Below are 72,089 nucleotides of genomic sequence, written 5' to 3' on the forward strand. Positions count from 1 at the left end.
TTCCGGTGGAGCAAGACACTTTTTCAAATTTGATACATGGAAGGTAGGATGAACAGCACTCAACTGAGTCGGAAGATCCAAACGGTAAGCAACCAGTCTAACACGTTCCAAAATCTTAAAAGGACCAATATATCGCGGGTTTAACTTTCCGCGCTTTCCAAAACGAATTACACCTTTCCAAGGTGCGACCTTCAACATTACTAGGTCACCCACATTGAATTTAAAGTTTTTACGTTTACGGTCAGCATAACTCTTTTGGCGATCACGGGCAGTCTTAAGTCTCGCTTGAATCAGGGCAATCTTCTCTGAGGTTTCATGGACTATCTCCGGTCCGGTGATTTGTACTTCACCTAACTCAGCCCAACAAATAGGAGAACGGAACTTGCGGCCATACAACGCTTCAAAAGGCGCGGCTTTAATACTCGAATGATAACTGTTATTGTAAGAGAATTCAGCTAATGGCAGATGCCTTTCCCAAGACTTTCCGAAGTCAATAACACAGGTACATAACATGTCCTCTAAAGTCTGAATCGTTCGTTCGCTTTGACCGTCGGTCTGAGGGTGGTACGCGGTGCTCATGTCGAGACGAGTTCCCAAGGCTTCTTGCAAAGAACGCCAGAATCTGGAAGCAAAACGGGGATCAGGATCTGAGATGATTGATAAGGGCACATCATGATGAGATAAAACCTCTTTGATGTACAGTTGAGTAAGTCTCTCCATTGTATCTGTTTCTTTCATCGCTAGAAAATGAGCAGATTTGGTAAAACGGTCAACGATGACCCAGATTGTATCGTATCCACCCACCGTCTTTGGTAGCTTCGTGATGAAATCCATTGTAATTGCTTCCCATTTCCATTGTGGGATTTCTGGTTACTGAAGTAATCCAGATGGCCTCTGATGTTTAGCCTTAACCTTCGAACAAGTCAAACACCTTCCAACATAAGTTGCAACATCCTTCTTAAGATTTGGCCACCAATACTGTTCCTTAAGATCGTGGTACATTTTTCCGGCTCCTGAATGAATCGAATATCTCGACTTGTGGGCCTCATCAAGTAAAAGGCTTCGTAAATCTCCATAACGAGGTACCCAAATTCTTCCGGCATAACATCGGAGTCCAGACTCCTTAACCTTGAATTTAGAGATGAGGATGTTTAGGTATTCACGAGATATGTTCTCCTCCTTGAGAGCCTCTTCTTGGGTTACTCGGATCTGGCTATGGAGGTTCGAATGGATGGTGATGTTCAGAGCCCGAACACGAAGAGGTACCGTTCTCTTCTTTCGACTCAGAGCGTCGACTACAACATTGGCCTTACCAGGATGGTAACGAAGTTCACAATTATAGTCGTTCAGTGTCTCAATCCATCATCGTTGTCTCATGTTCAGCTGCTTCTGATCAAAGATGTGCTGGAGGCTTTTGTGATCGGTGAATATGGTACTCTTTGTTCCATAAAGATAGTGTCTCCACAGCTTCAATGCGAAGACAATGACTCCAAGTTCGAGATCATGAGTAGTGTAGTTTCTCTTGTGGACCTTCAGTTGACGAGATGCATAAGCAATGACCTTCGTTATTTGCATCAACACACAGCCAAAACCATTCTTCGAAGCATCGCAGTACACAACGAAGTCGTCACTGCCTTTAGGAAGAGATAAGATAGGTGCGGTGGTAAACTTCTGCTTCAGGGTTTGAAATGCTGCTTCTTATTCTTTTTCCCAAACAAACTTCTTCCCTTTATGAGTTAACGCAGTCAAAGGACTCGAAATCAAAGAGAAACCTTCAATGAACCTTCGGTAATAACCATCAAGACCTAGAAATTGGCGGATGTGAGTCAGAGTAGTGGGGGTTTCCCACATGCTGATAGCCTTGATCTTGGTGGGATCAACTTTGATACCTTGATCACTCACAATATGACCCAGAAATTGGACTTCCTTCAGCCAAAATTCACACTTGGAGAATTTGGCATAAAGCTGCTCTTGTCTCAAGAGTTCGAGCACTAACCGAAGATGTTGCTCATGTTCTTCTTCGCTCTTGGAATAGATGAGGATATCATCTATGAAGATGATAACGAACTTATCCAGGTATGGCTTGCAGACACGATTCATGAGGTCCATGAACACGGCTGGTGCATTGGTTAATCCGAACGGCATCACGAGAAACTCATAATGACCATAGCGGGTTCTAAACGCAGTCTTCATCACATCTCTCTCTTTCACCCTCAACTGGTGATAACCAGATCGCAAATCGATCTTAGAGTACACGCTTGATCCTTGTAGCTGATCAAAAAGATCGTCAATTCGGGGAAGAGGATATCGATTCTTGATCATCAATTTGTTAAGTTCGCGGTAGTCGATACACATGTGGAAAGATCCATCCTTCTTCTTCAAGAATAAAACAGGTACGCCCCAAGGCGACGAGCTCGGTTGGATAAACCCTCAGTCGAGCAATTCCTGTAGTTGACTCTGCAATTCTTGCAGTTCTGAAGGTGCCAGACGATAAGGTGCACGAGCTACGGGTGCAGCTCCCGGTACTAGATCGATCTGGAACTCCACGGCTCTCGGTGGCAGTAATCCAGGCAGTTCTTCCGGAAAGACGTCAGGGAATTCATTCACGATTCGCACATCATTCACACTCTTCTCTTCTGTTTCTAAAACCTTCACGTGTGCTAAAACAGCAAGACGTCCTTTCTTCATGATCTTCTGCGCTTTCATACAACTAATGAGGTTCAGCTTCGAGTTACATCTCTCTCTGTAAATTGTCAATGGATCACCGTCTCCTTGTGGTATACGAAGAGCTTTATCTCCACAGATAATATCGGCCCTTACTTTAGTCAACCAGTCCATGCCGACAATCACGTCAAAGCTTCCCAATTTGATGGGTATCAAGTCAATTGCGAAATCCACGCCAGCTATGTTAATAATAGCTCCTCAGCCAATTTGGTCAACTTTCTCAAGTTTCTCATTGGCTACCTCAACTAGCATACTTTCTTTTAAAGGAACTAATGACCAATTTATCTTATCGCAAAAGTGTCTACATACATAACTTCTATCGGCACCGATATCAAATAGGACAGAAGATTAAAGGTTGTTGATAATGAATATACCTGTCACCAAGTCGGGGTTCTCGCGTGCATCCCTTGCATTAACATTAAAAGCTCTACCTCGCGGTGGTCCGCCGTCTTTTCGCTTGTCGGGACACTCATTCCTGAAGTGGCCCGTCTTTCCGCATCTGTAGCACTTCTTCGGCCCGGTGGGGTTTGCCCTTGCATTCAAAGTAGTGACCTTGCAATCCTTACCTATATGCCCAGACCATTGGTACTTCTCACAAACAACATTACAATACCCAGTGTGGTGTTTGTAACACCTCTTGCATTGCGGTAGGGTACCTTTGTAGTTCGGGTTGGAGCTTGTGCCGGGGTTGGGGTTTCCACCGTTGTTGTGTCTCTTAGCAGGGGTTTGATCATAGGTACTCCCCTTACCATTATCCCACTTTCACTTGTCACTACTACCCTCTTCAGACTTGGACTTATCCGGTTCATCGATGAGAATCTAATTCATGAGTGTATGCGCCATGCGCATTGCTTCGGGAACATTCGGTGGCTTGGACGAGGTGACATTACCCTTGATGGACTTCGGGAGTCCCTAAAAGTATCTCTCCATACGCTTGAATTCCGGGGTGACCATGGTAGGACACATAAGAGCTAACTCAAGAAACCTCCGATTGTAACCATCGAGATCGTTGCCAACAGCTTTCAATTGCATAAACTCCATTTCCATCTTTTGTATCTCGGTTCTCGGACAATACTCATTAATCATAGTCGCTTTGAACTCCTCCCATGGCATAGCATACGCCTCATCAATACCTTGTGCCTGAGCCATGGTGTTCTACCACGTGAGGGTGAAATCAGATAGCGTGCAGGAAGCAAATTTGGTTTTGTTAGACTCGGAACAGTTGCTGACTCGGAATACTGATTCAAGCTTTTCAAACCATCTTGTGAGACCAACAGGCCCCTCAGTTCCTCTGAAGTTATGTGGTTTACAGCTCTGAAATTCCTTGTAGGTGCACCCATTTCGAACGGGTTGGATAACCGGCGGTGGTTCAGCTTGAGGGTTCATTTCTGCCAAGGCTGCGGCGACTCGTTCACTAATCATCTCTTCGATTTGAGCTGCTGTGGGTGTTGTTCGTGTGTTTACCATTGCCCTTCGAAACAAAAGTTTTGACTTAAGTCAAAATCCAGCATACAACATACAATAATACCGTATATAGTAAACATGGAAACAACACAACGCATGCCAATATAGTAACGCAACCAGGTATAAATACCGCAAAACCAACATACAGTAATGTAGATAGAACACTGTGCAAGAATTTAACAATACAAAGTTTCATTCATTAATAAAGAGTTGCATACATCCGCATAAGTTCGCACATTACATAAGGAAAACATGGAGCTACAAACGAGATTACAAAATGAAACCTACTACAAAGCTCTATGGTGACGGTGGGTAAAGGATGTCCAGCACATGGGACATCTTCACCTCGAGCTCAGTTACCCGAGCACGGAGGATCTCCACCTCCCTCGTCAGTTCCTCGACAGAGGGAGGGGCTGGCAGAGCAGGCGGAGCTGCTGGTGCAGGTGGTGATGGTGGTGCAGATGGTCCGGCTCCAGAGGTAGATGCTGCACGGCGGTAAGGCTTACGCATGAACGGATCAGCCGGGTAAGGCAAGACCCGCTTACGGGCGATAACCCTACAATGCTGGCCATGTGCGTCAGTGAATGCTCGTCCTCCGTTGATCCTCGGAATGACGGTGCCATCGAAACAGTACCGCTTCTTCGGCGGGGTGGAGGGTGGCTGCATAGGTGCATCATCAAGGTCCTCCTCGTCGGAGTTATCGTCACTATATTCGTCTATGGATGAGCCGTCAGATGATGAATCAGCTGGGAGTGGCTGCACGGGTGGCTGTACTGGCTGTCCTCGAGCGGCCATCATCTGTCGGTATCTGCCGGGCGGAATCGGCACAAGACGTCCATCAGGAGCGCGTCGGCACCACATGCGTAAATGATTATGGAATGGACCTTCCTCGAATTCCGTGGGAATCACAACACCACCGGGGCGGGGATGTGGCTCCTGAGGTACCGGGGCAACTGGAGCTGGAATCTCTGGAGGGTCCTGAGCTCCGACTGCGGTAACCACTGGTACAGGTGTATGGCTGCTGGTTCCAGAGGATGAAGCTCCGAGGTCACTGGTTAACGGTATCTGTATGTCGGTAGCAGCAGTAGGTGAGGTGGCTGACGAGTCTGAATCGCTATCCAAAATGATGACAGGTGGAATATCCGACATCTGAACAAGGAAAATAACTTTTTCATATCAGTAAGTCATAAGCAAGCATGTATTAGGCACTATAGCAACCTAGCATGGCAATAACAACAGTGCTAAACAGAAATAACATGTGAAAGCAGATTGTAATCATGCAATAGCGAAAATAAGCATACAACAGGTTCGCATGGTAGTGAAGATAAGCAATAGTATGCAGTAAGATCACATAGCAGTAAATGTAAGCAGTAGCATGCAGTAAGTCTCGCAGAAACAAGTAAACTAGCAAGATGTAGATTAGTCCTATTAGTGAATCCTACTCGGGTCGGTCTAGACTCACTAATGCAACCTAATTCCCTACAACCAATGCTCTGATACCAACTGTGACGCCCCGTACAAAACCATCGTGTACGATTCGCCAACAACAGGATCTTTACACAGTTGAATACTACATGCTGTTTAAAAACCAGTTTGCATTCATAAAAAGATAACATTTTACAAAAGATAGCGCGCATCCTATGAATAGGAGCATAAACATAATTATTTGACCCTAAGGTCATTACAAAGCTATTGTTTGGAAATTAACACAAACTACGAATGCAACAGAAAAGTTCCATGAATGAGACATCTCTAGTAATGCAGCGGATAACTAATACAGCAGGTCCTTAACAGCAATTCAATAACAGCATGACAGCAAATCTAACAGCGAAAGCAAGAAACCTCTAGGCACCTGAGAAATATACGCTTAAAAGTCAACACGAATGTTGGTGAGCTATAGTTTAAGTTGTAATAGTAACGTAAGATAGGCCACGAGATTTTAGTGCTGTAACAGCGTATCAAAACAGTATGAAAAGTATATGCATAACCGTGGGCACCCGGTAACTAGACTTAATGTTTATAACCCCCTGAATGTACACTTGGCGAGTGCGTATGTTTACGAAGTATTAAACACCCGTTAAATGCTAGCGCGACTAGCCCGAGTGGGGATGTCAAACCCTATGGATCCATATCTAAGATTCGCATTCACCGGTTCAAAGACCAATGACTAAACGCTACCGTGCTAAAAGGAATGTTTATGCCGTTATATAACCCACACACATATAAAGTTTAAGTACTCGTGCCTAACATGTAAAATGTAAAAAGCGCATGTATTCTCAGTCCCAAAAATAGTAAAAGTGATAAAAAGGGATGCTATAACTCACAGTGATAAAAGCGGTAAAGTCGGTAATGAAAGTACGCAAGTAGTAAGTCGGTCCGAAAGGTCGTCAACCTAAATCAAAAGTTACTAGGTCAGTAGATTGTCTTTATAAATTCTAATAGTGCATAAAATAAGTTTAAGTGTCATCATCATCATCATTCATCATCATAAAAGCTAAGTAAGTTCATCAAGAATAAAGATCGAAACAATAGGCTGACTTCGGTCAGCTGCTACTACCTCTACGTAAATTGAAAAGATGCATAGTCAGTGGCTATGGCTCCGTATGGGAGTTCCCCAACAGCTGACCAATTTTCAGAACCTAACTCGTCTTAGTTTGACCGTGGTGATGGTCTAAGTGCGAGTAGGTCCGAATTTTCAGCACAACGTTACAAAGGAGTATTGACTTTCGAAAGTCCATAAATCCTAAACCGTAACTCGGATTAAGACGAGGCCTAAACGGAAAATCATCTACTCGAATTGAAATAATTGAAAATAAACTTTCCAGTAGCCCAGGTGGTCTGACCAGATACGAAAATCAGTGGGTTATGTGCTCCGGTGGGGTTCTTGGTGCTTGATGCTCATCACGGTTCTCATCCTTGAAGCTCGTAACTTCAAGTGTACAACTCGTTGATGGTTTAGCATCACTTTTGACCAAGATTCACCATCAATACACAATATGTTAAGACCAAGTAAGAACACAACTCATTCATGAGTCTTAGATGGATGATGAACTAAGGTTACATCATATCCTTAGTCTTAACACAATTTTAATTCACAATAACAACTAAAGCTACAAACTTTACATCATTTCAACAAGTATAAGCACAATCCAAGTCAAAAGAGGTGATGGAACCCTATGCTAGAGAGCTTGGATCCATTTCATACAAGTTTCAAGGTTGCAAAGCTAGAAAGCTTGAACCTTTAAGTGTTCTTGAAGATCTTGAAGCATAAAGCTTAGATCTTGAAGATACATGAAGATTACAAACAAAAGTTTGAATCTTTTTCACAGAGCAACGTGATCAAAGCAAAAAGAACTTAGATCTAACAAAAAAATATGAAGATTCAAGCTAGAAAGCTTGCATCTTAATTGTTCTTGAAGATCTTGAAGCATAAAGCTTGGATCTTGAAGATGCATGAAGATTACAAACAAAAGTTTGAATCTTTATCACAAAATAGAAATATTAAAGTATAAAAGAAGTAGATCTACAAAAGATATGAAGATTCAAGCTAGAAAGCTTGAATCTTCCATGTTCTTGAAAGATTCATGCTTGAATCAACAAGATATAAGTAAGATCAAAGGTAAAAGGAACTTTGATCTCCATAATGTGATGATGATAGCCACGAATTTGAAAGGAAAAGAAGACTTACAAGTAATGCTAGAAAGAAAAGAAAGAAAGAAAGAACAAGTGTGTGAAAAACCAAAATGATCAAGTGTTGGAATGAGAGGCAAAGAGCTAGTATTTATAAGCAAATGAGATTGACATGGATTGGTGACATGGCACCAAGGGTGCCGTGATCTTGAGGGAGGGGGAGGGGGAGACAAAACTTGCTTTTTGGCTAATGGTGTCTGAAGTGTGTCCTTATGCTAGAATCCTAAATGACAATATGGATAATCCTTATCCATTATGCTAGTATGACTCATTAATTATTTATTTTTTTTTATTATTAGGGGTCACTAGTGATATTACTTGGGCTAATTAATTGGGTCACTAGCTAGAGTAGGGTGGGCTTGAGCCCAACAAGGTAGAAAGTCCAACAAGACTAACTATTGGGCTTGAGCAATTAAATAAATAAAATTAAGCATCCAAAGGCCCAAGTAATTATTATTATAAAATAATAATTAATATTTCGCAGTCCAAAAGTTCCGGTTCTGACAAAAGTCAAACGTGCGCGCAGTCTGCGGTTTATTCGTAACGGCAAGTAACACTAACGGTTATAAAGCATCCAATGGACAAGTTAAGCATTCCACATACACCAAGGCATGTTTTAGGATCAATATGAATATAAAACACGTGTGCCAAGGTTCCAGAGTAATAAAGTAACACAGTACGCACAAATACGCAGTTTCACTAAAATACAAGGCACAAAAGCAAGTCGAAAAAGTCGGGTCGTTACATTCTGTCCCTGTTTGTTACATGTTGAATTTAAGGCGTAATACAAACAAAGTACGTTATCAATCCTAATCAAAATTTTTTATTTTTTTTTTTGTATTTCCTTCTTGTTCTTATCTGTGGAAATTAAGAATCGACATATACATCTCCTTTATATAATAACAAGTAATCATCGCAACTGGAAAAGTATCATTTGATTTTCTTTACAATTAGTATCATTTATCAATCTGAAAATAAATTAAAATAAAAAAGAGAGAAGAGCTGAAAACGTTTTTCCTCCTCTTCTTCTGTCCATCGCTATATTTTTTTAAGCTTTAATTTCGAATCAAAATTCAAGATTCTGTAATTGCAGTTTTATTAGGATTCTTTTATTCAAACTATTTGCAAAAATTGAGATTCCAATTCCTCATCTTGATCATGAATTTCTAAGTCAAAGTTTTATTTTAAAAAGTCAACCAAATCGTTCATCACAAAATTCGAATCGATGTTTATGTTTCTAGTTCAATTGATGTTTGAGAAAGTTTTTAGGATGGCTTTGGAATATATTTTGTGTTATGATCTTTGTATAATACATCCTTAAAAAACAAAATCAAAATTTTTTTTTGTTATCTTCAAACAGCGACGGTATATAGCAATTGTTATGTTTTAATTTTTTTTTAAATTATTCAAAGCAATTTATTTATGATTCAATTCCAAGTTCTAAACTGATATTGTAAATCATGATTTTGTTTTGTTGAGTTTGGATTCGTATGATTGAGATGAAGAAGGAAGAATATGAAAACAGAAAGTATCGGTTTAAGTTTATACGAGTTGGGTTTAATTCAGAAAAACTTAAATGGTTCACTGGTTAAGTGTGGTTGTCGGGAAGCGAGAGGTCTCGGGTTAGAGCCTTGCTCGCGACATTTTTTTAGGAGGCTTTCTAAAGGTAGTTTCCATTACAAATTATTATTATTATTATTATTATTATTATTATTATTATTATTATTATTATTATTATTATTATTATTATTATTATTATTATTATTATTATTATTTTCATAATTATGATTATTATTATTGATATTATTATTATTTTTATTAAGGTTGTTATTTTTAGTAATATAGAAATTATTATTAACATCCTAGTTGCAAGAATTAAAAGTATTACTAATGTTATTATTATTAATATTAATTGTTGTGAATATCATGATTATTATTATTGTTATTATCATTAGGTATTAAAGTTATAATTATTAGTATTATTATTATTATGTATTACGAACATTAATTATTAGTATTATCATTAGTATTAACATAACCCTAGTTACAACTATTATTATTATTATTATTATTATTATTATTATTATTATTATTATTATTATTATTGTTATTATTATTATTATTATTATTATTATTAATACCATTTTAAGTATTATTATTATTAAAGTTATTATTATTATTATTAGTAAATCATTATTATCATAAAAACTATCTTTTTAAACAGATAACTATTTTGTACATAAAATATACTTATTACCTATATATATATATATATATATATATATATATATATATATATATATATATATATATATATATATATATATATATATATATCAAACCTAATAAAATTGTTTATATAAATACTTATACATAACAAACTATTGATTTTTAAATATAACACTAAACAATATAACTAATTAAATATTAATCATTTTAAATATATACAAATTGAATACATATAACATATAAACTAAGATATAATGTATATAAATTTTTCGATTACAAATGTATGTCTTAATATACATTAATGATATAGGTTCGTGAATCCGAGGCCAACCCTACACTTGTTCAATGTCGTCATATGTATTTTTACTACAAAATACAGTATGGTGAGTTTCATTTGCCTTTTTACCCTTTATATTTTTGGGCTGAGAATACATGCGCAATTTTTATAAATGTTTTACGAAATAGACACAAGTAATCGAAACTACATTATATGGTTGAATGATCGAAGCCGAATATGCCCCTTTTTGCTTGGTAACCTAAGAATTAGGGAATATCACTAATTTTGAGAATTAGTGCACGCCTAATTGACGCGAATCCTAAAGATAGATCTATTGGGCCTAACGAACCCCATCCAAAGTACTGGATGCTTTAGTACTTCAAATTCTTTTTTTATCATGTCCGAAGGATTTCCCAGAATGATAGGGGAAATTCTTATATGCATCTTGTTAATGTCGGTTACCAGGTGTTCAATCCATATGAATGATTATTTTTGTCTCTATGCATGGGATGTATATTTATGAGAACTAAAAATGAAAATCTTGTGGTCTATTAAAATGATGGAAATGATTATTTATGTTAAATTAATGAACTCACCAACCTTTTGGTTGACACTTAAAAGCATGTTTATTCTCAGGTACGAAAGAAATCTTCCGCTGTGCATTTGCTCATTTTAGAGACATTACTTGGAGTCATTCATGACATATTTCAAAATATGTTGCATTCGAGTTGTCGAGTTCATCAAGATTATTATCAAGTCATTTATAGTTTAGATATATTATGAAATGGTATGCATGCCGTCAACTTTCAATGTATTGAAAGTTTGTCTTTTAAAAATGAATGCAATGTTTGTAAAATGTATTCATATAGAGGTCAAGTACCTCGTAATGTAATCAACTGTTGTGAATCATTTATAATCGATGTGGACTTTGTCCAGATGGATTAGGACGAGTCTCTACAGTACGAGTCATTAAACATAAAGTAACATAAAGTACTAGTTTTCTAAGCGTACGAAAATGCGTTCGAGAAATCGAAACCAGATCATAAGTCGAGTGACAATGTACAAGTCATCAGAACAAAAATTACATTTTTATCATGCACGTAAATATAATATAATATATAATTAATTATTTAAATAAAATATATTATATATATAATTAATTAGAAACCGTCAGCAGCCAAGTAATTCAAATCTGTTAGCTGGTTTTTGGGATGTCGCGATCGCGGAATAGATACCCTCAACACCTTCGCAATCGCGGAGGTGTGGGTTCCAGATTTGGTACTATAAAACTCAAGTTCGGCCGAATTGTTTTTCAATCTATCTTTCTATCTCTCGGTTATATATATACATAAATTATTATTATTATTATTATTATTATTATTATTATTATTATTATTATTATTATTATTATTATTATTATTATTATTATTATTATTAATCTTATTATTATTAGTAGTATTATACATAAAATACTACGACAAAGTCAGGAGTGTGTTATTTCAAAATGGTTTTTCGAGTGGGATAGGGCTAAGGAAATTACGGGTTATAGCTATGGAGGTAATGGGTAATGTTAGAGGGTATGCTCGTGAGGTCAAACTAGTGTTTATCATCTCCGTTGTGTTTACATACCTTTACTGCAATATTGAATCTTAATATTAATACGTGAGCACTCATAACTTAACTTTTATACATTATTAGTGTATCCCTGACTTGTGCTCGAGTATATAGGATTATGCATGCTAGTACATTTAATATTGTCATTAAATAGTTGACAATAGATTATGAACTAGTTACATATGCAGATGAGATAAGGTATATGATATGCATGTCGTTAGAAAGCTAGCGTAAAATTAAGAACTTTTTATTTAGATATCGAATGGTTTCGATGAACGGATTAGAAGTTATAGTCAATTGAATTTTTGTATTATTATTAAAAATGATTATTATTATCATCGTTATTATCGTCGTTATAATTATCTAATTATTATTATTAGTATTATTATTATTATCATTATCGTTATTACTAAAAGGTATTATCGTTAAAAATTGTTATTTTTATTATTATTCTTATTATCGTTAAGGTTATAATTAGTAGTATTATTATTATCATTAAAATAGTTTTTAGTATTATCATTAATATTATCATAATATTTATTATTATTAGTATTATTATAATTATTACTAATATTAGTAACATCTAATTATTATGATTACTATTATTATCATTAATATGAACGCGATATAAAAGACGACTAAAAGCTATTAACAAATTGATTAGGGAATAATGAGTATATGTATCATAACGAAATTAAAATATTGAAAGGTATTGATTTAGATAAAAATATCGTTTTCACAATTTTTATCATATTATAATTAAAAGTATTATCAATATAAAAAATTATCATTTTTACAAAAATTATTATTTATAGAAATATCATTGTAATATAAAATATCATTATTATTATCTTTTTAATAAAAATTATCATTTTATCAAAATATCATTTTTTTAGTGAAAATAAATATTGTTATTATTAATAGAATAATAATAATTATTATTACAAAATAATACAACTTTTACTTATTATTGTTATTATCGATATTATTTTATCACATAAATATGTGATACTAAGATATTTTACTACATGTAATACAATTACATTAATAATATCTATCATATTATTTTTATGATATTAAATGAACTTTATAAATTCTATTACTTAAGATATATAAAAGTATATTTTATTATAAAAATTTTAATATAAAATTTTATTTATTAATAAATGAATTATATTATTTACTCTAATAAATTCGTTAAAAATATTTAAAAATATAAAAAGACTATATTTAAACTATATAATAATCATGTATAAATTTTGGAAATCATTTTTGAGTCAAATTGACTTTTGTTAAACTTTTGCATAGTAGTCTCGAGCATTAGGATTGTGGTACACTATGACTTGACCTAAATTGTTAGACAGATATTGATCATTATATACAAATATATATACTTAATATAGGTTCGTGAATCCAAGGCCAACCTTGCACTTGTTCAAGTGCCGTCATATGCATTATTGCTACGAAATACAGTATCGTGAGTTTCATTACTCCCTTTTTATATATATTTTTAGGACTGAGAATACATGCGCTGATTTTACTAATGTTTTATGAAATAGACACAAGTGATCAAAAACTACATTCTATGGCTGGATTATGAATATTGAATATCACCCCTTTTTAGCTTGGTAACCTAATAATTAGGAAACGGGTATGGCCCCTTTTTAGCTGGTAATAAGTGGTTCAGTTCACCAGCCTTGATCTTAGCAATGATCTCTCATCAATAACTTGCAATTGTCAGTATCATGCCCATACGCCTCATGGAAATCACACCACCTGTCACTCTTTGGACCCTCCCTTTCTTCCATTGGTGTTGGAGGATTGAAAGTTTCTTTGATAGGTTCAGTAAATAAAACTTCCTTTGGTTTTTTGTTAAAACCATGATGAGTGGATGCCTTTCAATGGTCTGCGGTGGAGATAATTATCATTCGGGTGATTATTGCCCATCCAACCATGTTGCCGCCTTTGATAACTATTGTCAACCCGCGCTACCTTTGGTAGTTGTCATTCGGGTACCGTCCTCTATTCTGCTGCCTGTAATTCCTTTCAACTCGCGGATGCCCCATTTCTCCAGCTCTCAAATGTTTTTGGGCTACTATCAATGCTTGATGTAATGTTTTTGGAACATCATATCGTAACGCGTGAACCAAACTGGAAAATCGACGCTGGGCAAGACAAAAAATAAAACCAGACACAAGTTAAGACTATGGTATATCAGGTATTGTTTGACACTCAACATTATAACGCTTCATAAAGTTTCTTAGAGACTCGTTCTGATGCATAGTGATTTCATGTGCATCCAGATGTGACAATGTGCAACACCTCAGACTTTGGTATTGCATGACAAATTTGGCTCTTAAATCAAGAAAAATGGTAATGCTCCTAGGCAGAAGAATTGCAAACCACTCTCTTGCCATCTTTTACAACACCATGGGAAACATATGACATGCAACCTCATATTCCCAATGCTGCAATCTCATAACTCCTTCAAACATAGTAAGCAAATCTTCTGGATCAGTTGTTCCATCATAAATACCAATAGATGGTATCCCTAGGTTTCTTGGAAGTGTATACTCTGCAATTTGAGTGACAAAACACTAAGTTGATTCTGCCATTACTGGAGGCTTAATAGCTTTGTCTCCTATGATTAAAGCAAACAAGTTATCCATTGCTGTTGCATGGATGGAGGGCGGCGCTAGCTTCTGTTTGTATTTTAATGGCGTCGTTTTAGTCAAGATTCCATCCAACAATTTTACTGCCATTTCCTCAGACATGAATGGTTGTGCTTCCTCTTCTTCGTATTCCCATGCATTTTCCAGAAAATCTTCATTATTATGCTCTTGCTCAAAATCATCCACCAAAGCATTTAACTGATTGAATAATTTGGACAATTGCTGTTTGGAAATTGTCTTCCCTTTGTTTGTATGCTTGGTGTTTACATTAGATGTTCTTTAAAAAGAAATGTTGTGCGTTCCCCACCGTACTTTCTACATTCTCCCATTAGGGTTATCTAGCAATGTTTTCTTCAAACGTGTTGCTGTGTCATTCACATGTTCTTCTATTGTACCTACATTCACAGGATCCTCTTCCCAAATTGAAGTTTCTTCTAAAGTTAATTGATCAACTGGTATATTGTCGACGAGGTTTTTCAGTGATTGGGTCAAGTGGTGTTCGTATTGAAGTCATGTCAATTGTTTTTGCGTTCTTGGTGTTATTATTGTTGTTCTTTGAAACGGATGGAGCCATATGTTGGTACTATTTTCCATATAGCGGATGAAAGGTACAAGTACAATACTATAACAGCCTAGCGTTGAGCGATATATTGTCGACTGATATTTACCCTCGGGATTATATCCCTGCAGACCCGTAACACGGATGAGAAATCTGTAGGGTGGCCTCAATCAGTCTTTGGACCAAGCTAAAGTTGGTCCGTTTAGCATTCTGTTTCTAAGCGGTTAAAGTTTTAGAGTGAGAAAGTACTGTGTGATAGGGAAAGCGTACTTCTCTCTGACTGAAGTTCAGATGTCAAATGTGGTGACCCAGGGAGTCTATTTATAGGTATAGAATGTTCGAAATTCTCGAAAACACATGTCAAATGCTGATTAATTCAGTTATGCGATATATCCGAAACCACCTTTGCCGTGGGCTAACGTGACTGCGTGCCGCTCATGCACCTACTCAAGGTCTTAAGGATAGAAGCTACCAGTAGGGCTTATGCATGATGTTGGGCGGCCTGGCTGAGCGCTGGAAGGATAATGCTAAAAACTACCAAAATTACTATCTTTTATGCGTTTCGGTCCTTTTTTTTGTACAAAAATGATGCTTTTATGCGTGTATCCCCTAGGATACACCATTAATAATGTTAGTGTTAGCATACTTCATTAAATTGCATCAATTACATGACATTATAAGGCTAGCACAGCATATAGAACCGCTAACAATTTTAGTTTCACGTTATAATGAAATATGCTAAACACTAACAACAGCGTTTCTGAAATTCATTGATAGTGTTACATAGTAACAGGATATAATTAACAAGCTGAAATTGGAAGAGGATATAAATAATATCAAATACACTTTTAAAAAGTAACGAAGATTCAGATAAAGAGAAGTAACAGTAGAAATAAAACCCATGTAATAGCAGAGGTAAACAATAAAAAAAAATCAAAAACCCTAACCGAAAGCATCAAAAAAATTGGGTTTTGTGACGACCCGAAAATTTCCGACCAAATTTAAACCTAACCTTTATATGTTTCCGACACGATAAGCAGAATTTGTAATGTTGAATCTCAAAAAGTTTGGAACTACATTCATGTAATCAATTACACTTTGACCGTGTTCGACGATTCACGAACAATTATGTGTATATAGATATGTATATATAATATATAATAACTGAAAACATTAACAAAGTATTTGATATATATGATACTTTACATGAACGTATTTGTTTCGATATATTTATCGACAGAATTAAGAGATAATATCAAATGATTGAATTATCAGATACATTATGATATGATTACGGGCCAATGTTATGAGGTCCACTGTGATTTAAGAAATCTATTCTTTTTGACAATATTCGGAAAATGGTAAAGTGATCTATAGGTAAGAACGTGGAGTGTAAATAACTTAGATGTTGGATATCGACAAGTTAAGTAACTCGACATTTTTCATTAAGATGAATTCATACGTTTATTAAACCTTTGGACTTTATCCCATGCTTCACCAACAGACTGTAATTTAAAAACTTGAAACCTATTATGAATATATATAATTCTACTTTTCTAAAATGTTTTATGATATAACGATTTAAATTAATATTAAATATATTTATACGCGTATTATACGTACATAGTTTTTTTACTTTTAGTATACTTTAACTTTACCTTTACTTTAAATTTACTTTAACTTTACTTTAACTTTAATAATTCACTTTAATAATTCACTTTAATAATTCACTTTAATAATTCATACTTTAATAATTCACTTTAATAATTCATACTTTAATAATTCACTTTAATAATTCACTTTAATAATTCATACTTTAATAATTCATACTTTAATAATTCACTTTAATAATTCAAAAATCTATTATAAATAGAATTCAATAGGTTTTATTATTTCATAGAAACTTGAAAATATATTTCTCTAAACTCTCTCAATCGAATTACATATATATATTTACTTAGTATTATTTCAAGATATTATTAGTATACATAAAATACTATGACGGAGTTATATTCAGAAGATTTCAAAATAAGTTTTCAAACGGGATAGAGCTAAGGAAATTATGGGTTATAGCTATGGAGGTTATGGATATTGTTCGAGGGTATTGCTCGTGAGGTCAACCTAACGTTTATCATTTTCGTTGCGTCTACGTACTTTCCTGCAATATTGAATCACAATATTGATACGTGAGCATTCATATCTTATCTTTTATATATTAATAGTGTATCCCTGACTAGTGTTCGAGTATATATGATTATGCATGTTTGTATGCTTAGTTTCGTCGTTAAATAGTTTATGATAAATCACGAATTTGATACATATGCTACTGAGATAAGGTATATGATATGCATGTCGTTGAAAAGCAAAAGAAAAATTAATAACTTTTCATTTAGAAATCGTGTGGGTTCGATGAACGGATTAAAAGATATGGTCAACTGAATTATTATTAATTTTAATATTATTATTAAAACGATTATTATAATTGTTATCAGTTGATGTTATTACTAAAATTATTTTTATTACTAAAAATTAATATTTTTATTGAAACTATCATTTTATTATTTTTATCATTATTATTATTATCAATATTATTTAATCAAATAAATATGCGTACAAAGATATTTTTATCACACGTAATATAATTACATTAATAATACATACCACTATATTTTTATAATATTAAGTGAATTTTATAAATTTTATTACTTGAGATATATAAAAGTATATTTTTATCATATATGAATTTAAATATAAATTTTTATTTATTAATAAATGACTTGTATTATTTAGTATAATAAGATCTGATAAATATATTTAAATATATAAAACGACTATATATAATTTATATAATAAACATGTATAGATTTTGGAAGTCATTTTGGGTCAAGTTGACTTTTGTTGACTTTTGCATGTCGGTCTCGAGCATTAGGATTGTGATACACTATGACCTGACCTAAATTGTTAGACAGATATTGACCAACATATAAATATATATATACTTAATATAGGTTCATGAATCCGAGACAAACCCTGCACTTGTTCAGTGCCGTCATATACATAATTGCTACGAAATACAGTATTGTGAGTTTCATTTGCTCCCTTTTATATATATTTTTGGGACTGAGAATACATGCGCTGTTTTTATAAATATTTTACGAAATAGGCACAAGTACTAAAACTAATTCTACGTGGGTTTAAACCAGAAATATACCCTTAGCTTGGTAATATTAAACTACTTGTCTATGTACGGTAGGCGCGAATCTTAAAGATAGATCTATTGGGCATGACAAACCCCATCCTGACTATGGGATGTTTTAGTACTTCGAGGTTATTTTAAACATACCTGATCTGGTGTACTTCAGAGGGTAAAACATGAATGTTAAGGCTTGTTACCGGGTGCCTACAACTTATAGAATACTTTTATACATTTGCGAGTGTACGAATATTTATAGAAACTGAAATCTTGTGGTCTATTACTATTACGAAAATGATTGATTATGATAAACTAATGAACTCACCAACCTTTTGGTTGACACTTTAAAGCATGTTTATTCTCAGGTATTAAAGAAATCTTCCGCTGTGCATTAGCTCATTTTAAGGATATTACTTGGAGTCATTCATGACATACTTTGAAAGACGTTGCATTCGAGTCGTTGAGTTCATCAAGATTAATATTAAGTCAATTATAGTTGGATGTAATATGAAATGGTATGCATGCCGTCAATTTTTGATGTAAAGAAAGTTTGTCTTTTAAAAACGAATGCAATGTTTGTAAAACGTATCATATAGAGGTCAAATACCTCGCGATGTAATCAACTATTGTGAATCGTTTATAATGTATATGAACGGATCCTTTCAGGTTTATAGATGCGCTATGTATGAATATAAATAATGGAATGAAGGCAAATAAAACCCAAACCTTCCATCGATTGGCTTAACCAATGAAGGCAATTGCAAAAGGATCAAATAAAACCCTGACAAACTGTCGTTTGCTAAAAGTACAAAAAGGTTATAGGTGCATAAACAACGATGAAATTAGGCAATTAAACCCTGAGCGATGACAAAAATTGCACATAAACAAACCAAAAATAGAGAACCCTAATTTCCTTTGAAATCGCCGACATCAAAGGGTGTGAAGAAGAAAACGCACCTGACTGGTTTTTTAGTTCACCGATTGATTGCGAATCATATATCCATGTATTTTCTGGTTGAATCAATTGAGGTATTAGGTTTGCAGGAGATGAGAGGAGAGGAGCCGTAGAAGTAGAAAGATTGGGGATTTCTGCTGCTTTTTTTTATATTTAAGATGCCACCTTGGAAAATTGGTAGATTAATTAGTGTTAAGTGTGATTAAGTATGAGATATGCATGTCAGCAAAAGTGATTAAGGAGTACTTATAGATTGACACTTAGGATTAACCTTCATGATTTATAGTATGTAATAAAATAAATTTAACTTATAAATTTATAATTTATACTCCGTAAATATAAATTATATTTTATAGCATATAGTTATTTTTTTAAATAATTAATAAATAATTGTTTTTCAAATAATTAATAAAAAATAATATTGTTAATAATGAATACGGAGTATATTGCAAATCTTAAATGAATTAGTTAAAGAAATGGGCCGAGAAACTCGGTCGGTAGAGGAAGTCAACTTTTTTTGACCTATTGTTGTAGTTGTAGTCAAATTTGAAGATTCAGATAAAGAGAAGTAACGGTAGAAATAAAACCCATGTAATAGCAGAGGTAAACAATAAAAAAAAAATCAAAAACCCTAACCGAAAGCATCAAAAAAATTGGGTTTATAGACGCGTTATGTATGAATATTAATAATGGAATGAAGGCGAATAAAACCCAAACCTTCCATCGATTGGCTTAACCAATGAAGGCAATTGCAAAAGGAGCAAATAAAACCCTGACAAACTGTCGTTTGCTAAAAGTACGAAAAGGTTATAGGTGCATAAACAACGATGAAATTAGCCGATTAAACCCTGAGCGATGACAAAAATTGCACATAAACAAACCAAAAACAGAGAACCCTAATTTCCTTTGAAATTGCCGACATCAAAGGGTGTGAAGAAGAAAACGCACCTGACTGGTTTTTTAGTTCACCGATTGATTGCGAATCATATATCCATGTGTTTTTCGGTTGAATCAATTGAGGTATTAGGTTTGCAGGAGATGAGAGGAGAGGAGCCGTAGAAGTAGAAAGATTGGGGATTTCTGCTGCTTTTTTTATATTTAAGATGCCACCTTGGAAAATTGGTAGATTAATTATTGTTAAGTGTGATTAAGTATGAGATATGCATGTCAGCAAAAGTAATTAAGGAGTACTTAGAGATTGACACTTAGGATTAACCTTCATGATTTATAGTATGTAATAAAATAAATTTAACTTATAAATTTATAATTTATACTCCGTAAATATAAATTATATTTTATAGCATATAGTTATTTTTTTAAATAATTAATAAATAATTGTTTTTCAAATAGTTACTAAAAAATAATATTGTTAATAATGAATACGGAGTATATTGCAAATCTTAAATGAATTAGTTAAAGAAATGGGTCGAGAAACTCGGTCAGTAGAGGAAGTCAACTTTTTTTTGACCAATTGTTGTAGTTGTAGTCAAATTTGAAGGATAAATGATTTTGGGCTTGCACAATTAAAAATATAAACATAATAGCTTTTAATTATTAAAATATAAAATTTAATAAATAATATTACGTAGTAGGTGATGACATAATAACTTTTAATTGTCAACACCACGTGTGTCAACCCGGAAATTTCCAACCAAATTTAAACTTTAATCTTTATATGTTTCCGACACGATAAGCAATATTTGTTAAGTTAAATTTCAAGAATTTTAAACTATGTTCATACATTCATTCAACCTCGACCAAGTTCCAACGATTCACGAACCATTAAACGAATATGATTATATATGTATATGTGTATATATATTATAACTTGAAATGTAAACAAAATATTAGATTAAATACTTTATAAGATTTTATCTGTTTCAAAATGTTTATCAATGGAATTAGAAGATAAGATCAAATGATTGAATTATCAGATATATTGAATTATGATTACAAGTCTCTGTTGAATGGCCCACGTTGATTTGAGAAATCTTTCCATTTTAACAATATTCAGAAAATGGTAAAGTGATTTATAAATAAGAACAAATTGTCAATCATTGAGAACTAGACAAAGGATAGTGGAAGATTGAATCTCATAAAGACTCGATTGATCTATTTAGTTTCAAACGAACAAAAACGTTTTCAGTTTAAAAAGAACTTTATTATTAAAACGTATATAACTTTTATAAATATCTAGAACCACTTTTGACAACTCATTACTTAACTTGTATGATAAAGATAACAATATTTATATTTTATTTTATTAAATATATATAACGATTTAAATTAATATTATATATATTTATACGCGTGTTATACGTAAATAGTTTTATACTTTTACTATACTTAAACTTTACCTTTACTTTACTTTAACTTTAATAATTTACTTTAATAATTCATACTTTAATAATTCACTTTAATAATTCATACTTTAATAATTCACTTTAATAATTCATACTTTAATAATTCACTTTAATAATTCATACTTTAATAATTCACTTTAATAATTCAAAAATCTATTATAAATAGAATTCAATAGGTTTCATTATTTCATAGAAACTTGAAAATATTTTTCTCTAAACTCTCTCAATCGATTTACATATATATATTTACTCCGTATTATTTCAAGATATTATTAGTATACATAAAATATTACGACGGAGTGCTGTCCGAGTGATTTCGAAATTGTTTTTCGAGTAGGATAGGATTAAGGAAATTATGGGTTATAGCTATGGAGGTGATTGAGTATGGTTCATGGGTATGCTCGTGAGGTCAATATAGTGTTTATCATTTCCGTTGCGTCTACGTACCTTTCCTGCAATATTGAATCTCAATATTGATACGTGAGTACTCATAATTTAACTTTTACATACTAATAGTGTATCCCTGACTAGTGCTCGAGTATTTAGGATTATGCATGCTTGTATTTTTGATATTGCCTTAGTCAGGTTAGGTTGAATCTTGATTTAGTTACACTTGCGGTTGAGATAAGGTATAAGATATGCATGTCCTTGGAAAGCTAGCCAAAAGTTAAGAACTTTTCCTTTAGATATCGAATGGTTTCGATGAATGGATTAGAAGTTATAATCAATTGAATTTTCGATATTTTTATTAAAAATGATTATTATTATCGTCGTTTTTATCGTCGTTCTAGTTTTATCTTATTATTATCATTATTATTATCTTTATCAATAAAGGGGATTTATCATTAAAAATTGTTATTTTTTTTATTATTACTATCGTTATTATCGTTAAATTTATAATTAGATTATTATTATTATCCAATTATTATTATTATTATTATTATTATTATTATTATTATTATTATTATTATTATTATTATTATTATTATTATTATTATTATTATCATTATTAATATATATATATATCATTATTTAAAAATGGTTATTGTTATTGCTATTATTATTATTATTATTATATTATCATTAAGATAATTATTAGTATTATCGTTAATAATGTTATAGTAACTATCATTATTAATATTAGTGTAATTAAAACAAATATTTGTAACACCTAATTATTTTGATTACTATTATTATCATTATTATGAACACGATATAAAAGACGGTTAAAAGCTATTAAACGAAACGATTAGGAAATAATGAGTAAGAGTATCATGATGAAATTAAAATATTATAAGATATTGATTTAGATAAAATTATCGTTCTTATTATTTTTATCATTACTATTATTATTAAAAGTATCGTTAGTATTAAAACTATCATTTTAACAAAAATTATCATTTTAATAGAAATGTCATTGTTACTATAAAATATCATTATTATAATTATTTTAAATAGAATTATTATTTAAAGATAATATTAAAAATTATCGTAAATATTAAAGTTATCATAATTAGAATTATCGTTTTATCATAATGTCATCTTAGTAATTATAAATATTGATATTTTTATAATAATAATTATTACAAAATAATACAACTTTTACTTACTATCATTATAGATATTATTTTATCAAATAAATATGTGATATAAACATATTTTACTACGTGTAATAACTTACTTTAATAATATCTATCATATTATCTTTATGATATTAAATGAACCCTATAAATTTTATTACTTAATATATATAAAAGTATATTTTATTATATAAATTTAATATAAAATTTTATTTGTTAATAAATAAATTATATTATTTACTATAATAAATATTTTAAAATTTTTTAATAATATAAAACGACGATATTTAAACTATATATTAATCATGTATAGATTTTTAAAAATTATTTTGAGTCAAATTTACTTTTGTTGACTTTTGCATATTAGTCTCGAGCATTAGGATTGTGGTACACTATGACTTGACCTAATTTGTTAGACAAATATTGACCAACACATAAAAATATATAATTAATTTAGGTTCGTGAATCCGAGGCCAACCTTGCACTTGTTCAATGACGTTATATGTATTTTTACTACGAAATACAGCATGGTGAGTTTCATTTGCTCCCTTTTACTCTTTACGTTTTTGGGCTGAGAATACATTCAAATGCTTTATTTAATGTTTTAAAATATTTATATGCGTGAGTTTCATTTACCTTTTTACCCTTTATATTTTTGGGACTGAGAATACATGCGCTTTTATAAATGTTTGACGAAATAGACACAAGTAATTGAAACTACATTCTATGGTTGAATTATCGAAATCGAATATGCCCCTTTTTATTAAAGTCTGGTAATCTAAGAATTAGGGAACAGACACCCTAATTGACACGAATCCTAAAGATAGATCTATTGGGCCTAACAAACCCCATCCAAAGTACCGGATGCTTTAGTACTTCGAAATTTATATCATGTCCGAAGGAGGATCCCGGAATGATAGGGGATATTCTTATATGTATCTAGTTAATGTCGGTTACCAGGTGTTCACCATATGAATGATTATTTTTGTCTCTATGCATGGGACGTATATTTATGAGAACTGGAAATGAAATTCTTGTGGTCTATTAAAATGATGGAAATAAATGATTATGATAAACTAATGAACTCACCAACCTTTTGGTTGACACTTTAACGCATGTTTATTCTCAGGTGTTAAAGAAATCTTCCGCTGTGCATTTGCTCATTTTAAAGATATTACTTGGAGTCTTTCATAGCATATTTCGAAGAACGTTGCATTCAAGTCATTGAGTTCATCAAAGATTATTATTAAATCAATTTATAGTTGGATAGTGGATATTATGAAATGGTATGCATGCCTGTCAATTTTTGATGTAAAGAAAGTTTGTTTTTTAAAAACGAATGGAATGTTTGTAAAATGTATCATATAGAGGTCAAATACCTCGCAATGTAATCAACTATTGTGAATCATTTATAATGCATATGAACGGGTCCTTTCAGTTGGTATCAGAGCGGTGGTCTTAGCGAACTAGGTCTGCATTAGTGTGTCTAACTGATAAGTCGATAGGATGCATTAGTGAGTCTGGACTTCGACCGTGTCTGCATGTCAAAAGTTTTGCTTATCATTTTGTGTCGAAAATTAACTACTTATCATCCTCAGGAAATTACCTGCTTATCGTTTTTAGTCTAAGACACGTCTTGCTGCATTGATTGCATGAATAGTGTATAGACAAAAATTCATATCTTAGCATATCTACTAAATCATATCTTATCGTATCTGTTACTTTAAACTTTGCCTGACATATCCCGCAAAGTCCTCTGTAATCTACGAAATCTTATATATATATATATATATATATATATATTCTATGTAATTAGAATACCATCCGTTAACCAAAATCATTTCATATAAAAAAAAAAATCTTTTATCCAATCATACGAAATGGAATTCATCATCAGTTCAAGTCACTCAGATTCCAAAATGGAATCCTACTCAAGCACCAAAAGCAGTGTGACCGGAATAGATCAACCAATCAGTCATCACCTATTCTGGATGAATTGGGGATGGGTTCGTAGCCTCCTCAATCATTGGAGACAAGAAGAAGGTGATCCCTTCCATCCACCACATTGCCCTCTTGACGAAGAACCTGAAGCACTTACCAGCGAACCTATCCGAAACACCATTTTCTCGCTCATTTCCAGAGTATCTCATCACGATTATATATTACATCAAATTTTAGATTTTATTTATCCGCTCGTTCGAACCGACAATCACCCCGGTGTAATAGAAGAAGTCAACGAGCTTCGCGCTCGGGTAGTGGCTTTGGAGAATATGGTGCAAAGATTACAAACACCAGCAGCAGCATCAGCAGCATAACCAGTACCACCATCATCAACTCCAACAGTACCATTACCACCTCCAACCACAACCGCGTCGTAAACCTCAACTTCACAATCTGTCCCACGAGCATCAACGTCATACGCACCATAGATACCAAGGAGTACCAACAACAATAACTAACGAAGTATTAATTCATAACTTCATTTAAGAAACATTCCGCGGTGATTATGTAATCTCTAAAATCTTAGAGATTATCTAATCTAGCCCTAACCATAAATCAGTTAAGCGAACCAAAATCATAGAAGGAAGAGTAGAAACCCTGACAAAAATGGTGTGTGCTTAACAAGCTAAACTTGCTTTACCAACAGCATCAACAGTACCGTCAGCGTTACCAGCATCGTTAGTACAGTCAACATCTGAATCAACAACACCGATAACATCACAAACTCCGTCAGTTCAAGAATCACTGTGGACATCATTACGAATCAATAACGTGTATATTGTATCAACGAGTTATGAAGAATTAACTCATTCCCTCTGAAGAAATTATATGTATATATATATATATATATATATATATATATATATATATATATATATATATATATATATATATATATGTATTGAAATAAATCATTCCGTGCTAAGCTATTGTGTGTGAATCTTAACTACTCGGTTAATTCATATTACAAATATGCAATAATGTACGTCCTTCGGCCGCAACTTAACCAGCGTTAACTACAATCTCTGTCGCAATTCAACAAATTCCAATTCATAATAAATCAAGTATATATTTGATTTTACACTTTCATCATCGATGTACCCGAAACTTTTCAGATAACATCATTCGTACTTTGCGAAATTCACAAGAATTCCATGAACCGAACATCATACATCAACAAATAACGAAGTATTGATTCATAATTTCAATGTCATTAAAGAAATACTGCGTAAACGTTATGTACTTTTTAAAGCCTTTATGGATTATTCAATTCTAGTTTCAACTGTAAATCAAATGAGTTTAATTTAACATTAACTCATTAAATCTATGTTACATCTGAAGAAAATATACATATATATATTTTCATAAAGACTGTAATAAAATTCTTTTGTACAAAATATTAATTGTGAAATTTTTTTAACGGGTAGGTAATACCCGAGAGATATATAAATTCACAATTAATATGTTACATTCTTCGAATCTGAATCAGCAAATCATCCATTATACTCCCTACTTTCATAACAATATACATTCTTTTATAGAAATCAAAACAACCATACTCATTCAAAATTTAATTACATATTCTGATTTTAAAATCTCAAAATTCAACTTGAGATATGACCAAAATCATCACTCTTAGATCCTTACATCTTTCACAAGCTATATTTTGACTTCAAAACTGTGTTAGAACATCAAATGTATGTTAACGATTACAATCTGTGTTCAAACCCTTCAAAAATTTCTGAAGACACTTCGAATGATGAGCAATCGAGATGATGATCCAACTACATGTTACCCACAGTTATGTACCCGAAAAACTCTTGAAACCAAAGTAAAAGTTTAAACAACGTATCCGCGTCAGATTCTTTGGCATTTATTAGCAAAAATAACTTTGCGACTCCTATTCAAAGTAGCCAGTTTTGTCACAGCTCCAGCAAGTCAACTTCAACTTTTTAGTCAGACTAACCTTCTTATAACCTTGAGATATACACCATCGTTACCAGGGAACCTTTTACATTCCACCACATTATTAGCAGATGTACCAACAACTTCATTACCCTTTTGACTTTAGCCTCTCCAAAAAGTCATTATAATTATTCATTGAAACCCCATCATTTACTCATTCGCATCTTGTAATGAGAATTGCCATACGAATCATTGGGAATTAGCAATCAGTATTTTGAAATCTCGCAGCATGTCTACGCCAACAGTTATATGTGTATATATAACGTCTATCTTCTGGACTTAATTTGAATGTGAAGTTTCTGAAAAACACTCCGAACTACGAATTGGTCCTCCGAAAATGGAAAAAATGCTGATGAAGCAGCAAAAACTATAAACGACTTTAAATAGTAAAAGCTGGATGATAATGATGAAGTGTGCTGGCAAAGCGCAGAAAAAGAGAAGTTTTGGAACTGGAAAACGGATTATGCAAAGTAGGAAGGAGGCTGTAGACAAATTACAAAGACTGAACCTGACTTCAAAGGATCCAAATGATTCAGTATCTGCTGAAGTCATTAACGAATACCTTGCTCCTGACTTTAAACCCCTGCGGACAATATTCTTCATCATCCTCTGATATTAGAAATTCTAAAATATCATCATATCTTTTATTATAAATATCCTCCATATTTCTGAAGATATTTTCTTAATTTTTCTTATATGAAATCATTTACCTCTTCGCGCTATCTGTATTACATCATAAAAGAAACTATTTTAGTTTCTAAATTCTGAAACATTCAAGTTTAAGATAGGAATATTTTGAAGTAGTGTTGGGAACTGAAGCATGAATTAGTATAATATAATGACACTTGATCAATGTGATTATATTACAGTAAGTCATGCTGAGTTTCTAAATGGAACGTGATGATTCACAGATCATAACATCATCATGTGCCATGTTATACGACTCTTGTATTCTATGTAACCTCTAAAATATCAAGAAAATATTTCTTGATGATTCGGCCTTTTCCAAGGTATTCTAGTAATTTGACAAGTTAAGATCGTGGCATCACAATTTCCTTCCTAGAACATTAACAATGTTCATTCCGAAATTCATATATGTGAATTCTGGACCATTACAAGTGGTGCTTAATCGTAAGAAGAAGAAACGAATGGACAAAACACCGAAATAGAAATTGGGGTATAAATTACAGCAAATAAAAGAGAGCATTAATTGTGAATGATAATGATTATAGAAGACAGAAGCAGAGACTTTGAAATATAAGGGAACATATAAAGCCCTACGACAAACCAGAAATTATAAACCATATATATCGATGCATATAGCAATATAAAGACACGGGAGAACTAGAAACACTATAAACCCAAGAGTATAGTAGAAGTAAATAGATTCTTTCGACGGTAGATGAAAAAGAAGAATGACCGATATGAAAGTTAGAAGTATATCGAGAATTAGAACTAGATGGAGCATATTGATGAATACTTTAAAATATGAGTTGAGGGGGAAAGAATAGAAGGTGATGAAACATGACTAGGAACTTAGAAATCAACAGATTTAACTCACACAATGGCGGAATAAGTGAATCAAACCCTCTAGTTAATAGGTTAAGTTTTTTTTGATTAATTTAGTCAAACCACAACTAAATCAAGTGTGATTAGATCAACACCTAGAGCTATTATTCACAACCTGGGTGATTTGGACTGAGAGAGAATCGGAAGAGCTCACTAGATCTGAATGTGTGTAACAAATGAGAGGCTTAACCTAAAATGAAGAACATAAGACTTTATATACCCCTGCTGTTGAATCACCCATACGATTCATTCATCACACATACGAGTTGGCTTCATCAGCCGTACGGGTGATCACTCACTCGTGTCTTCTCATTTAGGTTGTAATTGTGACTTAGCTCAGCATCAACTGTGCGTATGAGCCTGTCAGCCGTACTAGTGAGGCTTCACTCGTACGTCTAACTAAGTTTAACATAGTTAAACATCTAAATCTCGTTCCTGCAGTTCCTGTAACCACATACAAATACGGATAGGATAATAACGAGCAATCATGGTAGCCTGTAAACTATTGTACCTGCAATGGACATGGGTAGATGTCTAGGGACTTGCATAAAATGCATCAACAGAAGGTGTGAGTTGTAAGGAAACGAAGGAGGTGAATTTCACTCTTCTATGTTAGCTTCATTCGTACTCGTCATATAAATGGACTGTTTATCCAAATTATTCGCTGATGATAAAACTCTAATTTTCAGCCCGTATGCATCATGAAAACATAGTTATTATCATTCACGGCCTTTCCACTCAAATTTCGGGACAAAATTTCTTTAACGGGTAGGTACTGTGACAACCTGGAAATTTTCAACCAAATTTAAACTTTAATCTTTATATGTTTCCGACACGATAAGCAATATTTGTTAAGTTAAATTTCAAGAATTTTAAACTATGTTCATACATTCATTCAACCTCGACCAAGTTCCAAACGATTCACGAACCATTAAACGAATATGATTATATATGTATATGTGTATATATATTATAACTTGAAACGTAAACAAAATATTAGATTAAATACTTTATATGATTTTATCTGTTTCAAAATGTTTATCAATGGAATTAGAAGATAAGATCAAATGATTGAATTATCAGATATATTGAAATTATGATTACAAGTCTCTGTTGAAAGGCCCACGTTGAGTTGAGAAATCTTTCCATTTTAACAATATTCAGAAAATGGTAAAGTGATTTATAAATAAGAACAAATTGTCAATCATTGAGAACTAGACAAAGGATAGTGGAAGATTGAATCTCATAAAGACTCGATTTATCTATTTAGTTTCAAACGAACAAAAACGTTTTCAATTTAAAAAGAACTTTATTATTAAAACGTATATAACTTTTATAAATATCTAGAACCACTTTTGACAACTCATTACTTAACTTGTATGATAAAGATAACAATATTTATATTTTATTTTATTAAATATATATAACGATTTAAATTAATATTATATATATTTATACGCGTATTATACGTAAATAGTTTTATACTTTTACTATACTTAAACTTTACCTTTACTTTATTTTTACTTTACTTTAACTTTAATAATTCACTTTAATAATTCATACTTTAATAATTCACTTTAATAATTCATACTTTAATAATTCACTTTAATAATTCATACTTTAATAATTCACTTTAATAATTCATACTTTAATAATTCACTTTAATAATTCAAAAATCTATTATAAATAGAATTCAATAGGTTTCATTATTTCATAGAAACTTGAAAATATTTTTCTCTAAACTCTCTCAATCGATTTACATATATATATTTACTCCGTATTATTTCAAGATATTATTAGTATACATAAAATATTATGACGAAGTGCTGTCCGATTAAGAACTTTTCCTTTAGATATCGAATGGTTTCGATGAACGGATTAGAAGTTATAATCAATTGAATTTTCGATATTTTTATTAAAAATGATTATTATTATCGTCGTTTTTATCATCGTTCTAGTTTTATCTTATTATTATCATTATTATTATCTTTATCAATAAAAGGGATTTATCATTAAAAATTGTTATTTTTTTTATTATTACTATCGTTATTATCGTTAAATTTATAATTAGATTATTATTATTATCCAATTATTATTATTATTATTATTATTATTATTAGTATTATTATTATTATTATCATTATTAATATATATATCATTATTTAAAAATGGTTATTGTTATTGTTATTATTATTATTACTATATTATCATTAAGATAATTATTAGTATTATCGTTAATAATGTTATAGTAACTATCATTATTAATATTAGTGTAATTAAAACAAATATTTGTAACACCTAATTATTTTGATTACTATTATTATCATTATTATGAACACGATATAAAAGTCGATTAAAAGCTATTAAACGAAACGATTAGGAAATAATGAGTAAGAGTATCATGATAAAATTAAAATATTATAAGATATTGATTTAGATAAAATTATCGTTCTTATTATTTTTATCATTACTATTATTATTAAAAGTATCGTTAGTATTAAAACTATCATTTTAACAAAAATTATCATTTTAATAGAAATGTCATTGTTACTATAAAATATCATTATTATTATTATTTTAAATAGAATTATTATTTTAAAGATAATATTAAAAATTATCGTAAATATTAAAGTTATCATAATTAGAATTATCATTTTATCATAATGTCATCTTAGTAATTATAAATATTGATATTTTTATAATAATAATTATTACAAAATAATACAACTTTTACTTACTATCATTATAGATATTATTTTATCAAATAAATATGTGATACAAACATATTTTACTACGTATAATAACTTACTTTAATAATACCTATCATATTATCTTTATGATATTAAATGAACCTTATAAATTTTATTACTTAATATATATAAAAGTATATTTTATTATATAAATTTAATATAAAATTTTATTTATTAATAAATAAATTATATTATTTACTCTAATAAATCTTTTAAAAATATTTAAAAATATAAAACGACGATATTTAAACTATATATTAATCATGTATAGATTTTTGGAAATTATTTTGAGTCAAATTTACTTTTGTTGACTTTTGCATATTAGTCTCGAGCATTAGGATTGTGGTACACTATGACTTGACCTAATTTGTTAGACAAATATTGACCAACACATATAAATATATAATTAATTTAGGTTCGTGAATCCGAGGCCAACCTTGCACTTGTTCAATGACGTTATATGTATTTTTACTACGAAATACAGCATGGTGAGTTTCATTTGCTCCCTTTTACTATTTACGTTTTTGGGCTGCGAATACATGCAAATGCTTTATTTACTGTTTTAAAATATTTATATGCGTGAGTTTCATTTGCCTTTTTACCCTTTATATTTTTGGGACTGAGAATACATGCGCTTTTATAAATGTTTGACGAAATAGACACAAGTAATTGAAACTACATTCTATGGTTGAATTATCGAAATCGAATATGCCCCTTTTTATTAAAGTCTGGTAATCTAAGAATTAGGGAACAGACACCTTAATTGACGCGAATCCTAAAGATAGATCTATTGGGCCTAACAAACCCCATCCAAAGTACCGGATGCTTTAGTACTTCGAAATTTATATCATGCCCGAAGGAGGATCCCGGAATGATAGGGGATATTCTTATATGTATCTAGTTAATGTCGGTTACCAGGTGTTCACCATATGAATGATTATTTTTGTCTCTATGCATGGGACGTATATTTATGAGAACTGGAAATGAAATTCTTGTGGTCTATTAAAATGATGGAAATAAATGATTATGATAAACTAATGAACTCACCAACCTTTTGGTTGACACTTTAAAGCATGTTTATTCTCAGGTGTTAAAGAAATCTTCCGCTGTGCATTTGCTCATTTTAAAGATATTACTTGGAGTCTTTCAGAGCATATTTCGAAGAACATTGCATTCAAGTCATTGAGTTCATCAAAGATTATTATTAAATCAATTTATAGTTGGATAGTGGATATTATGAAATGGTATGCATGCCTGTCAATTTTCGATGTAAAGAAAGTTTGTTTTTTAAAAACGAATGCAATGTTTGTAAAATGTATCATATAGAGGTCAAATACCTCACAATGTAATCAACTATTGTGAATCGTTTATAATGTATATGAACGGGTCCTTTCACCACGGACTCTTAAACTCAAAAGAATAATTATTTAAATAATCAAAAACCACTTCTAAAATTTGTCAACAACACGGGCTCTTAAACTCAAAAGCATTTATATTATAAAAAGGTATAAAAGTAGGTGATGACTCACAATATGAAACTGTTTGAAAAACTTAGAATTGCAAGTGATTTTTAACTATTTTTAACTACCATGTAATGCACGGGCTCCATACAGTAACTATTTTATAAAGTGTTAGCAATTTAATAATTTTATCATTTATTAACATTTTATTGAAAATATAGCTCTAAAGAAATACTCCATAATTGTTTGATAAACTCAAATGATTTTGCATGGTTATTTACTCATCCGTACAATGCATGTGCTTTAAAACCTAGTGTGTGTGTGTGTGTGTATATATATATAATATGTCCGAAAAACTTGATGAAAATGTGTGTTTTCATCAAACTTTGAAAATAAATAATTATATGGCCGAGTGACATATATTGAGAACTAGTTAGTGGGTTTTGTAGCTTCTCACGAGGGCTTTACAACGAGCTAAAGTGTGTTCAAAACGGATTAAAGGTGAATGAGATATCGAATCTCAAAGTTTCTTGTTCGGCGCAAAACTAAAAGGGATTATATGTTGTCCCACATCGGTATGGGAGTAAACCTAAAGTTATAGTTAACGCTATAAATAGGAGCCTTTAGAGTTTTCACGAGCACACCAAAAATCATATAACATTCTTATACGGTCTGAGTTTTTCTCTCAGCCGCAATAAGGTCTCCCCGTTCTGGTTACCTTTCAGGCAGGTGTTCAAGTCCGGCAGTACCCTGGGAACAGACGAAGAATCTGTTTAAGAGAATTATATTAAACACAAGCACGGTTCAACCATCAATTCAGTAAGATCATTCTATTCTTTTGTTCTTATTATGGTTATTTATTATACATATTTTCTATCTCATTATTACGTTTGTAATAATATGTATAATTGTTTCAGTTTCGTATATATTTTACCTACAAATTTAAACAGATTCAAGTTCCCTTGTACAAAAATGAGTTATACTTATGAATGAATAATGAATGAAAAATGTTATACAACTATTATTTTTTGGGTAAAGGGTTTACCCCGATAAATATTATTAAAAATAATAAAAGAATGATACAAAGAGTAACAGCTGCTACTAGCACACCTAGCAGCCCAGCGAAACAACCAACTAGCTACACTACACAATGAGTACAACTAGAACAAAACCAAACCAAAAGACACGACTTAAATGTGCCAATCGGCCCTCAACTGATCAACTTGACTAGCCGGCTTAAAACTGATGGACATCAACTTTAAACGAACATTTGATCTGATTATCTCGAACAGCTGGTCCACTGTTTTACATTATCCATTAAATATCCGCGAGTTCCTCTCTTGCCAAATGCAAAAAACTGAAGCCGCGAAACAAAGTTTCGCCGCCACCACCACTTTAGACGAGTTACGACCTGCAATAGGAGTCAACGCATCTCTACAACTCTTCCATCCATTACTACGAAGGGGCACCTGAATACAACCACGGACTTTATTCCACACTTGTGACGTGTACGAACATTCAAAGAAAAGATGAGCATGCGAGTCCATATTATCGTTACAAAACCAACATTTTAAAACTAGATGAGCACGGAGATTCCATGGCTTCAACTTATCTTGAGTCTTGAGACGTTCACCCATAACTAACCACAAAATGAAAGCATGTTTCGGGATACAATGGAAATTCCAAACAACATTAAACCAAGGAAATTTCTCAGCATGAGGCCGAATGGATTCCCAAACTCGAGCCACTGAGCACGAATGAAGATTATCTCTATCCTTCTAACACAGCTTATCAACATTATTATTTAACGAAGATGTATCAATATTTAAAAGGGCTGGATGTCTTTGGCGAAGCTGCAGCCACCCACTTGATAAACATAAATCACGAACAGAAGCTGAGATTGACAAACACGTTTGCTCTATATCTTGAGTGGATAGAAAATCAATCAATGGACCACTAGATGCCCAGGAGTCAAACCACGCAGAAACATCATTGCCATTCCTTATTTGAAACACGAAGTATGGTCGGACCAGAGATCTAATCTGCAGTAGTTTTCGCCAACTCCAAGAAGCAGTTACTGAAATAGGTACGTCCCATAAACTATAATTTGCAAGTTTATATGTATGGATCCATTGCATCCATAACGACTCTTTACATGACATGATTCTCCATAAATGCGAAGTCATTAGCACCATATTCCAAAATTTCAACCTTTTAATACCAAGACCGCCCTCATCTTTTGGAAGACATACGTCATTCCATTTGACTTTCGCATTACCCCGTTGTAAATTGCCTTGACACCATAAAAATCCACGGAGAAGCTTTTCGATTTCATTAATGATAACTTCCAGGAGAACTGAAATAAAGCTGCATCGCTGTAAAAACTGAAATAATCAATTGAACTCTACCCGCAAACGAAAGAAATTTGTTCTTCTAGTCATTAATCTTATTTCGGACTCTATCTACTAGCACCTTGCAATCACAATAAAGTAATCTAGAAGAAACAAGAGGAACACTAAGGTATCTGACCGGGAGAGACCCTTCTTCAAATTGCAAAGTCGCCAAAATAGAGCTTTTTATATTAGTTCGTACATTTGCAAAGAAAGTAAATCTCCAGGTCTGGACGGTCTTACATTTGTGTTTTTTAAAGAATCATGGGATATTATTGGTGCGGATGTGACTCAGGCGGTTAACGATTTTTTTCGGAACGGGCAAATGTTAAAAGAGATTAATATACGATTATCACCCTTCTTCCGAAAGTTCAAACCCCTAGCAAGGTCACTGGTTTTCGTCCTATTTTATGTTGCAGTGTATTGTATAAATGCATTAGTAAAATCATCTCAAATAGGATTAAAGCGAGCCTGGAGGAAGTGGTTAGTAGCAACCAATCGGCATTTATTCCGGGTCGTCAAATCGCTGATAATGTTCTTCTGACGCAAGAGCTAATGAGGGGTTATCATCTCAATAGGGGTACTCCTAGATGCGCCTTTAAGGTTGATATTCAGAAAGCCTACGATACACTTAATTGGAATTTTTTGGAGGAGATTCTTATTTGCTTTGGATATCCTAAGAAGATGATCAAATGGATTATGGCTTGCGTCACCTCAACCTCTTATTTTATTTGTGTGAATAGTGACTTACATGGTTTCTTTAAGGGTAAACGGGGATTGAGACAAGGTGATCCATTGTCTCCGTATTTATTTACTCTTGTGATGGAGGTGCTTTCATTGATGCTAAAGAGAAATGTTTCGATGTCAAATGGATTTCTTTATCACCCTAGATGGCACAAGATGAATATAATTAATCTATGTTTTGCAGATGATCTCTTTATCTTCTCATACGGTAATATGGCTTCAGTTATTAAAAAATCTCTAACCGAATTTAAAGAGTCCTCGGGTTTATCTGCTAGTCTTCCGAAGAGTACCGTTTTCTTTGCAAATGTTATGCAACTATTATGAACATACGTGTATTCCCGTGTACAAACTTTTTGCTTACTGTATAATTTACGTTATAGATATTGATCGATTATGGTTTCCGAATTTATAAGATGATAAAACATATTGTCCTTTATTATGATTATATATTATTATATTAAATGTTATATAAATATTATATATAGATCCAGGGCCGGTTTTAAGAATTTAAGTGCCCTGAGCGAGGTGAAAAAAAAAGCCCCTAGACCCTAACGAATGATACAAGTCATTTAAAAAATGACAACTAACTTCATATCAATAAACATAAAAAATAGCGTTTGAAAATTTTTCTTGAACCTCATTCATATATTTCACATCGATTATACATTTACAAACTATCAAACTTGTTACATAGTTTAACTTGTAATATCACCTTACCACGTACTTGGTGAAAAAAAAGGCCCCTAGACCCTAACGAATGATACAAGTCATTTAAAAAATGACAACTAACTTCATATCAATAAACATAAAAATAGCGTTTGAAAATTTTTCTTGAACCTCATTCATATATTTCACATCGATTATACATTTACAAACTATCAAACTTGTTATATAGTTTAACTTGTAATATCACCTTACCACGTACTTGTCTCTAGTAAATTTTAATAACTTAACGAAGGTTACAATGATAATTTATTAGTTCTATTAGCATTTAAGTCGCAAAAGAATTCACGTGTAAGACATTAAAAGTCATCTAAATTGAAGGCTTGTGTAGTTAATTTAAAATAATGATCGAAAAATATATTAATGAATTCAATACGAAATGACGATTAGTTAATGAAGTACAGTGAATTATATTCCTACATAGAGCAGAATATATAGTTTTCTATGGGATTTAATCCTTAGTCACAAATAACTTATATACGGTTTTGGTATTATTGGGCTGAAGTATCTTACAATTTATATACGGTTTTGGTATTATTGGGCTGAAGTATCTTACAACTTAACAGATGCAATATTGTTGGGATAGTTGAGCCCACCTACGGTAACCCACTTTCATCACTTATGGATCGTTCTGCCTGTCAGCCTGGTACATTAGATTTCATGGGCCCCTAAAACAAATGGGCCCTGAGCAAGTGCACACTTTGCTCCCCCATTAGGCCGGGCCTGTATAGATCTTAATCTTAATGATTATATTCAGATCATGGTGTTAAATTGTTTGTAAAACATGCTGATAGTACCAAAGGCCATTCGCTTGATGGTATCGTGGTGGCCCTTTTAACTAAGAGGTTGAGGGTTCAAGTCCCGTCGTGAAGATATTTCATGGATTAATATAAATATTCGTGTAAAGTGTGTGTGAGATTTTCTTTCAAAAATAAAAACATGCTGATAGTTTCATAAATTAATATATATGTTGCTGAATATATTACGATCATTGTTAAATTATTTATTATTATTTATTAGGATCATTGTTAAATTATTTGTGGACTTTACTTATTATGTTTGATGGAAAATTGTGTGTATTTTTAAATTTATAAACGCAGCAGGACGATCAAAAAAATAAATATATTTTCATTCGTTAACAAACATCTTTTATTAACTTTAAAATAAACATCATTTATTTTATTAAAAACTTTCACACGATTAACGGTTCCCAGCATGATACAATTACACCACTAATAATTGTAAATAATTCACAAGAAGGAATTAGATATACCTTTAGTTAGCGAGGTCCATGTCTTTAGCAAGTGATCACCACATATAGATTGAAACGAGTGTCCAAAGTAGAACACATCCACAGATAGTCCACAAAGCACGTCAAACAAATACCGGAGACCGCTAGATCTTGAATCACCAAATAAAGAAAACACTTGTTGTAACGACCCGGATTTTTTTGATCGTTTTATACATATGAGATTAATATTTACATAAGTTAAACATTATCAACATGATAAGCAATCCAAATTGTTGAGTCTTGTGTTTTTAAAAAGAGTTTTACACAGCGTTTGACCGCCCAATTTGATCGATGATATCACGAACTATATAACATACGATAATTATATGGTTGTGTACATATACGTATTTATACATATTTAACATGATCTAAGGATGGTTTAACATATCATTGTGTACTAATAACAATGAGTTATAAGTATACTTTGAGAATACTAACTTAAGTTTTCAAAACGGTAACTATACGTTACGTTCTTTGACATATATACCTATAATCTATAATGCTTATACAAGTATCGTATAAATACTTATTTAATCACTTTTAAAGGGCTTAAATACATAAAACAATATAAGTATATTCACAAAAGATAGTTATATTTGAATTCTCGTTCCGTTTTCTCAAGATTTCTACACGTATACCTAGGGTATATGTACCCATATTATACACAGCTTCTAGATGTATTTACTATTGATAAATACCAATTATTAGACCTCAATTATCTGCTCTTAGCAGCCTTGATTAGTCAACAACATGTGGGATCAAGTAGGAAGACTTATGAGCTAAAAATCAAAACTTAAAATCTATATATACGTACATATACACGTTTACATATACATACATATACTTCCATATCAACTTTATTTCAAGATAAATGATCTTCTAAACTCTCTAATCTTCAACCTTCAAGTGTTATTCAAGGTATTCATAAGTTTTTAACTTCATAATCAAGGTAAAACTATGTTTAAACTTTGTTTCAATTCATGTAAGTTAATTATCTTAAATCAAGATATAAACTTACTTACAAACTTTGTTTCTTTCATGATTTCACTTCTTAATGTTCCAAGTCATCAAGAACAAGTTCATATCTTGTTTATTCAGTAACTTTCTTCATCATACTTGAGGTATAACCTTTGTTCATCATCTTGTTCAATTATAACTATCTTAATAAGAATATACAAATCATAACAACAAGAACATAGTTTGAATGATTTCAAACTTGTTCGCAAACTAAATAGATCCTTCTAACTTGAATTTTAAAAAACTTCAAGACCTGAATTATATCATAATGATATGCTAACTTAACAAGATACAACTTGATTTTAAAAAGAACACATTAAAACTGAATCTACATCGTTGGAGTGCAACCGGGGGCTGTTTTGGGTTGGATAATTAAAAACCATCTTAAACTTTGAATTGGAAGTTTATATTCTGGAAAAATGATATTTCTTATGAATATGTTAATATATAAAAATCTCATGGTGTAACTCAAAGTGTAAGTATTTTTGTAAAAATGATCATCTAGATGTTGTTTTTACGACGGAAATGATCACTTTCATAAGATTCACCAAAGTTTGGCCTATAACATGTGATTTCGAATGCAAACCAAGGTATTTACAGTTCATATTCATATATAATGGCTCGATCCAAGGAATTGGCAGGTTGAACCAACAAAAACGGAGTTGTATTGAAGAAACTACGACTAAAACAAAATCGGGTATCCGAAGCTAGTTTATCTACGAAAATAATTTGACTAAAACCAAACTAATCATATCTTGGCTAATTAACATGATATTTTATATATATTTACTCATGATTTGATTTTATATATTTCAGGACCACCCGTAAACAATACGAGAAGATTAATTATAAGACCTCATGATTGTACGCAACACGTCATTTGACAACACGGTACTTTATGTACACAACACGTCATTTGACAACACGGTACCATGGGTCGATATTAATTCCGATCAATACGAATACGATGGGGTCTTTATTTATTTTATTGAACAACTAATTGTGGACTACTAACATCGAACTGCTAACTACGGACTATTAGATATTGAAAGTATTATAAGTATACATGTAATGATTATTTGAAAAGAAAATATGTTGATATATTATATATGGTTAGGTTCGTGATATCTATCGGAGACCAGGTCGGGTTATATATCTTCAAAGCAAAAGTGAGTATATAGTCCCACTTTTAAACTCTAAATATTTCGGGATGAGAATACATGCATTTTAAGATTTACGTTATGGACACAAGTGATTAAAAATATATATTCTACATTGAGTTGTACCACTGGCATATTTCCCTGTAACTTGGTAACTACTATTTACATACGGTATTGTAAACGCGAATCCTGTTGATAGATCTATCGGGCCTGACAACCCCAACCGGACTGGACGACCAGTATTTAACGGTTGCACAGTACTTCGTTTTGGTGACTACACTTGGTACGGTGTAGTGAGATTTCATAATAAAGAGAATATGCGACGTTGATTAAATGTTAAGTATGGTTATCAAGTGCTCAACCACTTAGAATATTTTTATTAAAACGTTTATGTATATTAAATCTTGTGGTCTATATTTATAACGCTGCTAGCATTAAACCTATATCTCAGCAACTTTATGTTGACGATTTAAGCATGTTTATTCTCAGGTGATAATTAAAAGCTTCCGCTGCATTATGCCGAATTTAAGCAGGATTTGGAGTATGCATATTTGTGTCAAAAATAAAACTGCATACCGAAAGATTTGTAATGTGAAATATGTTAGAAATCGTATTGTTATTATCAAATGTAAAGTTTGTAAGAGTAAGATTATCGCTAAACGATAATCATTATTATGTTGTTTAAGCCTTTGGTTATAATAAAGGTTATGGGTTGTATCAAAAAAACATATGCAGATTTTGAAAAATGTCACATATAGAGGTCAATACCTCGCAATGACACCAATAAGTACGTGACATTTATAATCGATATGAACGGGACGTTACAGGTGGTATTAGAGCGTTGGTCTTAGAGAACCAGAAAATTTGCATTAGTGTGTCTTATCGAGTTTGTTAGAATGCATTAGTGAGTCTGGACTTTGACCGTGTTTGATTTCGAAAACTATTGCTTATCATTGTTGGTTAAAAATTAATATGTAAATATTATGTGGTACTAACGTGGTAGTTGTTGTGTGATAGATGTCTGGTTAAAAATTTGTTATCACGTTCAGCGACTCCGAACCAGAATTCCCAGATAGTGTTCCAGTCATTAACCTATCCGACTATGAAAATGACACCTTTGGGGAAGACTCACAATTTTCGGATGAATCATTTGAAGAGGGACCGGAAAGTGATCCTGAGGAGGAAGAAATAGAGGAAATTACGAAAGACAAGTTCGAACTAGGAAAGAAATGAAAGGCTACTGAATTGGAAAATCCAAATCCCGAGTTTAGTGAGGATGTTGTGGCACCAACTTCACCAAATACTACCACCCCTATTCCCGCTGTTCCTATTAGTTCTATCCCTGCATTCAGTTCTTCGGCCCCTCAGCCAAAACGCAGGGAGATAACCCGGATAAGCGTTAAGCGATTTTTTTGAACACAAACGTTTTGGGTTAAATGATGCACTGTTGTTTTAAACCATGGGATCATATAACGTTTTGTATAATATTACTAGTGTGGTTTGCTTAATGTTTGATGTAAGATAAGCATATGTAAAATAGTGAAGTGTGAAATGCAATAATTTTCCATGGTGGAGTATTATTTGGATGGTGGTAATTAATTTCCGTACTAAGCTATTAAGTATGAACTTTAACGGGTAGGTACTACCCTAGATATAATTATAAAACGCTAATAGGAAGAAAAAGCTTTTATAATAATAACTGGTTCATATTATTAATAAGCTAGGATGTACTGTAAATACATACTACATCTGTAATATTCTATGTGAATAATTATTTTTTTTTTCATTCTTATTGAAGAATATGGCGCGATTGAACCGAATGACGGAACAAGAAATCGAGGAACTCATCAATCAGCGAGTGAACAATAGAATGTTATGGGTCAAGGCTGCAAGAGGTGCTGCAGTTAACCCAAATCCTCGTGTGGGATGCACCTACAAAACTTTTTAAGGTTGCAAGCCCTCATCATTCAGTGGAACAGAAGGACCGATCAGTTTAACCCGGTGGATCGAAAAGATTGAGTCTGTGTTTAAAATCAGTGGTTGTATTGAGAAGGACATGACCAAGTATGCATCGTGCACCTTACAGGATAGTGCACTCACGTGGTGGAAAAACTATGTGAAGGCCATAGGAGGAGATGTAGCTTATGATACTCCATGGGAAGAATTCAAAACAATGCTAATCAACGACTATTGTCCAAGGAACGAGGTTAGGAAGTTGGAAGCTGAATTACAAAGCCTGAAAGTTGTTGGTACTGAACTCACCAACTACAATCAGTGATTCATGGAATTAGCTTTGCTATGTCCCGAATTGGTACCAATCGAAGAACGGAAGATAGAACTGTACAAAGATGGTTTGCCTAAAAATGTCAAGGCAAATGTTACAGCATCGAAACCCAAGACTATTCATGAAGCCATCACCATGGCAAACGAGTTGATGGACCAGATTATTCTGGATAAGAACACCGATGTCAAGACATCGGAAAACAAAAGAAAGTGGGAAGGTAATCATCAACAATCCAACAAGAAATAAGAAACCACGCAAGGTGCGGGTAGTGGTTCAAGCTCAGGTTACAAATGACGAAATCCTTTATGTAACAGATGCCACAAACATCACTCTGGTTATTGTAATGTGGTGTGCAACAATTGTAATCGAAGGGGTCATCTTGCTGAAGATTGTAGGATTCCCGTTACAAATACAAATGGCACCAAGACTCCTGCCACCAATGCAAATAGAACTGCCCTGGCCACTGTTACTTGTTATGGGTTCGGGAGACAGGGTCATTATAAGAGCCAGTGCCTGAATCCAGAGAAAAATAACGGATCTGCACGTGGAAGAGCATTTATTATTAATGCTAGAGAGGCGTGTGAAGACCAGGAGCTTGTTACGGGTACGTTTACCATTAATAACTTATCAACATCTATTATATTTGATACTGGTGCCGATAGAAGTTACGTGTGTAGAGACTTTTACGCTAGATTGAATTGTTCATCATTACCTCTAGATGCTAAGTACATGATTGAGTTAGCTAATGGTAAACTAATTAAAGCCGATAAAATTTGCCGTGATTGTAAAATAAATTTAGCCGGAGAAACGTTTAAAATTGATTTGATACCGGTAGAATTAGGAAGTTTTGATGTAATAGTCGGCATGGACTGGATGTCCAAAATAGGAGCTGAAGTTGTGTGCGCCAAGAAGGCAATTCGCATTCCTCGTAAGGATAAAACGCAAGTAATGATTTATGGAGAGAAGAGTAACTCAAAGCTAAAACTCATTAGCTGTTTGAAAGCCCAAAAGTGCTTGAAGAAAGTGGAAGCGAAAGAAAAAGAGAAGTGCATCAACGACGTGCCTGTGGCAAGAGATTTTCCTGAAGTCTTTCCGGAAGAGTTGTCGGGATTACCTCCATTTAGATCTGTAGAATTTCAAATAGATCTAGTACCAAGAACTGCACCAGTGGCTCATGCTCCATACAGACTTGCACCATCTGAGATGAAAGAGTTACAAAGCCAGTTACAAGAATTACTGGACGGTGGTTTCATTCGACCGAGCACTTCACCGTGGGGAGCTCCGATTTTATTCGTCAAGAAGAAAGATGGATCCTTCCGAATGTGTATAGATTACCGTGAATTAAATAAGTTAACTATCAAGAATCGGTATCCACTACCGAGAATTGACGACTTATTTGATCAACTTCAAGGATCATGTGTTTACTCGAAAATCGACCTAAGATCGGGCTATCATCAACTACGCGTCAAAGAAGAAAATATTCCAAAAACTGCTTTCCGGAAATGCTACGGTCATTACGAATTTTTGGTCATGCCGTTTGGATTGACGAATAGCTGTATTCATGGACCTCATGAATCGAGTTTGTAGTCCATATTTAGATAAGTTTGTTATCGTTTTCATTGACGATATTCTCATCTATTCCAAAAATGAGTAAGAGCATGAGCAGCATTTAAGGTTGGTATTAGAATTGTTAAGAAAAGAACAGTTATACGCCAATTTTTCTAAGTGTGCTTTTTGGTTGAAAGAAGTGCAATTTCTTGGCCACGTTGTTAGTAGCAAAGGAATTCAGGTTGATCCAGCTAAAATTGAGGCCATTGAAAAATGGGAGACTCCTAAGACACCAACACAAATACGTCAATTTTTGGGCTTAGCCGGTTATTATAGAAGGTTTATTCAAGATTTTTCCAAAATAGCTAAACCATTGACAGCGTTAACGTAAAAAGGAAAGAAGTACGAATGGACCTCTGAACAGGAGAGTGCATTTCAATTACTGAAGAAGAAGTTGACTACGGCGCCTATTTTATCGTTACCTGAAGGGAACGATGATTTTGAGATATATTGTGACGCTTCGCGACAAGGTTTTGGTTGCGTCCTTATGCAACGAAAGAAAGTTATTGCGTACGCATCCTGACAATTGAAGATTCATGAACGAAATTATACGACGCATGATCTAGAACTGGGAGCAGTAGTGTTTGCATTGAAGATATGGAGACACTACTTATATGTGGTTAAATGCACTGTGTTTACCGATCATAAAAGCCTTTAACATATTTTCGATCAAAAACAGCTGAACATGAGGCAATGTAGGTGGGTCGAGCTGATAAACGACTATGATTGTGAGATTCGCTATCATCCCGGGAAAGTGAATGTAGTGACCGACGCTCTAAGCAGAAAGGAACGAGAGCCAATTCGAGTACGAGCGATGAACATAAAAATTTGCATGAATATCAACTCACAAATCAAAGAGGCTCAACGAGAAGCTCTTACTAAGGAAAACATTGGAAATGAAATAATGAAGAAATATGAGAAGCAACTCGTTATACAGGAAGACGGAATTCGATATTTTGCAAAACGTATTTGGGTACCAAAGTTGGGTGGATTAAGGAAGTTGATATTGAACGAGGCACATAAGATAAGAAACTCGATACATCCTAGAGTTGGAAAGATGTATCAAGATCTTAAGATGCATTATTGGTGGCCTAATTTAAAGACAGACGTTGCAACATATGTCGGGGAATGTTTAACTTGTTCCAAAGTCAAAGCAGAACACCAGAAGCCGTCAGGGTTACTTCAACAACTAGAAATCCCAGAATGGAAGTGGGACGGTATTATCATGGATTTTATCACAAAGTTACCCAAGACTGCATGGGGTTATGACACCATTTGGGTAATAGTTGATCGTCTCACCAAATCTGCACATTTCTTGCATATAAAAGAAATGGATAGAATGGAGAAACTATTACGATTATACATAAAGGAAATTGTTTCAAGGCATGGAATACCTATTTCCATTATATCCGATCGTGATAGTAGATTTACATCAAAGTTCTGGCAATCACTACAGGAGGCCCTGGGAACTCGTTTGGATATGAGCACCGCATATCATCCGCAAACTGATGGGCAGAGTAAAAGAACAATTCAGACTCTTGAAGACATGCTCAGGGCATGTGTGATCAATTTTGGAAACGGATGGGATAAATATCTACCATTAGCAGAATTCTCGTATAATAATAGTTAGCATGCGAGCATTAAAGCTGCACCATTTGAAGCACTGTATGGAAGGAAGTGTAGATCCCCTATCTGTTGAAATGAAGTAGGAGATCGACGATTAACTGGTCCCGAGATCATACACGAAACTACTGAGAAGATAGTACAAATCAAGGAGAGATTGAAAACAGCCCGTAGTCGCCAAAAGAGCTACGCCGATGTCCGAAGGAAACCATTAGAGTTTCATATCGGTGACATGGTTATGCTAAAGGTGTCACCTTGGAAAGGTGTAATACGTTTCGTCAAAAGGGGTAAACTGAATCCAAGGTATGTAGGCCCGTTCAAGATCATTGAACGCATTGGACCGGTAGCTTAGCGACTCGAGTTACCATAACAACTCGCCGGAGTACATAATACGTTTCACGTTTCAAACCTTAAGAAGTGTCTTGCAAGGGAAGACCTCACCATTCCTTTTGAAGAAATCCAAGTCGACGAGAAACTACAATTCATAGAAGAACCATTCGAAATCATGGACCGTGAAGTTAAACAGCTCAAGCAGAGCAACATACCAATCGTTAAGGTTCGTTGGAATGCTCAAAGAGGTCCCGAGTTTACTTGGGAACGAGAGGATCAGATGAAACAAAAGTACCCACATTTGTTTCCCGAGAACGCAAAATAGGTACAACTTTAAAATTTCGGGACGAAATTTATTTAACGGGTAGGTACTGTAATTGTGATGACCCGGAGAATTTCGATCAAATTTAAACTTAATCTTTATATATTTCTGATATGATAAGCAAAGTATGTAATGTTGAGTCTAGAAAATTTTGAAACGATGTTCATATATCCAATTGACCTTTGACAATTTCCGACAATTCACTAACCATTATTTGTAAGTAGATAGATATAAATAAATAAGTAAATATATATATATATATATATATATATATATATATATATATATACACATATACATATATATATATATACATATACATATATATATATATACATATACATATATATATATATACATATACATATATATATATATACATATACATATATATATATATATATATATATATATATATATATATATATATATATATATATATATATATATATATATATATATATATATGAACACTATACTTAATTGATAAATATATGAATAGTATAATATATTAAAATGTATATTCAATACATGTTATGATATATATATAATCATTAAATATTACATAATTATAAATTGTAATATTAATATATGTAAATATATATAGTTATATATATGAACGTTACTGGTAAAATATTTATATATATATATAATATATATATATATATATATATATATATATATATATATATATATATATATTTAAAATTATTTAAGTAATATATTTAAGTATGTAGTAAAAACATGTTATGGAATAATTATAAATATTATTTTAGAATATATAAATATATATTTTAAAAACTTAGGATACATTATGTTTTATTTCTTAATGAATTTAATAACGGATATTTATATATTAACAAGTGTAAAGTAATATATGTAATTCATATATAGTTCTATACATAATTAATTGTACGAATATCGTAATTTATAAATATTATATAAATACTTATAATATTTCATTATATGTAAATAAATGGTGTATTAACATTAAATTATTATTAATATTATTAACATTATTATTAATAATTATTATTATCATTATTATTATTTGTATTATTATTATTAGTATTATTTTGATTAATTATTATTTTCTATTATTATAATTCTCAGCATTTATATTATTTCAAAATATATACTAATAATAATATTATTATTAATATATTTATTTATAACTACTAATTATTAATATTAATATTAAATATTAATTATAAATAGAATCTTGTACCAAATTAACTTTCTGCTTTATATCACAATCCACTGTTCTATTTCTTTGTTGTTATCTATAATCTGTTATCAATCTTATTCCAATTCTGTACATACCAAACAGATAGAGTTAAAAATCGATTGTAATCAGGATCAAGTTTTTATTCGTTTTATTTTTTTATTTTATTTGACTTTGTCTGATTGAGAATTTTGTAGTCACATTATTATATATAATCGATCCATTCAGGCTACAATACTGACAGCTCAAATCTCTTTCACTATCTCATTCGATTATAGGTATAATAAATTCAAGTTATTGAATTTAAATCAAAAATAAAGCTGGAACCCGTCGGTTATCTCTGTTTCTACTTCTTTTCAACAAAAGCTCGAATTATTAATGATTTTTAAAATCTATAAATGCAAGATTGTTAGGAATTGTCTAATGATACTGTCTCTAAGTTTTCAGGGCTCAATTTAATCTATTGCTTACGAATTTTGAAGTCAAACTTTTAAAATCAAAAAGTCAACCTTTGTTCTTCATCCAAATTCGAAATTTCTGTTTCAAATTGGGTTAAATTGATAATTGTTATAGTTTCTAGAAGTGATGTTTAACAAAATTTGTGTTGTAACTTTTGTATAAAATGATCACGAATATGAAAACCAATATTATTTTTTTTTTGTAAAACAGCGACGGGCGGGAAGCTTTTTTTTTATTTTTTATTTTTTGTAATCAAGAACATAACTATAGATTCTACCGATATTTTTTTTATAAGTCTTAAACAAAAATTAAACTCGCCATTTTAATAATTAAACTTTTCTATCCAATTTGTTTGTTGATGAAGAAGATGAACAGAATAAATGGGATTAAATAGAATTCGGTTAGGATATATTTGAATAAATAGAAATGGTGGAGTGGTTTTGAGTGTTTGCGGGTTAACTGGTGGTCACTGGTTCGAGTCTCAAACGGGACAATTCTTTTTAGACGAAATTTCTCAAGGGTATACACAAATACTTTTAGCTTTATTATCATTATTATTATCATTGTTATTATAGATTATAGATTGTTATTGTTATTGCTATTGTTATTATTATTATTATTATTGATTGAAATTATTATTATGTATTAGTATTATTATTAGTATTAATATCATTGTTATTATTATGATTATGAATATTATGAATATTATTATAATTTCTATAAAAATCATAAAATTTATTATTTATTCATTAAAAACTAATACTTGTATCATTTTATAAGTTATAATATTATTATAAGTATCATTACTAGTATTATAAGTATTATTAGTATTATAATTATCATTAATATCATTAGTTATCATTATTAATATTATGATCATAGTTAAAATTAAGAGTAATGTTATTATAATTATTATTATGATATTATGGACAACTAGTATATGTATTATCATTATTATTATGTAAACTTAGAAACGATGATTAGTATTAGTATTATTAAGAAAATGATGCAAATAATTATTATTTTCACTAATATTGGTATTTGTATCATTTTTATAATTACTAGTATTATTATAATTAACATAAGTATCATTGTTAACAATATTCTTATTATTATTAGTAGTATTATTAATATTAAATAAAGTTGTATTATTATTATTAGTAAATCGTTAATATCAAAACTATCGTTTTTAAACAAATAAATATTATGTACATAAAGTATATTTGTTACATATACTATAATTATATTAAAATTTCATATAACTATATATATCAAACCTATTAATATTATTTATATAAATATATACAAATAACAAATTATCGATTTTTAAATATAACATTAAACAAGTATGTATATAAATATAGATATATCAATAAAACTATACAAATATTAACTATTATGAATATATACACAAATTGAATATACATAATATATAAATTAAAGGTATAATAAGTAAATTTGTTCAGTTATGATTTTATGTTTTAATATATACATACAAATGATATAGGTTCGTGAATCCAAGGCCTACTCTGCATTGTTCAATGTTGTCATATGTATTTTTACTACAAAATACAGTACTGTGTGTTTCATTATTCCCTTTTTATATACATTTTTGGGCTGAGAATACATGCAAATGCTTTATTAACTGTTTTACAATATTTATATGCGTGAGTTTCATTATTCCCTTTTTATATACATTTTTGGGCTGAGAATACATGCAAATGCTTTATTAACTGTTTTACAATATTTATATGCGCGAGTTTCATTATTCCCTTTTTATATACATTTTTGGGCTGAGAATACATGCAAATGCTTTATTAACTGTTTTACAATATTTATATGCGTGAGTTTCATTGTTCCCTTTTTATATACATTTTTGGGCTGAGAATACATGCAAATGCTTTATTAACTATTTTACAATATTTATATGCGTGAGTTTCATTATTCCCTTTTTATATACATTTTTGGGCTGAGAATACATGCAAATGCTTTATTAACTGTTTTACAATATTTATATGCGTGAGTTTCATTATTCCCTTTTTATATACATTTTTGGGCTGAGAATACATGCAAATGCTTTATTAACTGTTTTACAATATTAATATGCGTGAGTTTCATTAATCCCTTTTTAAATGCTTTTGCAATATATATTTTTGGGACTGAGAATACATGCGCTGTTTTTATAACTATTTTATGAAATAGACAAAAGTAATTGAAACTACATTATATGGTTGAATGATCGAAATCGAATATGCCCCTTTTTATTAAGTCTGGTAATCTAAGAATTAGGGAACATACACCCTAATTGACGCGAACTCTAAAGATAGATCTATCCGGCCCAACAAGCCCCATCCAAAGTACCGGATGCTTTAGTACTTCGAAATTTATATCATGTCCGAAGGAGGATCCTGAAATGATGGGGATATTCTTATATGCATATTGTGAATGTCGGTTACCAGGTGTTCAATCCATATGAATAATATTTTTGTCTCTATGCATGGGACGTATGTTTATGAGAAATGGAAATATGAAATCTTGTGGTCTATTAAAATTATGAAATGATTATTTATGTTAAACTAATGAACTCACCAACCTTTTGGTTGATACTTTGAAGCATGTTTATTCTCAGGTACGAAAGAAATGTTCCGCTGTGCATTTGCGCATGTTATAGATATTACTTGGAGTCATTCATGGCATATTTCAAAAGACGTTGCATTCGAGTCGTCGAGTTTGTCATAACCCGACCTTAACCATAAGGACGAATACAATAACATATGATTTCATCGCGAGGTATTGACCTCTATATGCGACATTTTTCAAAAACTGCATTCGTTTTTACAATACAAACCATAGCTTTTATTATAAATACAAGGTTTAAACAACTTAATAATGATTATCCTTTAGTGATAATCTTAGACTTACAAACTTTACATGTGATAATAACAATACGACCTCCAACATATTTTACATTACAAATCCTCCGATATGCAGTTTTATTTTTGACACAAATATGCATACTCAAGATCTTGCTTAAATTCAACATGTTGCAGCGAAAGCTTTTAGTTATCACCTGAGAATACACATGCTTAAAACGTCAACATAAAGTTGGTGAGATATAGGTTTAATGCCGGCAGCGTTATGAATATAGACCACAAGATTTCATATATAAACGTTTTAATAAAAATATTCTAAGTTGTTGAGCACTTGATAACCATACTTAACATTTAATCAACGTCGCATATTCCCTTTATTATGAAATCTTACTACACCGTACCAAGTGTAGTCACCGAAACGAAGTACTGTGCAACCATTGAATACTGGTCGTCCAGTCCGGTTGGGGTTGTCAGGCCCGATAGATCTATCAACAGGATTCGCGTTTACAATACCTCATGTAAATAGTAGTTATCAAGTTACAGGGAAGTATGCCAGTGGTACAACTCAACGTAGAATATATATTTTTAATCACTTGTGTCCATAACATAAATCATAAAATGCATGTATTCTCATCCCGAAATATTTAGAGTTTAAAAGTGGGACTATATACTCACTTTTGTCTTGAAGGTATTTAACTCGACTTGGTCTCCGATATATATCATGAACCTAACCATATATATAATATATCAACATATTTTCTTTTCAAGTAATCGTTACATATATATATATATATATATATATATATATATATATATATATATATATATATATATATATATATATATATATACTTTTAATACTTTTAATATTTTCTTAGTCCGTAGTTAGCAGTCCGATGTTAGTGGTCCACAATTAGTTGCTTAAATAAAATAAATAAAGACCCCCATCGTATTCGTGTTGATCAGAATTAATCTTGACCCACGGTACCATGTTGTCAAATGACGTGTTGCGTACATAAAGTACCGTGTTGTCAAATGACGTGTTGCGTACAATCATGAGGTCTTATGATTAATCTTCTCGTGTTGTTTACGGGTGGTCCTGAAATATATAAAATAAAATCATAAGTAAATATATATTAAATATTATGTTAATTAGCCAAGATATGATTAATCCGATTTTGTCATAATATGATATATTACAGGTCTTGAAGTGTTTTTAAAAAATCAAATTAGAAGGATCTATTTAGTTTACGAACAAGTTTGAAATCACTCAAACTATGTTCTTGTTGTTAAAATTTTATAACACAAAATAAGATAGCTATATAAATATGAATCGAATAAGGTTATGAATAAGGTTACTACCTCAAGTTACTTGGACAAAGCTACTGGAAAAGATAAGAAAAATCTTGGAATCAAAAGAGTGGTGGAGTGGGATTGAAAGATTGGAAGTAATCTCCTTGAAATCGGATGACTATATTGATACGTTCTTGAGTAGGTAAATGAAGAGAGATTAGGGAGTAAATTAACTTGAAAGAAAATTGGAAATGAAATTGTATGTGTGTGTGTGCAAAATAGCATGATTATGGGATGGATATATAGGAGATTTAGTTTGTTTTCTTGCACAAAAGTCACACATGAGGTTAAATGGCTAGTTCCCACATGTAACATCATGTCTAGTGGCTGATCACTGAAGTTTATTGTTGGTATATACCAATAGTAAATACGTATAGAAGCTGGGTATGATACGGTTACATATACCCTAGATATATTTGTAGAAATTTTGAGGAATCGGAACGAGAATTCAAATATGGACGGGTTTATAACTGTAAAAGAGGCTCAAAACTGGGCTTTTATTTTTGGGTCAAACCGGGCCAAAATAAAATTTTAAGACATTTTTAATAAAGCAATGTTAGCCCAAAAAAATTTTTCCAGCCAGGGGCTCTACCCCTTGGACCCCGCCAGGGGTTGCCACCCCTTGGACCCCGCTTATCGGGGGCGCTGCCCCCGAACCCCCGTCATAATCAAGATAAGTTCAAACAAGTGTGCACTCCACACTTCCCCAAACTTGTTCGATATTTATCAAGATTATTTTGGTTACAAATTAATCCCATTACACTTAAATCATATTGGTGACATAGATCACCAACACATTATATATTGTAAGTATATATGTCAAAGAATGTTACATATAGTTATCGTTTTGATAACTTAAGTTAGTGGTCTCAAAGTATACTTATAACTCATTGTTGTTAGTTCACAATGAAATGTTAAACCATCCTTAAATCATGTTAAATATGTATAGATATGTACATATACATAATCGTATAATTATCGTGTGTTATATAGTTCGTGATATCATCGGTCAAATTGGACGGTCAAACGTTGTGTGAAACCGTTTTCAAAAACATAAGTCTCAACAGTTTGAATTGCTTATCATGTTGGTAAGGTTTATTTTATGTAAATATTAATCTCATAAGTATAAAACGATCGGAAAAATCTGGGTCTTTACAGTACCGACCCGTTAAATAAATTTCGTCCCGAAATTTTAAAGTTGTACCTATTTTGCGTTGTCCGGAAACAAATGTGGATACTTTTGTTTCATCTAATCCTCTCGTTCCCAAGTAAACTCGGGACCCCTTCGAGCATTCCAACGAACCTTAACGATTGGTATGTTGCTCTGCTTGAGCCGTTTAACTTCACGGTCCATGATTTCGACTGGTTCTTCTATGAATTGTAGTTTCTCATCGACTTGGATTTCTTCAAGAGGAATGGTGAGATCTTCCTTTGCAAGACATTTCTTGAGGTTTGAGACGTGAAATGAATTATGTACCCCGGTGAGTTGTTGTGGTAACTCGAGTCGATAAGCTACCGGTCCGATGCGTTCGATGATCTTGAACGGGCCTACATACCTTGGGTTCAGTTTACCCCTTTTTCCAAAACGTATTACACCTTTCCAAGGTGACACCTTTAGCATAACCATGTCACCGATCTGAAACTCTAATGGTTTCCTTCGGACATCGGCGTAGCTCTTTTGGCGACTACGGGCTGTTTTCAATCTCTCCTTGATTTGCACTATCTTCTCAGTAGTTTCATGGATAATCTCGGGACTAGTTAATTGTCGATCTCCTACTTCATTCCAACAGATAGGGGATCTACACTTCCTTCCATACAGTGCTTCGAATGGTGCAGCTTTAATGCTCGCATGATAACTATTATTATATGAGAATTCTGCTAATGGTAGATATTTATCCCATCCATTTCCAAAATCGATCACAGATGCCCTGAGCATGTCTTCAAGAGTCTGAATTGTTCTTTCACTCTGCCCGTCAGTTTGCGGATGGTATGCGGTGCTCATATCCAAACGGGTTCCCAGGGCCTCCTGTAGTGATTGCCAAAACTTTGATGTAAATCTACTATCACGATCGGATATAATGGAAATAGGTATTACATGCATCGAAACAATTTCTTTTATGTATAATCGTAATAGTTTCTCCATTCTATCCGTTTCCTTTATAGGCAAGAAATGTGCAGATTTGGTGAGACGATCAACTATTACCCAAATGGTGTCATAACCCCAGGCAGTCTTAGGTAACTTTGTGATGAAATCCATGGTAATACCATCCCATTTCCATTCTGGGATTTCTGGTTGTTGAAGTAACCCTGACGGCTTCTGATGTTCTTCTTTGACTTTGGAACAAGGTAAACATTCCCCAACATATGTTGCAACATCTGTCTTTAAATTAGGCCACCAATAATGCGTCTTAAAATCTTGATACATCTTTCCAACTCCAGGATGTATCGAGTATCTTGTCTTATGTGCCTCATTCAATATCAACTTCCTTAATCCACCAATAATTCGGTACCCAAATACGGTTTGCAAAATATCGAATTCCGTCTTCCCGCATAACGAGTTGCTTCTCATACTTCTTCATTATTTCATTTCCTATGTTTTCTTTAGTAAGAGCTTCTCGTTGAGCCTCTTTGATTTGTGAGTTGAGATTCATGCGAATTTTTATGTTCATTGCTCGTACTCGAATTGGTTCCCGTTCCTTTCTGCTTAGAGCGTCGGCTACAACATTCGCTTTCCCGGGATGATAGCGAATCTCACAATCATAGTCGTTTATCAGCTCGACCCACCTACGTTGCCTCATGTTCAGCTGTTTCTGATCGAAAATATGTTGAAGGCTTTTATGATCAGTAAACACATTGCATTTAACTCCATATAAATAGTGTCTCCATATCTTCAATGCAAACACTACTGCCCCCAATTCTAGATCATGCGTCGTATAATTCCGCTCGTGAATCTTCAATTGTCGAGATGCGTATGCAATGACTTTCTTTCGTTGCATAAGGACGCAACCAAAACCTTGTCGCGAAGCGTCACAATATATCTCAAAATCATCGTTCCCTTCAGGTAACGATAAAATAGGTGCCGTGGTCAACTTCTTCTTGAGTAATTGAAATGCACTCTCCTGCTCAACGGTCCATTCGTACTTCTTCCCTTTTTGTGTTAACGATGTCAATGGTTTAGCTATTCGGGAAAAATCTTGAATAAACCTTCTATAATAACCGGCTAAACCCAAAAATTGGCGTATCTGCGTTGGTGTCTTAGGAGTCTCCCATTTTTCAATGGCCTCAATTTTAGCTGGATCAACCTGAATTCCTTTGCTACTAACAACGTGGCCAAGAAATTGCACTTCTTTCAACCAAAATGCACACTTAGAAAATTTGGCGTATAACTGTTCTTTTCTTAACAATTCTAATACCAACCTTAAATGCTGCTCATGCTCTTGCTCACTCTTGGAATAGATAAGAATATCGTCAATGAAAACGATAACAAACTTATCTAAATATGGACTACAAACTCGATTCATGAGGTCCATGAATACAGCTGGTGCATTAGTCAACCCAAACGGCATGACCAAAAATTCATAATGACCGTAGCGTGTCCGAAAAGCAGTTTTCGGAATATCTTCTTCTTTGACACGTAATTGATGATAGCCCGATCTTAAGTCGATTTTCGAGTACACACATGATCCTTGTAATTGATCAAATAAGTCATCAATTCTCGGTAGTGGATACCGATTCTTGATAGTTAACTTATTTAATTCACGATAATCTATACACATTCGGAAAGATCCATCTTTCTTCTTGACGAATAAAACCGGAGCTCCCCACGGTGAAGTGCTCGGTCGAATGAAACCGCGGTCCAGTAATTCTTGTAACTGGCTTTGTAACTCTTTCATCTCAGATGGTGCATGTCTATATGGAGCACGAGCCACTGGTGCAGCTCCTGGTACTAGATCTATTTGAAATTCTACAGATCTAAATGGAGGTAATCCCGGCAACTCTTCCGGAAATACTTCAGGAAATTCTCTTGCCACAGGCACGTCGTTGATGCTCTTCACTTTTTCCTTCGTTTCGACTTTATTAACATGTGCTAGGATAGCATAGCACCCTTTCTTCAAGAACTTTTGAGCTTTCAAACAACTAATGAGTTTTAGCTTTGAGTTACCCTTCTCTCCATAAATCATTAATGGCGTTCTATCCTTACGAGGAATGCGAATTGCCTTCTTGGCGCACACAACTTCAGCTCCTATTTTGGACATCCAGTCCATGCCGACTATTACATCAAAACTTCCTAATTCTACGGGTATCAAATCAATCTTAAATGTTTCTCCGGCTAAATTTATTTTACAATCACGACAAATTTTATCGGCTTTAATTAGTTTACCATTAGCTAACTCAATCATGTACTTAGCATCTAGAGGTAATGATGAACAATTCAATTTAGCGTAAAAGTCTCTACACACGTAACTTCTATCGGCACCAGTATCAAATATAATAGATGCGGATAAGTTATTAATGGTAAACGTACCCGTAACAAGCTCCGGGTCTTCATACGCCTCTCTAGCATTAATAACAAATGCTCTTCCACGTGCAGATCCGTTATTCTTCTCTGGATTCGGGCACTGACTCTTATAATGATCCTGTTTCCCACACCCATAACAAGTAACAGTGGCCAAGGCAGTTCTATTTGCATTGGTGGCAGGAGTCTTGGTACCGTTTGTATTTGTAGCGGGAACCCTACAATCTTCAGCAAGATGACCTTTTCGATTACAATTATTGCACACCACATTACAATAACCAGAGTGATGTTTGTGGCATCTGTTACATAAAGGATTTCGTCCCTTGTAACCTGAGTTCGAACCGCTACCCGCACCTTGTGTGGTTTCTTGTTTCTTGTTGGATTGTTGATGATTACCTTCCCACTTTCTTTTGTTTCCCGATGTCTTGACATCGGTGTTCTTATCCAGAATAATCTGGTCCATCAACTCGTTCGCCATGGTGATAGCTTCATGAATAGTCTTGGGTTTGGATGCTGTAACATTTGCCTTGACCTTTTTAGGCAAACCGTCTTTGTACAGTTCAATCTTCCGTTCTTCGGTTGGTACCAATTCGGGACATAGCAAAGCTAATTCCATGAATCACTGATTGTAGGTGGTGAGTTCAGTACCAACAGCTTTCAGGCTTCGTAATTCAGCTTCCAACCTCCTAACCTCGTTCCTTGGACAATATTCGTTGATTAGCATTGTTTTGAATTCTTCCCAAGGAGTATCATAAGCTACATCTCCTCCTAAGGCCTTCACATAGTTTTTCCACCACGTGAGTGCACTATCTTGTAGGGTGCACGATGCATACTTGGTCATGTCCTTCTCAATACAACCACTGATTTTAAACACAGACTCAATCTTTTCGATCCACCGGGTTAAACCAACCGGTCCTTCTGTTCCACTGAATGATGAGGGCTTGCAACCTTGAAAAGTTTTGTAAGTACACCCCACACGAGGATTTGGGTTAACTGCAGCACCTCTTGCAGCCTCGACCCATAACATTCTGTCGTTCACTCGCTGATTGATGAGTTCCTGGATTTCTTGTTCCGTCATTCGGTTCAATCGCGCCATAATCTTCAACAAGAATGGAAAAAAATAATTATTCACATGGAATATTATAGATGTAGTATGTATTTACAGTACATCGTAGCTTATTAATAATATAAACCAGTTATTATTATAAAAGCCTTTTCTTCTTATTAGCGTTTAATAATTATATCTAGGGTAGTACCTACCCGTTAAAGTTCATACTTAATAGCTTAGTACGAAAATCAATTACTACCACCCAAATAATACTTAACCATGGAAAATTATTGCATTTCACACTTCACTATTTTACATATGCTTATCTTACATCAAACATTAAGCACACCACACTAGTAATATTATACAAATCATTATATGATCCCATGGTTTAAAACAACAGTGCATCATTTAACCCAAAGCGTTTGTGTTCAAAGAAATCGCTTAAAGGTTATCCTGGTTCTCTCCCTGCGTTTTGGCTGAGGAACCGAAGAACTGGATGTCGGGATAGAACTAATAGGAATAGCGGGAATAGGTGTGGAAGTATCTGGTGGAGTTGGTGCCACAACATCCTCTCTAGACTCGGGATTTAGATTTTCCATTTCAGTAGCCTTTCGTTTCTTTCATCGTTCGAACTTGTCTTTCGTAATTTCCTGTATTTCTTCCTCCTCAGGATCACTTTCCAGTTCCTCTTCAATTGATTCATTCGAAACTTGTGAGTCTTCCCCAAAGGTATCATTTTCATCATCAGATAGATTAATGACTGGAACACCATCTGAAGAGTCTGGTTCGGAGTCGCTGAATGTGATAATAAGTTCTAAGCCAGACATCTATCACATAACAACTAGCACGTTAATACCACATAATATTTACATATTAATTTTTAACCAACAAGGATAAGCAATAGTTTTCGAAATCAAACACGGTCAAAGTCCAGACTCACTAATGCATCCTAACAAACTCGATAAGACACACTAATGCAAATTCTCTGGTTCTCTAAGACCAACGCTCTGATACCACATGTCATAACCCGACCTTAACCATAAGGACGAATACAATAACATATGATTTCATCGCGAGGTATTGACCTCTATATGCTACATTTTTTAAAAACTGCATTCGTTTTTACAATACAAACCATAGCTTTTATTACAAATACAAGGTTTAAACAACTTAATAATGATTATCGTTTAGCGATAATCTTAGACTTACAAACTTTACATGTGATAATAACAATACGACCTCCAACATATTTTACATTACAAATCCTCCGATATGCAGTTTTATTTTTGACACAAATATGCATACTCAAGATCTTGCTTAAATTCAACATGTTGCAGCGGAAGCTTTTAGTTATCACCTAAGAATAAACATGTTTAAAACGTCAACATAAAGTTGGTGAGATATAGGTTTAATGCCGGCAGCGTTATGAATATAGACCACAAGATTTCATATATAAACGTTTTAATAAAAATATTCTAAGTTGTTGAGCACTTGATAACCATACTTAACATTTAATCAACGTCGCATATTCCCTTTATTATGAAATCTTACTACACCGTACCAAGTGTAGTCACCGAAACAAAGTACTGTGCAACCGTTGAATACTGGTCGTCCAGTCCGGTTGGGGTTGTCAGGCCCGATAGATCTATCAATAGGATTCGCGTTTACAATACCTCATGTAAATAGTAGTTACCAAGTTACAGGGAAGTATGCCAGTGGTACAACTCAACGTAAAATATATATTTTTAATCACTTGTGTCCATAACGTAAATCATAAAATGCATGTATTCTCATCCCGAAATATTTAGAGTTTAAAAGTGGGACTATATACTCACTTTTGTCTTGAAGGTATTTAACTCGACTTGGTCTCCGATAGATATCACGAACCTAACCATATATATAATATATCAACATATTTTCTTTTCAAGTAATCGTTACATATATATATATATATATATATATATATATATATATATATACTTTTAATATTTTCTTAGTCCGTAGTTAGCAGTCCGATGTTAGTGGTCCACAATTAGTTGCTTAAATAAAATAAATAAAGACCCCCATCGTATTCGTGTTGATCAGAATTAATCTTGACCCATGGTACCATGTTGTCAAATGACGTGTTGCGTACATAAAGTACCGTGTTGTCAAATGACGTGTTGCGTACAATCATGAGGTCTTATGATTAATCTTCTCGTGTTGTTTACGGGTGGTCCTGAAATATATAAAATAAAATCATAAGTAAATATATATTAAATATTATGTTAATTAGCCAAGATATGATTAATCCGATTTTGTCATAATATGATATATTACAGGTCTTGAAGTGTTTTTAAAAAATCAAATTAGAAGGATCTATTTAGTTTGCGAACAAGTTTGAAATCACTCAAACTATGTTCTTGTTGTTAAAATTTTATAACACAAAATAAGATAGCTATATAAATATGAATCGAATAAGGTTATGAATAAGGTTACTACCTCAAGTTACTTGGACAAAGCTACTGGAAAAGGTAAGAAAAATCTTGGAATCAAAAGAGTGGTGGAGTGGGATTGAAAGATTGGAAGTAATCTCCTTGAAATCGGATGACTATATTGATACGTTCTTGAGTAGGTAAATGAAGAGAGATTAGGGAGTGAATTAACTTGAAAGAAAATTGGAAATGAAATTGTATGTGTGTGTGTGCAAAATAGCATGATTATGGGATGGATATATAGGAGATTTAGTTTGTTTTCTTGCACAAAAGTCACACATGAGGTTAAATGGCTGGTTCCCACATGTAACATCATGTCTAGTGGCTGATCATTGAAGTTTATTGTTGGTATATACCAATAGTAAATACGTATAGAAGCTGGGTATGATACGGTTACATATACCCTAGATATACTTGTAGAAATTTTGAGGAATCGGAACGAGAATTCAAATATGGACGGGTTTATAACTGTAAAAGAGGCTCAAAACTGGGCTTTTATTTTTGGGTCAAACCGGGCCAAAATAAAATTTTAAGACATTTTTAATAAAGCAATGTTAGCCCAAAAAAAATTTCCAGCCAGGGGCTCTGCCCCTTGGACCCCGCCAGGGGCTCTGCCCCTTGGACCCCGCCAGAGGTTGCCCCCCCTTGGACCCCGCTTATCGGGGGCGCTGCCCCCGAACCCCCGTCATAATCAAGATAAGTTCAAACAAGTGTGCACTCCACACTTCCCCCAACTTGTTCGATATTTATCAAGATTATTTTGGTTACAAAGTAATCCCATTACACTTAAATCATATTGGTGACATAGATCACCAACACATTATATATTGTAAGTATATATGTCAAAGAATGTTACATATAGTTATCGTTTTGATAACTTAAGTTAGTGGTCTCAAAGTATACTTATAACTCATTGTTGTTAGTTCACAATGAAATGTTAAACCATCCTTAAATCATGTTAAATATGTATAGATATGTACATATACATAATCGTATAATTATCGTGTGTTATATAGTTCGTGATATCATCGGTCAAATTGGACGGTCAAACGTTGTGTGAAACTGTTTTCAAAAACATAAGTCTCAACAGTTTGAATTGCTTATCATGTTGGTAAGGTTTATTTTATGTAAATATTAATCTCATAAGTATAAAACGATCGGAAAAATCTGGGTCGTTACAGAGTTCATCAAGATTATTATCAAGTTAATTATAGTTGGATATATTATGAAATGGTATGCAAGTCTGTCAACTTTCGATGTAATGAAAGATTTTCTTTTCAAAAATGAATGCAATGTTTGTAAAATGTATCATATAGAGGTCAAGTACCTCGCGATGTAATCAACTGTTATGAATCATTTATAATCGATATGGACTTCGTCCGGATGGATTAGGACGGGTCTTTTCAGTTGGTATCAGAGTGGTGGTCTTAGCGAACCAGGTCTGCATTAGTGTGTCTAACTGATAAGTCGTTAGGATGCATTAGCGAGTCTGGACTTCGACCGTGTCTGCATGTCAAAAGTTTTGCTTATCATTTCGAGTCTAAAATCATCTACTTATCACTCTCAGGAAATTACCTGCTTATCATTCTTAGTCTAGACACATATTACTGCATTGATTGCAGGAGAAGTGTATTGACAAAATTCGTATCTTAGCGTATCTGTTATTGTTACCTTTGCCTAATAGATTCCGTAGATTCCTCCGTAATTTATGAGATTTTAGTATTATATATGCATATGTAAATTATGTATTGCAGGGTACTAATCTACATCATATAATCTATTTCTTATCGAAAATCCTTCATCTGATCGTACGAGATGAATCCTGCAACCAGTTCGAGTCCCTCAGATTTCGATAGCTATTCCGATAGTTATTCCGACAGCTATTCCGACATAGATGTTCACCTAAGCTCCGAAAACAGCATCATCGGCATGAATCAACCAATCAGCCATTATCAATCCATCTGATGGGTTCGTAGTCGATTTAATTAATGGAAACGCGCAGAAGGCAATCCCTTCCACCAACCGAATTCACCTCTTGACAATGAACCTGAAGCGTTTACCGGCGAATCTATTTGAGACACCATTTTTAGTCTCATTTCTAGGGTAACTCGACAAGATTATATTCTATCCACAATTCTGAACCTTATACATCCGCTCATTCTGACCGACAATCATCCTGGAGTAATAAGTCAACGAACTTCGCGCTCGAATAATGAATTCGGAGAATATGGTGCAAAACTTACCAGCTTCAGCAACATCACCGACATCAACAGAACCATCAGTAACAACACCAGTACCATCAACAATCCATGCCTCGACATCTCATTTTGTACCTCGAATATAATTATTGTTCTACGAATCGTTCTACATCATTTACCTTCATTTGACATGGTGATTATGTAATCTCTAATATGTTAGAGATTATATATTCTTTTTCTAACGATAAATCAAATGAGTTTAATATCATATAGACTCATTAAATCCATGATTACATCTGAAGAAAATATATATGTATATATGTTTTCAAAAAGATGGTAATTAGAAATTCTTTTGTACAAACTATTAATGGTTAAAATATTTTAACGGGTAGGTAATACCCGAGAAATATTTAGATATCATATTAATAATTTAAACTGTACATTCTTCGAATCTGATTCAACAGTCATTTACTATCCCACTTACAACCACCATTATACCTATTCGTTCATCGCAGAATAACCATTTTCATTCAATTTTATATTTGGATTTTGACCTATCAGAATCCCACAAGTGGCATAATGAAGAAATAATGGACACAATAAAAATTGATTAGAAACAGACTAATTAATAAAAAAAATAAAAAAAATATTTAAGAATCCACGCTAACTGTTTCCAGCTAACTGTTTCTAGCTAACTGTTAATTCCGAATTACATTTTATTTATCGCAATTTAATTATCGCAATTTACATTCTCGTAATTTTATTTATCGTCATTTAATTTCTGTTATTTACTTTACGCACTTTATTTATCGTTATTTAATTTTTGTTATTTATTTTACGCACTTTAAATATCGGGACACGTATACAAGGTTTTGACATATCATATCGACGCATCTATATATATTATTTGGAATAACCATAGACACTCTATATGCAGTAATGATCGAGTTCTCTATACAGGGTTGCGGTTGATTCTATAATAATATATATACTTTGAGTTGTGATCGAGTCTGAGATGAATACGGGTCACGATACGTATTAATTAATTCGAATATTTTATATTAAATTATATATGAATTATTGAATTGCTAACTGTGGACTATCAACTGTGGACTACCAACATTGGACAATTAAAATGAATTAAAATATTGACTATAACATATGAAACTAAACAATTCTTCAAGTTTGCCACTTGATTTCATCTTAAACTTCATTTGTATCTTGACGATTACAAATCTGCGTTCAAACCTTTCATGATTCTTGGAAAACACCTCAATCGAGAGAATGAACCAACCGCACTTTATCTACGGAAGGAAAGATTTATGCATATAGTTATGCACCTGAGAAACTCTCGACAACTGAGTAAAAGTTTAACACGTAGCCGCGTTAGATCCTTTGGCATTTATTAGCAAAAATAATTTTGCGATCCCTTTTCAAGGTAGCCAATTTTGTCACAGCTCCAGCAAGTCAACTTCAACTTTTCATTCGAAGTAGTCTTACTATAGTCCTGATATATACAATTACCCTTTTGATACCGGAGAATTCTTTTATATTCCACCATATTACCAGCATACGTACCAGCAACCTCGTTGCATTTTGGCTTAAATCTCTCTGACAAATCATTATATTTATTCATTGAAACCCTATCATATACTCATCCGCATCTTGTAAGGAGAACTGCCATAACAATTCCGAGAATCAGTAATCAGTACTTTGAAAACTCGCATCATGCCTACATCAACAGTTATATGTATGACATTTATCTCTTAGAATTATGATCTCTCATTCTGAAATTCTTAAAAGCACTCAGTCACAAATCAATACTCTGAATGTTGAAAAAGCTGAATGAAGCAGCAGAAACCGTAGACAACCGTAAACGACCTTAATCGTCAGAAGTTGATGATAAAGAATTGTAGCTTGGCAAAGCTCAGAAAAAGTTTGAACTGAAAAACTGATTGAGCAAACTATGAAGGAAGCCGTGGACAAATCACAAAGAATAAGTTTGACTTCAAAGAATCTAAATGATTCAGTACTTGCTGAAGTCATTAACGAATACCTTGCTTTTGACTCCAAACTCTTGCGGATAAATTTTCTTCACCATCCTTCGATATTATAAATTCCAAGATATCATCGTATCTTACATTATAAATATCCTCCATATTTCTGAAGATATTTTCATAACTATTCTTATCTGAAATCATTAAATCTCTTCGTGCTATCAGTGTACATCATATAGAAACTGTTAGTTTCTATAAACTTACGAGCTTAAAATATGAATGTTATTGAAGTAATGTTGGGAACTGATGCATGAGTTAGTATAATATAATGACACTTGATCAACGTGATTATATTATAGTAAGTCATGCTGAGTTTCTAAATGGAACATGATGATTCACAGATTATAACGTCATCATGTGTCATGTTACATAACTCTTTCATTCTGCTTAACTTCTGAACATATCAAGAAAATATATTCTTGATAGTTCTATTCTCAGCGGTTCGGTAATTTGACAAATCAAATCGTGCGAATTCGTTCTTTCTTGTTTAGAACATTAAATTCATTTGAAACTCCACACCTATGAATTCTGGACCGTTACTTGCAAAAAGAAAACAAAAGCATGAAGCTCCGAAATAGAAAGAGGGTATAAATCGTAGCAAATAAGAGAGTGCATTAACTGTGAATGACAATGATTATAGAAGACGGAAACAGGTACTCCAAAATATAAGAGAAAAATAAAGCTCAATGACAATACGGAGATTTTAAACCGTGGATATTAATACGAATAGCAATATAAAGACACGGTAGAATTAAGAATAGTATCCCCCAAGGTAAAAGTAGAAGTAAGCATATTCTTTTGGTGGAGGTTGGAAAAGGAGAATGATTGTTACGATAGTAAGGGTGAGGATAAAGATTAGAACTGGATTAAGCATTTTCACAATTTTTTGGATGTATGAACTAAGAAAGAAAGTATAGGAATGGTGAGAATAATGGAACGGAAGAGTTTAATTAATAATGGAAATATCAGACATAGTAATTGAAAGGACCCGTTCATATACATTATAAACGATTCACAATAGTTGATTACATTGCGAGGTATTTGACCTCTATATGATACATTTTACAAACATTGCATTCGTTTTTAAAAGACAATCTTTCTTTACATCAAAAATTGACAGGCATGCATACCATTTCATAATATCCACTATCCAACTATAAATTGATTTAATAATAATCTTTGATGAACTCAATGACTCGAATGCAACGTTCTTCGAAATATGCTATGAAAGACTCCAAGTAATATCTTTAAAATGAGCAAATGCACAACGGAAGATTTCTTTAACACCTGAGAATAAACATGCTTTAAAGTGTCAACCAAAAGGTTGGTGAGTTCATTAGTTTATCATAATCATTTATTTCCATCATTTTAGTAGACCACAAGAATTTCATTTCCAGTTCTCATAAATATACGTCTCATGCATAGAGACAAAAAATAATCATTCATATGGTGAACACCTGGTAACCGACATTAACTAGATACATATAAGAATATCCCCTATCATTCCGGGATCCTCCTTCGGACATGATATAATTTCGAAGTACTAAAGCATCCGGTACTTTGGATGGGGTTTGTTAGGCCCAATAGATCTATCTTTAGGATTCGCGTCAATTAGGGTGTCTGTTCCCTAATTCTTAGATTTCCAGACTTTAATAAAAAGGGGCATATTCGATTTCGATAATTCAACCATAGAATGTAGTTCCGATTACTTGTGTCTATATCGTAAAACATTTATAAAAGCAGTGCATGTATTCTCAGTCCCAAAAATATAAAGGGAAAAAAGGTAAATGAAACTCACCATACTATATTTCGTAGTAAAAATACATATAATATCATTGAACAAGTGCAAGGTTGGCCTCGGATTTACGAGCCTAAATTAATTATATATATTTATGTGTTGGTCAATATTTGTCTAACAAATTAGGTCAAGTCAAAGTGTACCACAATCCTAATGCTCGAGACTAATATGCAAAAGTCAACAAAAGTAAATTTGACTCAAAATAATTTCCAAAAATCTATACATGATTAATATATAGTTTAAATATCGTCGTTTTATATTTTTAAATATTTGTAAAAGATTTATTAGAGTAAATAATATAATTTATTTATTAATAAATAAAATTTTATATTATATTTATATAATAAAATATACTTTTATATATATTAAGTAATAAAATTTATAGGGTTCATTTAATATTATAAAGATAATATGATATGTATTATTAAAGTAAGTTATTACACGTAGTAAAATATGTTTGTATCAAATATTTATTTGATAAAATAATATCTATAATGATAGTAAGTAAAAGTTGTAATATTTTGTAATAATTATTATTATTATAAAATATCAATATTTATAATTACTAAGATGACATTATGATAAAACGATAATTCTAATTATGATAACTTTAATATTTACGATAATTTTTAATATTATCTTTAAAATAATAATTCTATTTAAAATAATAATAATAATAATGATATTTTATAGTAACAATGACATTTCTATTAAAATGATAATTTTTGTTAAAATACTAACGATAATTTTAATAATAATAGTAATGATAAAAATAATAAGAACGATAATTTTATCTAAATCAATATCTTATAATATTTTAATTTCATCATGATACTCTTACCCATAATTTCCTAATCGTTTCGTTTAATAGCTTTTAATCGTCTTTTATATCGTGTTCATAATAATGATAATAATAGTAATCAAAATAATTAGGTGTTACAAATATTTGTTTTAATTACACTAATATTAATAATGATAGTTAATATAACATTATTAACGATAATACTAATAATTATCTTAATGATAATATAGTAATAATAATAATAACAATAACAATAACCATTTTTAAATAACGATATATATATTAATAATGATAATAATAATAATACCAATAATAATAATAATAATAATAATAATTGGATAATAATAATAATAATACTAATTATAACTTTAACGATAATAACGATAGTAATAATAAAAAAATAACAATTTTTAAATATAAATCCTTTTATTGATAAAGATAATAATAATAATAAGATAAAACTAGAACGACGATAATAACGACGATAATAATAATCATTTTTAATAATAATACAAAAATTCGATGGACTATAACTTCAAATCCGTTCATCGAAATCATTCGATATCTAAATGAGAAGTTCTTAATTTTTCACTAGCTTTCCAACGACATGCATATCTTATACCTTATCTCAGTCGCATATATAACTAATTCAGGATTCAACATAACCTAACTAAAGGCAATAGCAAAAGTACAAACATGCATAATCCTATATACTCCAGCACTAGTCAGGGATACACTATTAGTATGTAAAAGTTAAATTATGAGTACTCACGTATCAATATTGAGATTCAATATTGCAGGAAAGGTACGTAGACGCAACGGAGATGATAAACACTATATTAACCTCACGAGCATACCCATGAACCATACCCAATCACCTCCATAGCTATAACCCATAATTTCCATAATCCAATCCCACTCGAAAAACAATTTCGAAATCACTCGGACAGCACTCTGACATAATATTTTATGTATACTAATAATATCTTGAAATAATATGGAGTAAATATATATATATATATATATATATATATATATATATATATATATATATATATATATATATATATATATATATATATATATATATATATATATATATATATATATATATGTAAATCGATTGAGAGAGTTTAGAGAAAAATATTTTCAAGTTTCTATGAAATAATGAAACCTATTGAATTCTATTTATAATAGATTTTTGAATTATTAAAGTGAATTATTAAAGTATGAATTATTAAAGTGAATTATTAAAGTGAATTATTAAAGTATGAATTATTAAAGTATGAATTATTAAAGTGAATTATTAAAGTATGAATTATTAAAGTGAATTATTAAAGTTAAAGTAAAGTAAAAATAAAGTAAAGGTAAAGTTTAAGTATAGTAAAAGTATAAAACTATGTACGTATAATACGCGTATAAATATATATAATATTAATTTAAATCGTTATATATATTTAATAAAATAAAATATAAATATAGTTATCTTTATCATACTGGTTAAGTAATGAGTTGTCAAAAGTAGTTCTAGATATTTATAAAAGTTATATACGTTTTAATAATAAAGTTCTTTTTAAACTGAAAATATTTTTGTACGTTTGAAACTAAATCAAATAAATATAATAATTTTGTTTTCCAAAACTAAATATATTTTTTAGAATCATTTTGTTTAAAGGTTAAAATAATGGAAATCGTTATATCATAAAATGCTTTATAAAAGTAGAATCATATATATTCATAATAGGTTTCAAGTTTTTAAATTACAGTTTGTTGGTGAAGCATGGGATAAAGTTCAAAGGTTAAATAAACTTATGAAATCATCTTAATGAAAAATGTCGAGTTACTTAACTTGTCGATATCCAACATCTAAGTTATTTACACTTCACGTTCTTACTTATAAATCACTTTACCATTTTCCGAATGTTGTCAAAAAGAATAGATTTCTTAAATCACAGTGGACCTCATAACATAGACCCGTAATGATATCATAATGTATCTGATAAACCAATCATTTGATATTATCTTCTAATTCCATCGATAAACATATTGAAACAAATACGTTCATGTAAAGTATTATACGTTTAATACTTTATAAATATTCTCAAGTTATAATATATATATACATATATATACATATTTATTTATGTATAACGGTTCGTGAATCGTCAGAATTTGGTCGAGGTTATAATGAATGTATGAACACAATTTAAAATTCTTGAGATTTAACTTAACAAACTTTGCTTATCGTGTCGGAATAATATAAAGATAAAGTTTAAATTTAGTTGGAAATTTCTGGGTTGTCACGGTAATCGAGGTAAATAATCGTATTTAATTATAGAGATCTTAATTTCCTTACTCGCCGAAGAATCAAATCTTTTAGATTTCGAAGATTTTCTTTAAATCCCTTGAATTCCGGAATTTAACCCTGTTTACGTCAAAAGCTAAGGAAAATCTTATTTTCTTCAATTCACTCTTTTGCGATAGCTTCACTCGTATTCTTAGAATAATCGATTTATTTTATCATTATTATTCAATAATGATAAACCTCTAATTATCAACTCATATTGGTCATGAAGAAATTTTTATTGTAAGCCATGACCACCTCACTCAAATTTCGGGACGAAATTTCTTTAACGGGTAGGTACTGTGACGACCCGGAGAATTCCGATCAAATTTAAACTTAATCTTTCTATATTTCTGATATGATAAGAAAAGTATGTAATGTTGAGTCTAGAAAATTTTGAAACGATGTTCATATATCCAATTGACCTTTGACAATTTTCGACGATTCACGAACCATTATTTGTAAGTAGATAGATATAAATAAATAAGTAAAAATAAATAAATAAATATATATATATATATATATATATATATATATATATATATATATATATATATATATATATATATATATATATATATATATATATATATATATATATATAAAGTGATGCATACAATTGTTGTTATAAATAATAATATATTAAGTAATAGAATTAGTACTTTATATATATATATATATATATATATATATATATATATGAACACTATACTTAATTGAAAAATATATGAATAGTATAATATATTAAAATGTATATTCAATACATGTTATGACATATATATATAATCATTAAATGTTACATAATTATAAATTGTAATATTAATATATGTAAATATATATAGTTATATATATGAACATTACTGGTAAGATATGTATATATATATATATATATATATATATATATATATATATATATATATATATATATTGCTGTTAAATTAATTTGTTTAAAAATATGTAAGTAATATATTTAAGTATGTAGTAAATACATGTTATGTAATAATTATAAATATTATTTTAGAATATATAAATATATATTTTAAAAACTTAGGATACATTATGTTTTATTTCTTAATGAATTTAATAACGAATATTTATATATTAACAAGTGTAAAGTAATATATGTAATTCATATATAGTTCTATACATAATTAATTGTACGAATATTGTAATTTATAAATATTATTAACATTATTATTAATAATTATTATTATCATTATTATTATTTGTATTGTTATTATTAGTATTATTTTGATTAATTATTATTTTCTTTTATTATAATTCTCAACATTTATATTATTTCAAAATATATACTAATAATAATATTGTTATTAATATATTTATTTATAACTACTAATTATTAATATTAATATTAAATATTAATTATAAATAGAATCTTGTACCAAATTAACTTTCTGCTTTATATCACAATCCACTGTTCTATTTCTTTATTGTTATCTATAATCTGTTATCAATCTTATTCCAATTCTGTACGTACCAAACAGATAGAGTTAAAAATCGATTGTAATCAGGATCAAGTTTTTATTCATTTTATTTTTTTATTTTATTTGACTTTGTCTGATTGAGAATTTTGTAGTCACATTATTATATATAATCGATCCATTCAGGCTACAATACAGACAGCTCAAATCTCTTTCACTATCTCATTCGATTATAGGTATAATAAATTTAAGTTATTGAATTTAAATCAAAAATAAAGCTGGAACCCGTCGGTTATCTCTGTTTCTACTTCTTTTCAACAAAAGCTCGAATTATTAATGATTTTTAAAATCTATAAATGCAAGATTGTTAGGAATTGTCTAATGGTACTGTCTGTAAGTTTTCAGGTCTCAATTTAATCTATTGCTTACGAATTTTGAAGTCAAACTTTTAAAATCAAAAAGTCAACCTTTGTTCTTCATCCAAATTCGAAATTTCTGTTTCAAATGGGTTAAATTGATAATTGTTATAGTTTCTAGAAGTGATGTTTAACAAAATTCGTGTTGTAACTTTTGTATAAAATGATCACAAATATGAAAACCAATTTTTTTTTTTTTTTTTTTTTTTTTTTTTTTTTTGTAAAACAGCGACGGGCAGGAAGCATTTTTTTTATTTTTATTTTATATTTTTTTTGTAATCAAGAACATAACTATAGATTCTACCGATATTTTTTTTTATAAGTCTTAAACAAAAATTAAACTCGCCATTTTAATAATTAAACTTTTCTATCCAATTTGTTTGTTGATGAAGAAGATGAACAGAATAAATGGGATTAAATAGAATTCGGTTAGGATATATTCGAATAAATAGAAATGGTGGAGTGGTCTTGAGTGTTTGCGGGTTAACTGGTGGTCACGGGTTCGAGTCTCAAAAGGGACAGTT

General features: G+C 31.9%; 1 protein-coding gene across 1 annotated transcript; it reads left to right on the forward strand.

The window, feature by feature from the left end:
* Positions 1 to 36,010: 36,010 nt before the first annotated feature.
* Positions 36,011 to 36,523, forward strand: LOC139870691 (secreted RxLR effector protein 78-like). Its single transcript, XM_071858474.1, has one exon. It carries the CDS (start codon positions 36,011 to 36,013, stop codon positions 36,521 to 36,523), a length of 513 nt encoding a protein of 170 aa, XP_071714575.1.
* Positions 36,524 to 72,089: the final 35,566 nt, after the last annotated feature.

This window comes from Rutidosis leptorrhynchoides, chromosome 10 (genome assembly GCF_046630445.1).
Source record: "Rutidosis leptorrhynchoides isolate AG116_Rl617_1_P2 chromosome 10, CSIRO_AGI_Rlap_v1, whole genome shotgun sequence".
In the NCBI taxonomy this organism is placed as follows: Eukaryota; Viridiplantae; Streptophyta; class Magnoliopsida; order Asterales; family Asteraceae; genus Rutidosis; species Rutidosis leptorrhynchoides.

Bases quoted from the DNA above. Each gene is read 5' to 3' on its own strand.
- LOC139870691 (XM_071858474.1), top strand. From the start codon at position 36,011: ATGAGGGGTTATCATCTCAATAGGGGTACTCCTAGATGCGCCTTTAAG.